This window comes from Lontra canadensis, unplaced genomic scaffold (assembly GCF_010015895.1).
Source record: "Lontra canadensis isolate GAN:19392208 unplaced genomic scaffold, GSC_riverotter_1.0 scaffold5, whole genome shotgun sequence".
Classification (NCBI taxonomy): domain Eukaryota; kingdom Metazoa; phylum Chordata; class Mammalia; order Carnivora; family Mustelidae; genus Lontra; species Lontra canadensis.
Window position 1 is genome coordinate 11,495,544 of NW_022630999.1, and position 72,089 is coordinate 11,567,632.

General features: G+C 39.4%; 1 protein-coding gene and 1 pseudogene across 1 annotated transcript; both read left to right on the plus strand.

Annotated features, from left to right (window-relative positions):
• The first annotated feature begins 37,835 nt into the window (after positions 1 to 37,835).
• On the plus strand, positions 37,836 to 47,607 carry ISL1 (ISL LIM homeobox 1). The gene is made up of 6 exons (XM_032851246.1): positions 37,836 to 37,899; positions 38,782 to 38,971; positions 41,736 to 41,995; positions 43,801 to 44,087; positions 45,228 to 45,395; positions 47,431 to 47,607. The coding sequence occupies exons 1-6, from the start codon at positions 37,872 to 37,874 to the stop codon at positions 47,545 to 47,547; spliced, it is 1,050 nt and encodes a 349-aa protein (XP_032707137.1). The 5' UTR covers positions 37,836 to 37,871; the 3' UTR covers positions 47,548 to 47,607.
• A 23,729-nt stretch (positions 47,608 to 71,336) lies between these two features.
• On the plus strand, positions 71,337 to 71,898 carry LOC116864040 (annotated as a pseudogene).
• The last annotated feature ends 191 nt before the right edge of the window (positions 71,899 to 72,089 follow it).

The window sequence follows — 72,089 nt, forward strand, 5'->3', positions numbered from 1 at the left end:
CAAATAATTAAAAATAGAACTACCATATGATCCAGCTATCCCACTTCTAAATGTTTATCCAAAAAAGAGGAAGGAAGGAAGGAAGGAAGGAAGGAAGGAAGGAAATGCTAACTTAAAGGGCACCCCCATGTTAATTTAAAATAGCCAAAATACAGAAATAATCTAAATATCCACTGATGATGAATGAATAAATTGTGATAAATATATATATATATATATATGTATACATATATATATACATATGCATACAATGGGGTATATTTGGCCATTAAAAAAAAGAATGAAATTTTGCTATTTGCTGCAACATGGATGGACCCCAGGGGCATTATGCTAAGTGATATAAGTTAGAGACAGACAAATATTGTAGTATCTCTCTTATAGATGTAATCTGAAAAATGAAACAAAACAAAACAACAAACAAATGAAGAAACAAGCTTATAGATACAGAACAGATTAGTAGTTGCCACAGACAGAAGGGGGCATGGGGAGTGGAGAAATAATTTTTTTTACATGCAATCTAACTATATTTTTTGATCCAGCATGTGTGTGTGTGTGTATTTGTAAATTTATATCTATATCAACCTATTAAAAAAAGAAATGCTATTTTAAAAAAGAATTAAGAGTCAGAACATTTCATTGTCAACCCTTAATTCAAAACTTCACAATTCACTTTTTTAGAATCACTTTCTACATAAATATATGGATAACCACCTCTTTAAATATCTATAGTTTAACGGCTTTTGAAATTTGACTTTGGCATTTTTTGTTTGCAAGAAAAGGTTGGTCATGAGCTAATTTTAATGTTTATGCCTAGAATTTCATGTGACTAATTTAAAAGTCATACTCCTTAAGTATTATTAACATTTTTTCTATGGATCTTTTGACATTATAAAGTGAAATATAATCTTTATAATGTTCTAAAATTTCTTTACCCTGGGGATTTTATGTTATACCACAGACAGCTTCACATCTTGAGAGTATGGAATTTCAAGCCCAATTCTTAGAAGAAAATTAGCAAATATTGTGAAAATGACTATAGTATTAGCCAACATGAATAGCATGTAAACTCTCTTAAGTATCATATAAGGCAAAGACTAATAAATTCAAGTCATTGGAAAAAAAAACAAAAAGCAATAATCTCTGAATCTTAATAAGAATCCTTATTTTAAAAAAGGTGCATGTAATAGTTAGAAATAAACTTAAGAGGAGAAATATTTCATTACAAAAAGTAAAACAGACAGTTTTGGGGCACCTGAGTGGCTCACTTGGTTAAGCATTTAACTCTTGATTTCAGCTCAGGACATGATGTCAGGGTCCTAAGACTGAGCCCTAGGTCAGGCTCTGCACGGGGCGTGGAGCCTGCTTAAGGTTCTTTCTCTTCCTCTCTCTCTGTCCCTCCTCTCTCCCCTTTCTTAAGGAAAAAAAAAAAAAAAGTAGACATTCTTCTGTTTGGCATTCATATAAAATTCAATATAATTTCAAATTGCTAAAAATATGTTATCATATTTATTTGTGTTTTTATGTATAGAGTTAAGAGAAAACACAGAACAGATATGAAAAGATTCTCTCATCTAAATATACAGAGATATTTGTAATTTTCTAGGCACCACAAAATGCATGGCATTCTGGCTGCATCACTGAAATTACAAAGTAATATCTTTTAGATGACATGTTAAGTCCAAGTTTTCCGGAGAGTAAAGATTACATGGTAAGTGTGGTAAAGAAAAGAGGTTATAAATCCAGGATCCCAAAAGATGTCTTCAAAAACTCTTCTCATTCTCTCCCTAAAGCAAAGACCTCAATATAACATTAACTTGCAAAAAGATTTTCTGTTCAAAAAAGCTGCCTAGAGATTATTGGACATTTAGTGTGGTAACTGACATCGATTATTTGCAATTTATGGAATGCCACACTTTCATGGTTACACTAAAAGCCAATCTTGTTTCTTTTCTGAATGAACATGGGTTTGTTCTATTCTACAGAATCTGGAAATTTGCAATATGATAGTAAAATACTAAAGAACACTGATTGAAAGAGAATGCTACACAACTGGTTTGAAGTAGCAGACATTTCATAAGAATCTTCACAAACAGATCATTATCATTTTTTACTTTATAAATTCTATTAAAATAAAAATAAATAAATAAGAGAACATGTAGCAAAAATAAAATAAATAAATAAAAATCAAATAAATATATATTCAATCCAAAAAATCTCAGCTACACAATATTTTTGAAATACATATATGTAAATTATATACCTCATATTCATTATGAAATTTTAGCAAAATATTTATATTATAAAGTTAGAGTAGTTTGGGGTGCCTGGCTGGCTCAGTCAGTGGACAGTGGGACTCTTGATCTCAGAGTTACAGGTTCAAGTCACATTAGGGGTAGAGAGTACTTAAAAATAAAATCTTGGGGTGCCTGGGTGGCTCTATGGGTTAAAGCCACTACCTTCAGCTCAGGTCATGGTCTCAGGGTCCTGGGATCAAGCTCTGCATCAGGCTCTCTGCTCAGCAGGGAGCCTGCTTCCCCCTGTCTCTGCCTGCCTCTTTGCCTACTTGTGATCTCTCTCTGTCAAATAAATAAATAAATAAAATCTTTTTAAGAATTATTAAAAAAATAATATCTTTAAGAAAAGTGAGAGAAATCTTAAAATAATATGTGCTATATATTTTGTAAACCTTAAAAATGTGTTATTTTAGGCATTTTTGGTATTTTTAAAAATAAAACATAAATGTTACATTAGGATCTTAAACACTGTAAATGTAACTATTTGAGATAAATAAATAATACTAAGTAAACGTGCTGATTTAGTTTACTGGTTGATACATACTTGTTGGATAACTTATTGACCAAAAAAATCCTTTGGCAATTGGCCAAGATATATTCTTATGAAACTAAGAATTAGAATTTTATTTTTACTTCAGAAAAAATTTAAGAGTTGCTTTCTAAAATGATTTACACTACTAGCTACCATTTTCTTTCTTTCTTTTTTTTTTTTAGAGATTTATTTATTTGAGGGAGAGCATGAACTGGAGGGGCAGAGGGGGAGACAGAATCTCAAGCAGACTCCACACTGAACACAGAGCCCAACACAGGGCTCAATCTCACAACCCTGAGATCATGACCTGAGCGGAAACAGAGGCAGACACTTAACCGACTGTGCCACACAGGCACCACCAGCTACTACTAAAAATTGATTTTCCCCTTTTATTTGCTTTGCTACAAGTTACTATTGAGGATGATACAATTTAATTTCCTAGTAATTATGCAAATTCATAAAAAATAGTGTTTTTTTAATCTCTGTTTTAATTAACTAATTTATTGTGGTGATAATGAATGTGTGTTTTATAACAATGTTAGGAGTCTCATATGTTTTAAGGAAAAGAAAAATTTTTTAAAACAGTAGTATGTTTATAAGCTATGTACATTAAATATATTATTTATTTCACTTTCTTAAATCCTTCATTCAGTCTTAGCAGAGACCACAATTAATTTAGATAAATTAATAATAAATTTTCATTTCTTTATTTATGTAATATATTTATTAATATAAATTAATTAATTCTCGGGGCGCCTAGGTGGCTCAGTGGGTTAAAGCCTCTGCCTTCGGCTCAGGTCATGATCCCAGGGTCCTGGGATAGAGCCCCGCATCGGGCTCTCTGCTCAGCATGGAGCCTGCTTCCTCCTCTCTCTCTGCTTGCCTCTCTGCCTACTGTGATCTCTGTCAGATAAGTAAATAAAATCTTTAAATTAATTAATTCTCATTTATTTCCTATTGGACATTTAGCTGCAATACAATTTAAAAAAAAAAAACAGCAAAATTCAACATAGTTTTGAAAGCTTCCACTTGCTTGAAGTGTAGATGCTAAAGCCAAAACTGAAAGTGACTGGATTTTTCCATCATTCAGAAATGATCACCATTCAGTCACAGTAATCATGAAAAATGCCCACCTTAAAGACTTATTAAACCTATCAGTTCATATTCAAGAACTGTTCATGTCTATGGCTTTATGGGAACCTGGCCTAGTCTTTAGATAGGACAAACTACCAACTACTTCATGTATTTTTTTTTTAAGTTAAAAAATACTCTGGGTAGGGGGATGCCTAGATGGCTTAGTCGTTAAGTGTCTGCCTCTGGCTCAGGTCATGATCCCAGGACCCTAGGATCGAGCCCTGCATTGGGCTCCCTAATTGGCAGGATGCCTGCGTCTCCCTCTTCCATTCCCCCTGCTTGTGTTCCCTCTCTCACTGTGTCTCTATCTGTCAAATAAATAAATCAAATCTTAAAAAAAAAAAAAAAAAACTCTCGGGTCAGAATAAAGTAAGTGATTAATTGTAAGTTAAAAGTCTTTCCTAATTCTGACAACTGTAGGTGGAGAAGGAGGGAAAGTAAGTAAGGGGGTAAGAAAGAAAATAAGAAGGGGGTAAAACTAACACAATTTACTGATCATAAAAATTAATTTGAAAACACTTTAAATTCAGGATGCAGTGATACCTCTCAAAGATGGGAGTGGGGTGTATATTCAAGCTAGAGACAAGGCAGATCTCGAACTAGCAATGTTTGCTGATAAAACTCGTTCATGAATTTTCATATCCATGTGATTGGTCTTCAAAACGGAATCAGTGCCTAGAGAACAAAAGGTAAAAAATCAGGGTGATGGAGAAATGCACATTTACCTATGTAGCTAACTAGGGTCCTTGGAGAATAGAAAGAAAATCTCTTGAAGATGAGTCTTAATTTACGTGTTTGTAAGTGAAGTTGTGAGGAAAGAGTAAATAGTACTTTTCTAGTTTCTAGAAAGAAGTAAACAGTAAATGAGTGCCTTATTTGTTTTACAATATCTTCAATGCAAATTAAAGTGTAATAGAGGGTAAGAAAAAAACAACAAAGTTTTCTTAAAGTTTCCAGACCAAACGTCAACATTAAAACAACAATATTAAGTTTATATAAATGGAGGTGCTTTAACCCAGACAGGCTGGCAAATACAACACTTAAGTGAAAAAGGCACCAAAATGCTTCCTCCTCTATTAAAACCCCAAAGAATTTTAATTTAAACTTAATTAGAGTTTTAAGTAAAATGTTATACATTAATTATCCAGTCTCTAAGGACATGCAAAATAATGTTCTTACACAGGAAGTTGGTTCAGCATTGACTAGCTGCCAACTGTCAGTCTAAGGAATTTTTAAAGTGACCTGCATGCAGAGGTTTAAAAAGGTAGAGGAATTAAAATTATATATACATATATATGTGTATATATAAAAAATTAGTATCACTTTTGTTAAAATTCTCGTGACACTATACTTTTATAATAAAAGAAAAGCACGTTGCCAATGGGGAATAAAGTATTCGTTTAAATCTTTTTAAAATGAGAAAATATAATTTTACATAAATTATCACTTTTTTCTGTTTTAAAAGAAATAACTTCAATCAAGAAAATATTCAAGCTTAGCATTTCTTTCGTGTCCTTACGATCCTCAAATCTTTTCCAGTTAGTCTTAAATGTCTATTTGCTTATTCAAGTAAACAAATGATGAGTCTACAAATTAAATACATAACCCATGAATAATGGTATCTCAATAAATTTATAGGCTAAATGTAGAAAATTCTCACATGCAAAATATGTCATTTATATTTATTATCTTCAAATTTTACATGTACCTCATACAAGTAATTGAACTCAAAACACAGGAAATCATCATTCCTAAGTGTTTAATGTTGATTATGAGCCTAGACATTGGCCAGTCTTCAACAAATAACAAATTTTAATCAAGTTCCATTTACAAAGGTTCCAGACCACCATTAGCTGTTTAAATAGAAACTGAAGTACGTTTCCATTGGGAGAATTTTACGTTGCCTAAAATTCTTGCTCTTAGGAAAGTAATCTATTGTAATCTACCTCCATTTTGTAATAGTATTTAGCATATTGCCATGTGGATATAGTTTTGAAACATGAATTTTTACAGGTAAATGGAAAACTACCTTCTTTATTATATATTTAAGAATAGCAGAGTGTATTTTGTTTTTAAATATTTTATTACCATTCCCCATGCTTGTTCTGCTTCTCTTCCCATAATCAGCCATTCTAAAATGTCTGATGCATCTGATGCATAACGTTTTGTTTACACATATCCTTATAAGATATGTATTGTGGTTTTGTGTTTGTGTGTTTTAAATTTATAAAAATATTTTGCTCTAGAATTCCCTTTACTTGTTACCTCATTTGAACATAATATATTCAGAATCTATAAATATTTCTGGGTCGCATTAGATTGAGGTAATCCAGCTTCCAAGAGAGCCCCCAATGATTCATACTTCTTGGTAATATGTCCTTGTGTGATTGCCTCTTATATTCAGAGTTGGCCCTGTGTGTGACTAATGGGATATAGTAGATAAGAGGAGGTATGAATTCTGAGGCTAGGTCATAAAAGATAATGCAGCTTCTGTCCAACTCTTTCGCCCTCAGGACTTAGAGCCCAAACATCATGAGAGAAGGAAATCCCAGCCAAAGGGAGAGAGCACATATATACATTCCAGTAAATAGTACCAACCAAGGTCTTAGCCATGAGCCAACATCAAATGTCAAAAATGTGAGTCCGGCTTCAGAAAATTCCAGCCTCTGGTCTTTGAGTAGCACTAGCTGAGACCAAGTGCGATGAGATGTGTTATACTTATTAAATTTCATATTTATGAGTGTCAGTCAGTTTGAGAGCTCTGAGAGGTAAATTCCAAGGAAAATCAGATAGGCAAGAGATTTGTGTGAAAAATGCCTGCGAAGGATTAAAGAAGAGGGGGCAAAGAAGAAGGGAAGTGTTTTCTGAGGCAAATATGACACCTCTCTGAAATGAGAGAAGGAAGAGAGGAGACATAGGTAAAAAGAGCTTCAGACTATACTTCGTTTCTGAAAAAATCTTGTCAAGGCCAATGGGGGGGTCTCCTAAGCAAAGGTTGCTCATAGAAGAGTACCTGATGTCAGGCAAAAATAACCAGGCTCTAGTATCCTTGCCATGCTTAGTCATTGGCTATGAGGAACCGTGGGAGAGGACGACATTGGCATGAACACCACAGGACATTCAATGGCATGGCAGCTGGAGGCCATCGGTCAGGTATGTTCCACACTAAAGGTTCTCTTCATGGCCGCCAGTCTAGTCCATTCAATGCACAGGTTCACTTCTCCATGCAGCCCCCTCCTAATTTCCCTTAGACTTCACCTCCTGAGAGAACCTTCCTTCTTAAAACATTCTCTTTTATTGGCTTTCATGGTACTACACACCACCGATTTTCTGTGGCCCTCCCCAGTCTTCTTGGCTGATTTGTCTTTCCCCTGTAACAAATAAGGGATCTCCCCAGGGACTGGCCATAGGTCTTCCTCATGGAAGATGGAGATCAACAGGATGAACTATCAGTTCATCAGTGCAGTAGCTTTCAGGATCACAATTGGTATTCATTATGTCCATTCTCCACTATCTACTATATTTATTCATGTTAGCCTCTGCTGTTCTTGATGGTTGTATGTATAGAAACAGAGAGAGATTATATGGAATTGTCTCTCATGACTATGGAGGCTGAGAAGGAGATTATGGAGGCTCAGGAAGGCTGCAGTCAGCAAGCTGGAGACCCAGGAAAGCCAATGTGTAGTTGTATAATTCCAGTCTGAGTCTGAAGGCATGAGAACCAGTAAAGCTAGTGGTGCCAGTCCAAAAGCTATCAGGCTCAAAACCCAAGAAGAACCATTGTTTTGGTGTCACTCCAAAGACTGGAAAAGACCAATGCCCCAGTTCAATCAGTACCCTACTGAAGGTGGGTCAGTCTTTTATTATATTCAAATCTTTAATTGATTGGATGAGTACTGCCCACACTTAACTCAGTCTACCTATTCAAATGTTAATCTCATTTAGAAACACCCACCAAGCATACCCAGAATAATGTTTGGTCAATTATCTGAGCACCATGTACCCCAGTCAAACTGACAGGAAAGTCATCACAGTGACCAATCCAGTGGTGCAATGCAAACCTTGTTTTTTGGAGTGGATGAGCTCTTGGTTATATATCATTGTCAGGCCATGGTTGCTGTACATGTCCATTCACAGTTTTAACTGGAAAATGATAATACTTTGAAGTACCAATGTGGATGACCTGGGCTCCACATGTATTGATTGTTCCATGTTAGGATCACCTCCCAAGAGTCATCATTTTCTGTACTTGACATTAAGTTTTGTTTGTTTGTTTGTTTGTTTTTAAATCTGGTACCAAGTATATGTGGGTCTTCTTTTCTTGTTTAATGTTGAGCATCAAGTTAAATTAATTATTTGGTAGGAAGTTCTTTGCTATTTGAACTTAATAACTTTTCAGCATTTCAACTATTTACCTCAAAAAATCTTTTTGCAAAACTCTAAGGTTTTGCTTTTTTTTTTTTTTTTAAGCTTATTTATTTATTTTAGAAAGAGAATGAGCATGAGCAGGGGGAGGGTCAGAGGAAGAGGGAGAGAGAGAATCTCAGGATCTCAGGCAGACTCCCCACTGAGCATGGAGCCCAGTGTGGGGCCCAATGCAGGGCTTGATCTCACTAACCTGAGATCATGACCTGAGCTGAAATCAAGAGCCAAGTGAGCCACTCAGGTGACCTAGAAGCTCTAAGGTTTTTGCTTTGCATCAGCTATTTCCTAAAACTTTGGAAAAGAGTGACAAATTGTGAGACAGTGTCTTTCACATTTGTTCTTTGTATGTTGTGAGCATTTTGCCAAAACTCAATTGATAAGTTTTAAGGACATCTTGATGTTAAAACTATTCCATAAATCTGTTAATGGAGTAGTATCACACCAACTACTACACATACTATTGGAGAGGCAAGAAAAGACCACTTAGGATCTTCTCAATCAATAACTACAGGTACTAAAAACACAACAGGGAAAGAAAAATAACAAAGGTTACACAGATAAGATGTTTCTAATCAATAATAATAGAGGAATGTCTGGGAACATTATCTGTTATCAAAAGAGGCTTCTTTGCTAGATTTTCCTTCTTCATGTATTCTATTATGAATAATCACAAAGAAAACACTTCCTATAATCATTAAATGCTTGTTTCACAAAGAAGTCTTCAATGATCCTTTAGAGGCCATGTGGTTTGGGGAATGATAAATTAATAAATTTTTTGCTTAACAGTATATCATAATTTCCACCTAGAAGCAATGCTAGCCTATCTGAAAATGCTTCTAGCTACCTGAAATAAACCTACATGATGACATTCAACTCTAAAGATACCCAGTTCCATCAGTATTGAAAATGTGCTTTTGGGGTGCCTGGGTGGCTCAGTGGATTAAAGCCTCTGCCTTTGGCTCAGGTCATGATTCTAGGGTCCTGGGATCAAGCCGAGCTCAGGCTCTCTGCTCAGCAGGGAGCCTGCTTCCCTTCCTCTCTCTCTGCGTGCCTCTAGGCCTACTTGTGATCTCTGCCAAATAAATAAATAAAATCTTTTAAAAAAGGAAAGAAAATGTGATTTTGCAGAATTAACCACATTATCAATAGTTTCCTGCAATTTATTGATGTAATCAATATTGGAATATCAGCCTCAGCTGCTTCACCTATGACCTTCAAATTATATAGTCATGCATAGTTTTAAAATCTGTTGAAACATCCTGAACCTACTTGAACTAAGGTCTTTTGGTGAATCTCTCTCTCCTCCCTCTCCTTTCTTCTAGTCTTTGAAGATGTTTAATGCTTTCTGCTGTTTCAACATGGTTCACTACGGCATTCCACAAAGACTCAGGTTTTTAATATACAATGCATGGTTATTTCCCTAGTTTTTTAGTACCAAGAGCACTTTTCATATTTTTTCCTCTTTTTTTTTTTTTTTAACTTCCTCACATGTGGAGAATCATTGCATGTCTGGTAAACAAAAACGAGGGCATTGCCTGCCTTATGTCATTGATGAGTTCTTCCCTCTCAATTCAATTAAGGACTTAAAACTTATCTTCCAATGAACAGCTTTTCTGGACTTTAGGCTTGCCTAATTTCTTAAAAGATCTTTTCACTTAATAATGTAAAGAAGACAATAGATAATGCACAATACTTTTAAACAAAGATCCTATTAGAAGAGCTAAGATATGACTAAAACAATCCACGCACTCTCATTCAAACTCTTAATGCAATATAATTGTTTTTACTGGTACATTAGACTATGTTTTCAATAATGAATGGGGGGAAATTTCCAATGTAAATTTTCCATTTACAGTGAATATGTGATTAAGAGTTGAGATAAATGATAGTGAGAGATACATGTGTGCTTGCAACATTATATGACTCATTGATGACTCACATGTGAAGAGGACATGTATTTATTTGGACCTCTAAGCAAGTGTGAGTGGGATACAGCTGTCAAGATGATTTGAATTTCTTGAGAGTGTGTGTAGAACAATACTTTCAAACCCAGAAAGAAAATACTATTTGCATTTAAAAATATGAGACTAGTGAGAAAAACAAAGAAAAACAAAAATATGAGACTAGTGAGAAAAACACACGACTAATGGTGTGTTCTGTCATAAAAGCAAACAGAAGAGAGATTACATGATGAACTATATCAAGAATTTGAGAAAATATTGTTTTATTTTCTATGGAAACTTGAGACAGCCTTTAGTGAACCTAGATTTATGATTGATTTACTATTACTCCATGTAACCTTTATATTTTTGATAAATCTTGTAAAATAGTAACAAATTAGAGTATATTTTGTTAGTAAAGAATATTTTCATATAACACATCAGATAATAGCTTCAGAAGACCACCAAGGAGGGAGCAAAAAAAAATAGTTGCCTTGGATTCTTGTTAATAAATATCTTTAAGTCACAAATCTATGCTACCTAGTAAGAATGCATCACCACCTTGTGGAAATTCCTTCAAACTACAGACACATGATCCCAAGATCCAGATGGATTCAACAGACTAGTAGATCAACCGATTTCATTTCCACTTAATTTGGCTATTATTTCTATGTAGCTCACAACTCAATCTTAGTCTCTCAATCCAGCTTCCCTCTTCAATGCTAGACCTATCTTTCATTTTCCCACCTGATGCCCTGCAGCCACTTCAAATATCATAACTTCCCAACCAAATTCCTCATAATAGTTCTATTTAAATTAATGGACACTCATCTAGTGTTCAGTCATCCAAGCTAAACATTTTAGGTTTTAGCAAAGTCAATTATAAAAATCTTACATTAAAATCCACTCCAACTTAAAATCGGCCACCAAATTCTGCGTTATAATTCCTTAATATCTTTCCCACTTATCCTCTTCTTTTTATTTCTATTATAAAAATCCTAGCTTATGCCTTCAAAATTGCATACCTAGCCCATTTTAACAGTCTTATATCCATATCTATGCTTCTAGTGTCTCTTCTTCCCCCATTGTCACTGCTAATACTGCATCTCTTCCCTTGTTAATCATCTTACTTGATTTAAACTGTCTTGGGCATTATGGCCTCTAATAGTCTTATCAGTGTATATGTTCCTTGCCTTCTTTCTTAATACTGTGCTGAATATCTGATGTTCCAACCATACACTCTACTTACTATGTACCAAATATGCTCTACCTCTTTCTTACCTCTGTTCCTAAGCTTGAACTTCCTCTCTTTGGCATGCCCTTACAGCATATATGGATTTTAAAATTCTTGTGAATTTTAACATCTGTTTGAACATTTCTGCAATGAAGTATAGTAAACTTAAAGACATTTTTTCATGAAAAATAGTTCTCAATCTAAAAGGTTTTCCAATCTGGATGTTTAAGGGATATGCAAGTTGTAAAGGATATTCAGTTGACAAGCTAAGTAGCTAAATCCATACTGGAGTAATGAGTGGCTTTTTAAAAAGTTGACATATGAAGGAAGAGCATGTCTCTTCATATATCTTAATTTCGATTCACTTAGTTTTCTATGTAGCTTTTGTTCTGTTTAAATACTTAACTGTTTAATAGAGTTTAATGAGCATTTTGATCTTTATTTGATATCTCAAATCTCCTTACTAACTTTGCATTTTAAGCAAATGAGTTTTATGCTTTTTCCAAAAGAATCATGCATTTAACTTCAACATTTCAATTGATGATTTCTGTGTACTGGGCAAAACAATGTAGGGTTGAGTTGATGAGAGAGAAATTGTCATAGGGTGGCAGGTCTGGGTGATGACTAGGGCTGGGCACATGTTTAGAATCGGATCAGATCACAGTGGCAACAGGGGTTTTCCAGGAGGTTTGGAAGGATTGTAAGGAGGAAAAAGAGATCACCTTTAAGCAGTATGTTCTAGAAACAAATCAGATAAGCCATATTCAAAAGAAGATTAAACAGAGGAGGCAGTCTTTGGTCAATTTTGAAGCAGCACCAGTGGGAGCTCCCTGCATATATCAGTCTTCACTTGCAAGAGACTGATGATCTATTCTTTGACCACTGGCAGCTAGGAACTTTTCAGATGGACCTGATTCCCAAAGATAGTCTATCCAACATCATAGATCTCCAGCCTGTTTAGTCACATCTCATTCATCAATGGAGGAGGCTTCATTATCATAAACCTAAAAATCATTGGGATACTAACCCAGATTGATTTGAGCTTGAGTTAGAAGATTAATTTTGGTGGAAAGATTCTCCTAAAGTCTCAAGTCCTTTGTAGTCAAAGGTTTTGTTTGTTTGTTTGCTTTTCTCTATTTTATAATCACCCTGGAGAAATGGGCTGAAAAGAGTCACCTTGCCTCTGAAAAGAAACCTCTGTTTCCAGGACAGCCCAGAGCCAGTGACTAGTTGATTCAGTGTTATAAAGGCCAAGCTCTCTTTTTTCAACTTAGAGCAGCTCTGAAGAGCCATTTAATTTTAAGTCCTTCATGGTATCAGCTGAGGCCTCATTAGGACTGTAGCCCAGTGAACTTATTTAGCCCAGTCTTGCTTCAGTTTCTTCTCCAAGTGTTGATCCTGAGAATATCCACCATGGTAAAGACACTAAACAACAAGATGGAACAATTCAACTAGTTGCCCTCAGTCCAAATCCATCCTTAACCACCACAGTGCTGATACAATGGACATATAAATATAGTAGCCATAGTGGCAGAGATGGTAGCTAAGCATGAGCTAAAGACCATGGGTTCTCACTCATCAAAGCTGACATAACTATTGCTGTAGCAGAATTCAAACCTGCTAATAACAGAGGCCAACACTCAGCACCTAATATGGCACTGTCCCTTGAAGAAACAAATCAGTTGTTTGGTGGCAAGACTATTACATTTGATCCCTTCTACCATGGTAAGGGGCACTGATATATTTTGTTGGTCACTGACATGTATTCTAAATGTGAGTGTGACTTTATTGTCCGTAGAGGTTTAACTAAAACCATCATTCAAGGGCTTACAGGATGTTTGATACACTAACATTTCATCACCTATAACTTTGCATCAGACATATGGTTCAACTTCACAACATAGGAGGTATGATAGTGAGCACATGACCATGAAGTCCACTGGTCTTGTCACATATTACACACACAGTGGCTTGTAGCCTCTTAAACCATGTAATGACCTATCCAAAGCAGGGCTAAGGTGCCAGCTTGGAGATGTTACCATGGAAAAATGATGGTATTCTCCTCCAGGATACTGTATACCCAGTAAATAAATGACTATTAAAGAATCCAACAACCCCCATAGATAGAATACATAGGTCTGAGAATCCAATGATAAAGTACTAGTACTTAACCATGTGCTTACCATGATTCTCGGTGACCCACTTGGAGAACTTGTACTTCCCAAATATGTAACTCTGTCACCAAGGAATACAGAAAGAGTCCCATTGAACTGTAAACTATAGCTGTTGCCTAAATGCTGAAGCCTTTGTTACATTTGCATCAACTTGCCCAGCTTTTGACTCTTCCCAACTCTGCTTCCATCCCTTTTCAAAGAATGAACTTCTTGCATACTAATCTTCCATTTTGAAGTTCACTTCTGAGGGCACTCCATCGATGACAGCTACTAATAGTAAGTGGACCCGATATTTTTGTGGATGATATAAACATCTGTTAATGACTACAACAGATAACCTTCATGGTCTGTAAAGGAAATTCTGATTGCATTATAAGTATTTAGTTATGTCATCAATGTGTTCAACTGATTAAAAAGTATAAGCCCTCTGGACTGATTCTCATTTTTACCCAATAGGAATGCAGATATATTCACTTCAACCTTAACTATTGGGAAAATATCTTAATACTGAAGAGAACTGAAGTTGTAATGCCTTAATATCTATATTCCATAATCACAGATAAAGATTATATCACATATATAATTTAATTTTTAATAAATGTATCCCAGGTTTTAATTTCAGGAAGCTTATTTCTCAAGTAGAGCAAGCTTGCCATTATCTGTCTGATCAGGAAAAGGAAAATGTTGATTAATCATATTCCCCTTAATAGAGATTCCAAATGTACTATGTTTGAATGAGCAATTTTCAAATAATTCAAACATACCAACATACATTTAATATCTAGTTGACTATGAGAATAACCCAATACCTTTCTTTGATGAGTCAAAAGTCATTTTAGGGTCCTATTACATTACAGGTTTATCAATATAGACATTGTAAATTAGACTCACAGGAACAACTACTAAGAAATCTATTGTTGGACCACAGAATGATTACTACACTGTCACAACACATTTTGAACTACATATTCTAGGTACAAAGACCATTGGAGACCATCATGCTATCCTTTAACTGTATCCCACAATTGGAAAAAAAAAAAAATGTGCTTGTTTAGCTTTCAAGTTATAAACTAGTGGGTCAGTATGTATGACTTAAGAATAACTGAGGAAAAAAGTGGGCAGTACGAGGAAACAAATGAAAAAACATGATAGGTCAGTGTTGAGTATGATGTGTACCTATCCCTTCTGCTCCATGAAAATCGTTGTCAATGAGAACCTCCTTCATTAACATCTTTGCTCACAAAAGAAGACAAGGTTGTTCTGATATATTTCCTCTGAACAACTACAACTCACTTTATGAATACATCTGACATGCACTCAGTATCATTGCAGCACTCACCCTACCTTGTTGTCAAGGAAACAGACATCACCATCACTTAGGAAGTAGTGAAAAGAAATCTGTAAAAGAACAGAAGTGTATTGTATATTGCAGGGTAAGAGTTCCTTTCTCTGAAAGAGAATTTGATAAGTTTCCCATTTTAATGAATTGAAGCCAAACTCACTGCAAAGCATAAAATCTTAGCTTGACAGATAAGATGCTATAAACAATGCTCACTGATGGCAGAATAACAACACGGGTGAATTGGCTTTATATTTACAGATAGTATACAGAGTATACTCATTATACCCAACATAAGGTATGCCATGTCCACATCTGAAAATTATTAAACTGGCTTAATTTAGAGAATTAGCTACTTAAAAAAAAATAACAAATTAAACCAATATATAAGCAGTTGACTTAATGCAGTTAATTCATTTCAAGTTGTAAATTCATTTGCTTGGGAGATGTATTTTTGTTAAAGTCAACGTACTGAAATGATTAAGAACTTATCTTCTAATTTAAATAGCCTTGTAATCAAACTGCAGCTTATTTAAAAAGGAAGAGAAAAGGATGGCACTTTCAGAGGGTTTTAAATGAGAATAATGAAGGGATTATTTAGAGAGCTATGGGAAAGTAGAAGGAAACAATAAGAGATGGTGAAGAACCCCAGGACCAGAAAAAATGAAAGCCATTACTCCCCCCAAGAACTCAAAGAATGGTATTCTCAGAATTTGATGAGAGTGGGAAGAACCCCAGTAGAAGCTACAGCTACCAAAGGAAGTAGACCCTCTATGCAACAAGACAGGAAGGGAGAGGAAGTGACTGTACAGTAATGAAAAGTAATACCATATCTCTCTTCTTTCACCACCAAGCTTGCTGAGCTCTCCCTTTATTTGAAGCCCATCAGAAGCCGAGGAAAAAGAGAGCCTGGATGATGCAGCGTGAATAGTTCAGCTTCCCAGAGCAAAGCAGAGTAGAAAATTGATCTAGGGAAGTGAATGGAAAATGATATCCAACATATCCCCTTATTTGTTACATTATCCAAGACATATTACTTAATCTTTGTATTTGTTTCATCATCTCTAAAATACAGTTAATAATAGTATATTTCTTATAGGGACATAGTGGAAGTAGTATATGAAAATGGCCAGAATACCATAGCAATTCAATAAACCTTACTGATTATTATTTCTCCAAGTCAGTTGTTTTTTTTTTTTAATGAAAAATGTCAAAGTGTTCATGCCATCGGAGGTGCAGAAAGTAACTTGAGAAGTTGAACATTTAGAAGATATTCAAAACATAAAACCCTAAAATATATACAACCATGTTAACATTAAACAGAATACTAGTTTGACATTTTTTACATTCTTCAAAAAAAATACTTTTCAAATTATAAAAGTAATTCATTATCAGTTGTGAAATGTGTAAACACAGTCTCTAGTTTTAATCTCCCTATAGCAGAGATACCAATTTCTTTCACATTAATACGTTGGTTGGGGCCTGTAGTCTGCAGACAGAAAAAGGGCTCCCCAAAGATGTCCATGTCCTAATCCTCAGAATCTGTGAATACGTTACCTCAGTGGCAAAAGGGATTTTCCTGATAGGATTAAGTTAAGGATTTTGAAATGAAGAGATTATCCTGGATTACATGCATGAGCTTAATGTAACCACAAGGGGCCTTAGAAGAGGAAGGCAAGAGGGTCAGAGTGAGAGAAGGAGCTGAGATGACAGAGCAGAGGTGGAGTGATTGGAGTAAGGAGATGGGAGTCTAGGAATGCATGTAGACTCTAGAAACTGGAAAAGGCAAGGAGACTAACTTTCCTTAGAGCCTCGAGAAGGAACACAGCCTTGCAGACACCTTAAAATTTGGGAATTTTGACCTCCAGAACTGTAAGATAATAAATTTGTGCTATTTTAAGCTACTAAATTTGTGATGATTACAGCAGAAATAAATATCTAATACAAGGTCTGTGCTAATTGTTTCTCTGTGACTTCCCAGATCCATTTTCTGTCCTTTCCCATCTTGATCTGTGCCACAGAAGGCTTTTAGCTGAGATCATGAATGGGGAGGTACGGGCAGGCAATGGGAAGCCTAGAAGAGAAAGGCTAGAGTATTTATCCCTATCAGACCCACCATCACTGCCCTTTTGAACATAGGCATCCTCGCTTCCCCAGTTTCCAGAATCCAAGGCATATATAGGGATGAAAACAACTTCCCACTGTTGTTAGCCCCAAATGCTTTACTGCCCTGTTGGTTCCCTTAATGCTACTCCTACCCACACTTCCCTAAATAGTCCCTTCATTAATACTCTCGTTAAGCCCTTTGAATGTGCCATTTCATTGCTGTCAATACACTGTCCAATTCAACACAGAAGATCTTTTCCATAACTATTCATCTAAGAGTCAATGAACTGTGGGGTGCCTGAGTAGCTTTGTCCATTGAGCATCTGACTCTTGATTTCAGCTCAGGTCTGGATCTCTGGGTCGTGAGGTCCAGCCCCACATCTCTCCCTCTCCCCTTGCCCTTCCCCCTGCTTGCACGCATGCTCTCTATATCTCTCTCTCAAATAAATAAATAAATAAATAAATAAGTCTTTTTCTTTTTCTAAAAGGACTCAATTAATTGAGTCTTAAATTGTCCTTGAGGTGCTCTGAAGGAATCCCAACCATAAGAATATTTGACAGTACAACAGTCTATCAGTAATTAAAATTTGAATTTGTTCATCTTTCAAATTGAATTGTAACATCTGTCCCCACTATAGAGAAACCAAATCCTCACCTATTAAGACACACACACACACACACACACACACACACACACACACATTTATAGTGGTTATTCATATTTACATATAAGAAATAACATTTACAAAAAATGTCACAAAAACAGCTTCAAAAAGAAAAAAATGTGTTTTAGCCAATTTTAAAATTAATTGGCATAGGCAGAAAGAAGAATAGAGATACTTTTCATGAGGTAATACAATTCACTGCAATACTGAAGGTCAATTAGATGTAACAGATCATTACAGGAATAAATAAATGGTGAGTAGAATTTAATTTTAAAAAATGTGTGCGCCCATCAGGAGCACATTTGTTTTTATTTATAGTCTGTTAAACTTATTACCATGGCTGTTTTTAGAAACCATATCAATGCAATGCCAAATATCTGGACTGATCAAAAATATTTAGATAATCTTCAGGAGATATGCTATAATATAGAAAATAAATATCCAATGATAGATATCCAAAATAGATTTATCACTTTACATCTGGCTCTTTCATACTGTGTGGGTATAGATGGATCAACTTAATTATGCCCAAGTAAGAGCTGGGCCAAAGTTGCCAACAGATGGAACTTTCTTCTTTATGTACTTAAATCACAAACATTCACATTTTATTGAATTTGATAAATTAGGTAAAGTAATAAAATGGCATAATTTTTACCAGTCCCCTCAAATTGGTTAATTGACTGTACTTCATGCAAATCTTGAAGGTCTTTCTCCATCTTATAAGTAATCAAACCCTACAGATTAATTTTTGCTACAAGCAGATGATGAAAGATTCTGGGAAATAAAGCTAAAGTTCCCCAAAAGTGGGCTTGAGATTTTTCACATCAGTTAAAATGGGTTTTGGTCCCCCTTTTGCTATAGATTCTACCTCTTCTCACTGTGTCTGTGGATGAATGTCACAAAGGACAGAGGACTGGGGATGGCTCAATGGGTACTACTGTCCCTGGACATGCCACCAAGAGTCTTACATATAGAGACATGATAATATCAGTTCTACATTCTCACTGAAACAAAGATCCAAGAATAGGGTTTCACTCTCTAGATAACGTATATTTTAAAAATGCTTCAAATCAAAGCACAGTAAAAATAAAACTAGTTAAATATACACATTAAGATGATAATTTTAGCACTTCTTTTATCTCTAAAATAGGTTCCGATCTCTAAGACACATTAAGAACAGACAAGATTTATGCTCATGTTGTCTGTGTTAAACACCTGTTTGAACTACACTGAGTTGCCTTCATTAGACTTACTGGTATTTGTTAGTAAAACATGCGTGCTTGAAGTACATGTGTATGTGTAAATACCTGCATTTCCAAGGTCAATTTAACATTTTTACACAGTATTGTAATAAATAATTTATATTTGTTTAAGAGAACTAAGAAGAAATTCTAGTTGATATATATGATAATTAGTCTGTCTTTGTTATAAGGTATTCGTTTCTGTTTAACTTGATGTATATTGTTATTATATGCATCAAGTCCAAGTTATAATGTGATATTTCATCACACATTACATCATGCATAGTATTTATAAGATCTATACACAATATTAATGAATAAGTGCTTACATTGGAATTTATTAACATATTACATATGAATACATAATGTATACATATATATGTACACATACATAATGTACATGTATATATATACACAACTACATGTATACATATATATACATATATACATACATATATATGGCTTGCCTGGCATATCTAAGAAAAAATAAAGCTATATATTTCTACATGGCTACAAAAATATAATAATCATCAACAAATTATTAACTAGCAATTAAATCCTTAGTGTACTTCCCATTCTTAAGTCTTCTGTTGTTTAAACAGAAACAGATCTACTATATCCTTCCTAATGCTACTACTATCGCTACCACCAATGATAATAATTATAGTAATAATAGTAATGATAATAATAACGCTATCATTACTGCTATCACTACAGTGTCTATAGAATCAATCTGCTTGGTATTTTTTAATTATTTTCACATCACTTATCTTAGTTTTTACACATCAACCTTGTGATGTTGGAATATACTCTTTAATATTAGAGATATAGAGGTATGCAGGTATGCAGGTGCTAGAATAGGAAGGTTAGACTTATTTGTCTCATACATCTCTTGCAACTAAGACTTGTACCTTACCTTTCTATGAGTAGACTTTCCATGGATGATATCTGAAGCAGATATCTTCAACATGCATTTTCTGAGTTGGTACTTGAAAACCAACCAAACCTCAGCTGGTGTGGGGCTGCTTCAACCCACCAGAGGCATCAACTGAGGGCAATGAGTGTACATCAGTGGCCAAATAGGAACAGGGAAAAAAACTAGAATGGACAAACTAAGGTTGGGAGAATGTGTGATAATCCAGATCACCTTATTGGGCACTTGAGCTCATTCAGAACCAGCATAGGCATCCAAATGACTCTCACAGAGTTCAGGGATTGGCAGGATATTTCCTCAAACATCTTGGCAACAGTACCATGAAATGCAGAAGGTGCTAAAAATCACTTGGTTCATCATGGTACCGTCTCAAGAGGCAGCGATGCCATTCCCTTTCTCTTTGATTCAGCAGGTGACCTGGATATGAAGCAACGTTTCAGTTTACAGATCGCAGGAGGCACGTGTATAGAATATCTGGCAAGATCAAGGACCAAGAAACTGAATAATGAATTTGGCGCCCTTTTGGCTACTAAGCTGATCGATGGTAATTGCTTACTCACCTCAAGCAAAGACTTGATGTAAATGCATGTTCTATGGCATCTTTCCAGGAGTTATGGAAAGAAGGCTCAGTATTGTGCTTACATTACACCTTTTTCAGGAACATCAAATGGAAAGATTTGTGGAAGAGTTCATCCTTTGAATAGTGAAATTCAATTCGAACACTCAAAGATAACTTTCACTTTCTGAGTTTTGCCCCAAGAAATTACAGATTATCCTTACTAATTTAGACAAGCAATCCACATTTCCTTTCAGGTAACTTGTGTAATTACTTTGTAGAGAAGGTTTATAAGCCTTGAAAGACTAGAATTGTGAGAAATGCACAATATTCCAGCTAGAACTTTAGAATAAATTTGGAAAGGGCCACTTTCTCTAATAGAAAGATGAGAGAACAGAATGGTTGTTCGATCAGTGGGTAGAATCTCACTTTCTCCAACTTTGGGGAGAAGATCATTATAGACTAGATCTATTTTGGGCCAAGGACATTTTGATGAGTAAATAAGAAGGGCATCTCTGTAAATCCTAGAGGAGATTTGAACTGTTCTTCATTTTGTCTCAGTTGGAAGTATTTATTTGCCCACCCAAAAAGCTTCCCAAAATATAGCTTATTGAGATTATTTAAAAACATAAATATTTAGAAGGACACAACATACTCAACATATTTTTAGAAAATGTTGTTGATATTAGCAGCAGCAGCTAGTTGTTTATTTCATACAATTTTGAAACAAAGACGAATCAAGATAAACCCTACAAGTTCTCAGTAATATACTGATTCAAGATGTGATAGTGAATAATGCTTTCTCTCAACAGAGGAGATATAGTTAGATGTTACATATTATGTATTATAAACATGTCTGTAGATAACTTTAGAGTAATGCTTTCTCTTAAAAAGTATATAAATATATGATATATAGTTCATATATATGAATAACACATGTATTTCATATATGTATGTATGTGTGGCATGTGTGCACATCCCAGCAACATAGGCCACCTCAAACAACATGGAAATATCTTGAAATGAAATCTAGAATTATTAACTACATTATATTCCTACATCCATGATTATGTATGTAATGGACTGACTAAAGATCCTCTATCCCTGATTCAATGCAATATATTACCTCAGTTGTGTCTCTCTTTTTCTCTCACTAGAGAGATTCTCTGGGAGAAAGAATAAAGCAGCCGTTGACATCCTAGAACTTGGTCTGACACTTACAACTGGGCCTCAGTATTGCTAGTTCTTAGGAGCTGGCCTGGCCCTCCCAGCTAAGACTCAGTTTTTTCCTATTTGACTGACCAAAACAATCTCACAGAATATCAACACGAGGCAAGATTTCTCTATTACTGTAAAGAAAAAGATCACTTCAAAATTTCATTTAAGCACAGCTCACTGCACAAACCACAGAAATATCAAACATCTCCTGGCTAATTTAAGTGATTGCTGCTTCCTTACAGCTTTATTGTCCTTCTAGTCTTCCCTCCTTCTAGAAAAGACTAATTAGGATACCCAATCATCTGTTTTTCCCTACTTCCTGATAGCACCTTATCCAGAGCAAGCAAACCTCCATTTCCTTGACCTCCCCTACCAAAATCACCAAACCAAGGTATGAATCCTCTAAATCCCTTCTACCACCATTTTACTAACACACTACACAGTTCCCCATGGTGTGTAGTCTCTCTTGCTGCAATGAACGATAAACGCAGACTGTTCAACTACAGGTGAATTCAGAGTGGTCTATTGGATGGAAGGCATTAACCTATGTGAACATTTTATGACAATATCATGCATTGTGTGAGTCTATTTTTAATAAATATAGATATATATGTAGAGATATATAACATATTTATTATATATATATGAGGGCTTGTATTTTTGACTCTCTTGTTTAAATTTACATGTTTAATTAACATGTTTTTGTATTAATTTTGAAATTACTTTTTAAAAACTTATTCTTTTATATATTTTCCTTTACATCTCCAGATACTGTTAACAGTTAGGAATTGTATTTGGTTACAAGCAATAGAGATGTCCCTGTCTATTTGGCCAAAGCAATGAGGGGTTAGTTCTCTGAATGGAAAGGAAGCCCACGGGTTGATAGTTGTGGTAAGCAGAATTCTAAGATGGCCTCCAAGCTTCTCACCTCCAGCTACACATGCCTTTTGAGTGTGGAAAAGACCAGGTATATGATGGGATGTCACTCCCATCATTAGCATATCGTATGTGGCAAAAGTGAAAGGACTTTACAGATACAGTAATTAAGGTCCCAAATTGGTTGTTTTTTTAGTTAATCAAAAGGGAGATTATCCTGGATCACCTGACTTCATCAAGCAAAGGCCGTTAAAGAGGGAATGGGCTCTTCCTGAAGAGACAGTTTCTTCCACTGGCTTTGAAGAAGCTAACAGCCACCTCATACACTGTGGAGATGGCCACAGAGAGAGGTCCTCAACTACACGCTGAGAGTAGTCCCAGGGCAACAGCCAGCATGAAAATGGGGACCTCAGTCTGTAACAAGTGCAAGGAAATTAATTATGTGAATATCGTGAGTGATCTCAGAAGCTGACTCTTTCTGCATTCAAGGCTCTTGATGAAAATGCCGGCTGGCTGCTACCGTGACTGAAACCTTGTGAGACCTAGAGTAAAAGACTCATGCCCAGGCTCATGATCCGAGGAAACTGTGAGATAATAGATAGGTGTTGTTTCAAGCTGATAGACTTGTGGTAATTTGTTATGCAGCAATAGATAAGACAACAGCTTAGAAATGATATGATGGCTCTTAGAAAATAATCAGAGATCTGGGCAACCCTTCCCTCTACCAGTTCTGCATAGCTTCTTCCTCAAAGTTATCCCAAAACATAAGATGGCTGTTGGACCTCTGACCACAGGTTCTAACCAAGGAGAGAAAAAAATAGCAAGGGGGGTACATGCTAGTTGTCTGTTGCCCTTTTTAGTTTTCCCGGAAGACTGACACATAAACCTCCACTTCTACCTTATTGGCCATGCCTATCTACAAGAGAAGCTAGAAAATAAAGTATTGTAGCTGGAAATATCTAATAAGAAAGCAAACAAAAACAATTCTTTTAGCAAGAAAGAAGATGGGTGGAAGGGGCAAGGACATTTGCTGAGTAAACAGCACTCTCTTCCACAAAGAGAAAAACAAAGGAAAAACACATTTCCCGACATCAGTCTTTCAATGTCCTTTTTTCTGCTTTGAGAGTTTGCAGGTAGGAGAGAATTTTCTGAGCAGAATGCCTATGGAAACACAGAAGCATATTAAAAAGCAAGTTTCTGATCAGAGTACAAAGAAAGATTTCTAATCAACACTAATGTTCTCGATTTCATTCCATCTCTTCTGCCTAACCCTTCCCCATTTTTAACAGTCATTTGTTCACCCACTGGATTCACGTCCTATGCTGCAGAAAGACCTAGAAAAATGAGCGGTTGCCTGATCCTTTTCTCGATCAGGGTTTTGTTTTGTTTTTTTTTTAAAGATTTTATTTATTTGACAGACAAAGATCACAAGAGAGGCAGGGAGGCAGAGAGAGAGGAGGAAGCAGGCTCCCCACTGAGCAGAGAACCCGATGTGGGGCTCAATCCCAGGACCCTGGGATCGTGACCTGAGCCGAAGGCAGAGACTTTAACCCCCAGAGCCACCCAGGCGCCCCTCGATCATTAACTCCAAATCCAAAACATGAAGAGAAACAAACCTTCTATTTAAGCACTATCACATTTAAATCACTTCCCTTTACCCTTCTCCCTGCCTCACAGCCAACACACAGGCTAGTGTGTTGAGGAATGATTACAGACAGAACCAACATGACTACTTGAAGATCAGATAGAAAGGCCACTTCACAGCAACTTAAGTTGACAAGGAGAAAGAAAGAGCTAGGGGCAGGCTGGAGATCGATCCACAGTGAACAGAAAGAAAAAGGTGGCTGGGAAGCCTCAGGCTGCAGCCCGGTATTGGAGGCAACACCCAAAGCATATGAAGAGCTCACACATAAATCAGGCAGACTCTAGGACCCACTGGGTGACAAAACAGAGTGTTTAGGAACCAGCCACTGACATCTGAGGAAGTTCAGCCAAAGGCAGCAGGACTCCAGCAGTCTGGCTGGGAGACCATTTGATAGTTCATTAAAGATCTGCAGAAAGCCAACGGTTGATAGTAATGGTGTAGAAGTATACTCGTTCCTGAAAAACTTAAAGAGTTTGGGGGCGCCTGGATGGCTTAATGGGTTAAGCCTCTGCCTTCAGCTCAGGTCATGGTCTCAGGGTCCTGGGATCAAGCCCTGAATCGGGTTCTCTTCTCAGCGGGGAGCCTGCTTTCTCCTCTCTCTCTGCCTGCTTCTCTGCTTACTTGTGATCTCTCTCTCTCTCTCTCTCTCTCTGTTAAATAAATAAATAAAATATTTTTTAAATAAAAAAACAACAAACAAACAAAAAAACCTTAAGAGTTTTGAAGATGGTAGACAGACCTATGCCTAAACAAGTGAAAATGACATCATAAAAAATTACCCCCAGAGCACTAGAAATTAGAGAATAATTTGACTTTGGGGAAAGCAGGATATTTGAGATGCCTTCTTTGAAAATGTATTCTGGGATCCCTAACACTGATACTACCGGAGGACAGAAAAGTGCTTAAAATTATAGGATTAGGTCACAGAAATCTCAGATTAGTGTTCTCGAGCAACAAGTGACAAAACACTGGTCAGGCCAATGGTTGAGGTAAGTTTCTTCTCTCTTTCAAATGCTTCATTTTATCACATACAAGGTTGTACATTTGCCCTTTGCCCTATCACCTCCCTATAAAAAGTACATAACAATGATACTAATCATAGTAACAATTATAATAAAGAAAAAGATGAGATGCCTGGTGGCTCAGGTTAAGCAGTTAAGCATCTTCAGCTCAGTTCATGATTTCAGGGTCCTGAGATCAAGCCCCTTAACCCCTACCACTCTGTCAGACTTAGCTCTCACCTCTGAGTCTGCTTGTCCCTCTCCCTCTGTTCCTCTACCTCCTCTCTCTCCATCTCTTTCATAAATAAATAAAATCTTAAAAAAAAAAAAGTAATTAAGAAACTGGGAATCCTATGAAAATTTAGCCGATGATCAGTATGTTGGTCTTTCTCCCATTTTAACTTACATTTCCAGTATATTTAGTTTAAAATTAAATGGGAGTTTCCTCAAAATGTTGAAAATAGAACTACCCTATGACCCAGCAATTGCACTGCTGGGTATTTACCCTAAAGATACAAACGTAGTGATCTGAAGGGGCACATGCACCCGAATGTTTATAGCAGCAATGTCTACAATAGCCAAACTATGGAAAGAACCTAGATGTCCATCAACAGACGAATGGATAAAGAAGATGTGGTATATATACACAATGGAATACTATGCAGCCATCAAAAGAAATGAAATCTTGCCATTTGCGACGACGTGGATGGAACTAGAGGGTATCATGCTTAGCGAAATAAGTCAATCGTAGAAAGACAACTATCATATGATCTCCCTGATATGAGGAAGTGGAAATGCAACATGGGGGTTAAGGGGGTAGGAGAAGAGTAAATGAAGCAAGATGGGATCGGGAGGGAGATAAACCATAAGTGACTCTTAATCTCACAAAACAAACTGAGGGTTGCTGGGGGGAGGGGGTTGGGGGGGTGGGGTTATTATGGACATTGGGGAGGGATGTGCTATGGTGAGTGTGGTGAAGTGTGTAAACCTGGCGATTCACAGACCTGTACCCCTGGGGGGAAAAATATATTATATGTTTATAAAAAATAAAATTAAAAAAAAAAAGACAAAAAAAATTAAATGGTTAGTCAGGAAAAGGTGAATTTATGGCATATTCAGGGGACTTGGGACTTATCTGATTATTGTGTCTAGAGAACTTCTGATTATCAGTTCTCAGAAATGTTTTATATGCTAACCTGGAAAAAAAAAAGTAAGATAATGTTTCTTCCTTTCTTGGAGTCTACTTTTATTAGCTTTATTGAAGTATAATTGACATATGATAAATTATACCTATTTAAAGTGTATGATTTGGGGTACCTGGGTGGCTCAGTCATTATGTGTCTGCCCTTGGCTGAGGTCATGATCCTGGGGTCCTGGGATCAAGCCCCATATTGGACTCCCTGCTCAGCGGGGAGCCTGGTTCCTCTTCTTCACCCTCCTCCTTCTTGTATTCCTTCTCTCACTGTCTCTCTATCTGTCAAACAAATAAATAAAATCTTTAAGTAAGTAAGCAAATAAATAAAGTGTATGATTTGATAAACTTTTACATATATACACACACACACACACACACATATATATATATATATATATATATATATCTTTATCTGTGAAACTATCACCTCAGTCAAGATAATGAAACTCCAAAAGATACATCACTTCTAAAAGTTTCCCAATGCCCCTTTGCAATTCCTCCCTTCTGCCTCTCCCTGTCACCAACCCCCATCCCCAAACTCTGGTGGATCCGCCACTCTACATTAATTTGTGTATTTCCTAGAATTTTATATAAATGCAATCACACAGTGTGTGAATTGTTGGTCTTTCTTTTTCCACTTAACATATTTGAGTTTCCTCCGAAGGATACCACATATCAATAGTTCGTTTCTTTTCAGTGTTAAGTGGTATGTCATTGTAAGTCACTTGTTTTTAGGTCTATCGTTTTTGTTTCCTTTTTAACATCCTTCTTTTTTTCTTTCTTATTGTCAGCACATGCTTATTATAAAAAAAAAAAAACTTTCACAATTGTACAAAATTGTACAAAAGGATAAAGAAACAGGGAAAAATCACCAACAGGAAGCGTCGGTATTTAAGTTAAAAAGAAACAACCAAAATGAAACACAAGTACCTGAAGACTAAAGAGCCTTTATCAGTGTCAAGAAGTAAGTCTTTACCAGTTGGTTGGTGCACCTTGATGGAACCGAGGGATGCTACCGCGCTTGGGGTGTCCTTGCTGAAAGCCCTGTAAACTGCACTCTGTGCGGCTGTCTACGTGGTCTTCCAAAGGCTGTCATGTAACATGTTTTGCTTATACAAAAGGTATATCGATGAGGAGAGATTGTGAAATAAGGCAAGATGCTACATCTAAGAAACGTAAGGGGTATACATTAAAAAAGAAAAGTCCTGGAGATCCACAGGCTAAGGACAACCACTAATCTTCATGAATGGGTACTACCTCCAAAGTTTATGGTCTGAGCCAAGAGAAGGAAGGCAATTTGATTACCACGTATTATCAGGAATTTTTCTACTGTTGAACCCAACTAATTTCCCTTTTTTTAACATTAAAAATCCTTACGTGTTCCCCCATTGACCAGGATATACACTCAGCAGCTGCTTCTTTTAGCCTAGCAAAGATCAACCTGACCTTGGCCCATCGGTTGATACTTTGAAGAGTGTACTTTATGAAACATGTGAGTAGAGAAGTATTCATGCTTGGCAGAATTTGCTGTCTCCTTTGCTCAGTATTTTACCATGATTAATCCCCATCCATCTCTCTCTGCTGCTGCCGCTACCAATGCAGTCAGTCTCATATTTCTTCTCTATAGCAGACGCCTTTCAAATGTTGTTGGATTCTGGCTGGGTGTGACCTTTTATGGGGCACTGCTGCCTCCTATCAGGCTTTTATGGGCCTGTTGGTTTGTGCACATGTGCAGACATTCTGACCCTGTGACCTCCAGAATAGATTCTATGAGAACAACTGTATCTGACCTTTTCAACGTTTGGGACACCCAAACTCTCTCAAGTGCATGGGTGCGAAGAATGCTCCCTGGTGGTTTTGGCTTACATTCTTCTCACATCAGAAGAAACAGTCTGGGAAAATGTTAAGCCAGGTCAAAAATGCTAACAGAACAGCGATGTCACTGGCAGCCCTTCAAGCTGCCCGGTATGAATTTGAGCATAAGGCAGTGTTTTCACATCTTTCTGTTTTTATTGTGGTTTCAGTGAGCAGTTCCAAATATACGAATTACATTTTCTGGTATAATCCAGTCTATAGAGAAAGCAATGGCTAGCAAAAACTCTAGAGAACTTTGAAGCCACTTTTTAAAATTCCTTCTCAGATCTAATCTTTTCTCTTTTCTGAGTCCTGAATCCTATTGCTAAATGAGCCTACTTTATATATACTTTTTTAAAATGTAGGAATCCATTTTATAGTATTTCCAGCACTTTTGATTTAAATGTTCTGTGCTGTCACAGCTTACCAACAGTGAGCTTACTTTCATAAGCACTCTAATATATGTTTAAGGATACAAAACAACTTTTAAAAATTGTCAGTCTACTTCTCAAAAAAAAAAAAAACAAAAGAAAGAAACCTCTTAAATTGGAGTTTTTAAAGTTTTAAATGCCACATTATATATTTTAAAAAAATCTATATAAAACGTGCTTTTTCCCAGTCTTCATCTACTTTGTCAACTTCCCTCTGCTAATAAGGATCTGGGTTTTGCTCTTAAATGCACAGTGTGTCAGGATGAACTGGGTCACTGAGGCCTGTTCCTTTCCTTTGTTTCTCTTGACATTGACCTCACTCTTCTTTTTCCTCAATGAGCTTTCTCTTTCTCTCCTCGAAACTGAATACTTTTCTCCTCTTAGTCTAACAGCCATTTTCATCCTCTTTTTTGATGGCTGATAAAGTCAGGTACACCCAATTCTTCCTCTACCATCGTGTTCAAAAAGAGGGATTTCTCATCCAATCACCTTTCAGATTTCATTTTGAGATCTGTACTCATGTTTCTTCCTCACTGCTGGCATAATTCAAAAGAATATATTTGCCCTGGCCCAGCACACCAGTCACATCAGCACTTCTGCAATGGCTCAAGTACAGGATTACGGAGGGGCACATCATGTGACACTTGGGACAGCTAAACCAACATCTCAGGATTGGAAGGAATACACCATCAAGACCCAAAAGATATGATTTTTATTTTTCATATACCATACAAGAATCCAAAGCCAGTGTAACTATATACAGTGCTTCTCATCACTATCACCAATGGTTTGTGAGGCTCATAAAAAGAAGCGTCTACAACAAATTCTAAGACAAGGCCAAGAAGATGAAATAGCTCATTGTACCACATTCTGAAGTGAGATATAAAATAATTTGGGTCTAGATATTTAAGTGAAAGTCAGTAGGATGCTAGTTACGGGTAATAATATAATTTCTGATTTAGCATTACAGTTCAAGATGCAGTGATCTTTCTAGGCTATTACATGTATCTAGGGAGTAGGGAAAGGATTCTCAAAATATGGCAGAACATCAATTTAGCTACATTCAAGTGAGACCCTACATCATATAATAATAGTTCAATGTTTTTGTAACTAGATTGAACACTCTGATAGGAGAGTGGATAGCTACATATTTGTTACACATATGAATCTTATTATTATTATATTTTGATAATAAACTCTAGTCATTACAGAAGAAGTTTACACTTGCTCTTTCACTTTATATTAATTTCTTGTAAAGTATGATATTATCTCATTATACAGTCATATTAATTTAATATATTTAATGTATAATAATTAACTTTAATATATACATTTAAATAAAGATGAGCACAATATTGTCAAAGCACCAAAGTTAATTATAGTAATTTCTTAGGCATTATGGATGACTTTTTCAGATTTTATTTCTTGCTGATAGGATGTGATCAAAGATTTCAGAACAGTTAAGTGATAAAATACAAATTTTAAGTGCACAGCTAAAAAAAATGAAATTGTGCAAAACAGGATGGTATTAATCTGTAGCAACCTAGTTTTGTACCATATTTGATGGGATTTCTGTTCTCGAAGTTTTGGCTTTTGTTCTCTATAGGAATACCTCTGAATATCGATTTTAAGCCTGCTAATTATTTTCTTGGACAGAGGGTGTTATGTGTATAAAAGATAGCATTTCAAACTTTTCTTTATGGCATTAACTTACAACGTAAAAATGATGTTACATTAGCATATAACATATAACTTATACATAAAATATGATGTGCTATACACTTTTGATAGCTTTCATATAGATGTGTGTGAGATATATACAATTCATAAACAAAGCCAGTTAAAACAGACTTCTATTACCATTATTATATTTTCACTTACATTTTTTTTGTTTTTCTTTTTTTGGATCTAATTTTGTACAGTGGAGGCACTGCAGATATAAGTCAACAATAGACAACTGAGAAAAGGCGTCAAGGTAATTGTTACGTCTTGGCTGGTGAACTCTTAAATCAACAAAGCAGCCCGTCTCTCCGCTAATCAGCCCAGGCGGGTCCCCCCGGCTGACAGTTGAGCTCAGAAGTGAATCTGCGCTGCGGGGTTTCTCTCTTGTTTTCCAATTCAACATTTGCAACACAAAGTGAATAGAATAAACGTGGGGGGGATGGCAACTAATACTTTGGACTGTCTATATTTTGAGGACGATATTAAGAAATAAACTATTCTTTTAAAATATTGCGTACTAATGACTATAATGCCATTTCCCGATGCCGCCAACAAGGCGAATGCAGAGGGAATGCTGTCCTCACAATTTTCTGGAACCTAGGCACTCAGAGAAAGTTGAGTCTCTGGAGATGGCATAAAGAGGTGATTTGAGAGAGTTTGAAGCAATTAAAATGGTACCTTGATTCTTTCATTTCCACACGTGTATTCATTTTGGGGGAAACCCGGCATACTGAAGCACGAGCGGAGAAGGGAGCAACCTAAGACTGAAAGCTTAACCTTCCCAGGGGGTTTCATCTCTGAGGCCACAGCCGGAGGTAGAGCTTTCTTTCTCCACTCTTCGCCTTTAGGAGATTGGAAGGTCCCCAGGCAGACAGCCTCCAGGTGGCACACAGGGAATCCTCCTCTTTTAGTGACCGGAGCCTCGGGCGGCAGGATTCATTCACTTTTGTTTTCACGTCCCCACCTGGGCCCACCAAAGCGCGTCGGAGGCCAGCCCGGGCTCTGGTCCCAAGTGGGTGGCAAGGAAATTCACACTAAGGAACTGAGTGGCCTCTCCAGGGGCTGCGCTCGCCAGCCTAGGAAGGAGACTGGTCGGCGTGTCGTTGATTTTCTCCTATAGCCTAGCAGGAGGAGTGAGGGCAAGGGGTTTAGATTCAGTTCGCTTTTTCCCCTTTTGTCAATGGGAAGATGGAATCGAAAAATGCCCTGGAGCGCAGAACACTGAGGGGTGGGGTGGGGGGGTGAGGGTCCAGCTAGAAGAAGGTTGGTAAATTGGAAATCCTGGAGGGAGGAGGTCCAGGGGATCCGGAGGGGGCGGGGGTTGCGTCTCTTTGTTTCACGCTTCTCTTATCCCGGGACCTCGGCTAGGCTAAATTTCTAGAGACTTATGTGCTTGAACACGGAAGGGTGTGGGTTCTTGGAAATACTAGAAACTTGATCGCAGGACTGAGCCCGCAAAGAACTGTACGACAGGAGCTTCTGGGCCCTGGCTGGGAGGCTACCTGGGATAGGGAAGTTGACCACCGCGCCGCGCAGCTGCGCGGGTGGGAAGGGTAGGCGTTCTTGACCCTTTCCGGAGCAAGTTATTAACTCGGTTGAGTTGATCAAATGACATTCTTTCTGGAAGGAGTCGTCTCCAGAGCCCCTTTTCTTGGTATTTAGCAGGTAGAGTAGCAGGGCAGATCCGTCGCTCAACCTGAAGTCTCAAAGAATTGATGAGTTTTCTTAAGAGACAGGATCCGGAGGCGAAGATAATTCTAAACACGTACCAGCCCAGAGCTCCATCCTTTCATTCACGTCAGCGGAGTCGAAGCAGACGGCAACCTTCAGATTTTTCGCTAAAATCTTATCTCTCGAATTGATCAACCACTTAGTAAGATTTGAAGATTTTTCTCCAGCCCCGAATCCACCTTCTCTTCCACTCAGAATCTCCTTGCAGATGCCACCAATGATTGCCCCTCCCCTTAAAAACAGCCCCTACCAACACATCTCTCAGCTACACTAAACAGCCCTGACACACAGTTCAGCCACCAGTTTAATTCACAGAAAGTAGCTCTAACTCTTGATATCACCTTCGCAACCCACCCGAGGACTCCAGCCCAGGACACCTTACTATGAGGCTGCTTTTTGAGCGCTGAATTCTGAGAGTAAGGGAAGGTTATTTGAGGCATCCTGATAGATTTCCGGGCTTCCAATTCCCTCCCCCGCTTGGCTGGTAATTTTCTGCTGCTCCTCCTTCTCCTCCTCCTCCTCCTCTTGACCTCCTCCAAGGTACCCTCGCCTCCCCTCCTCCACTCCTTCCCAGTAAACCTCCAGCGGGCGGTGGAAATCAATCCTTTGGCGCTAAACTCAAAGCTGCCCTTCGGACAAAATTGTAGTGGGGGAAAAGGGTGTCATTTCTTTCAGGAAGAATGTCATTTGATCAACTAGATCGAGTTAACTTGCTCCCGGTTTCCTGAAAGCTCGGGTGAGCCCGTGGGTGTTTTGCTAGATTCAGTGCAGATATGTTAGCTTTCAGCGGAATCGTCCAGGACTTGGGAGATAAAGCTTTTTCTCCTCTCCAGACTCCCAACTACCCTCCACGAGAATTCGATACATTTAATGAAAGCTTTGCCAGATGTAGGTTTCAGCGCGTCCTTGGGCCAGAACCTCCCAGACGGCACATTGCACTCAACTGGCTCCAACTTGGGCTCCACACACAACTCTGGTCCAGTTAAAAATTACCTGTGCCTAGTCACTTACAGTTCCAAAGAGGTAACAAAAACAAACACCCTCCCCCCACAAAAAAGGGAAGAAAAAGATTTCACCTGACACTACCAGCTGCTTCTGTGTGATGAGAATACTTCCAGAGGCAAAATTTTAAATGAAGGGTGCAAATTTCTGTCCTCAATTGGTTGAACTCCTCCCTGCAATGAACAGCGAACCTCACATGCTCAAGACTGAACTGAGGTTTGTGGCTTCCTCGCTGCCAGCAGCGTGGAATTCTATCTGGGCTGGTAACCGAGCAGCAGACCGCACATGAACGCTACCTCCCCGGCTGCCTCTGCCAGTAAAGAATATCGGGAACACTGGTGACAGAAACAGTTACCTGAACCCAGAAACGTAGGCTAACAAGTTCAGCCTGCAGAAGAAGATTCTTGCTAATTCACCCAGATTGTTTTAACTGGTTAATAAAGCAACTGACACTCAACAAAACCACATTCACAGCAGGAGTCCTAGTCAATAAAATGAGAATCACAACTGAAGGTTTGTTGTTGTTGTTGTTAACAACTGCCTTTATTATTATCATTGCTTGGTATTTTTTTAATGGACAATTAAAGGAAAGAGAGACGATCGTGTCAAACCCAATGGTACAGAAAGATCTCTTCCCTTTTCCTCTGAAATTAGTCTCTTGATTCATCCTCAGTAAGCTACCACCTAAAACAATTGCAAGAAGGGCAAATTGGCTCTAAACACCCATACTTGCATTCTGGGTGGAATATAAATGGCTAATCATTACCCCCTTTAAACGCACATAATTTTATCTGACCCTTGGATGTGATTTAACATACGGATGGTTATAGAGCCTTATTCTACATGATTAAGACTACACAGAAAAAGCAAAACTGAGAAGGGGATTGGAGTACATATACACTATATTACATGCCGATTTTCTGAAGTGAATATGTTCATTTTGACCTCCAAATTACATGTTTTTTTAAATATCAGAAAAAATAAATCTTTCATATATATCTATTTTTTTTTTCTTTTCTCCCTCCCCCCCACCGGCCGGAAACTGGAAGACCAGTTGTTATTCTACTTCTTCAAACCCAGTTCTAAAGAGAGCTTTACCTCCCTGGGAATAAGTCCCAAACAAATCCATAGTTCAGAGAAAAGCTGATCAAACCCCCTTTCCTTCCCAATATTGGTTAGTGGGGAAGGAAAAGGTTTTTTCCTTTGCTGTACATAATTTTCCAAAGAATTGACCTAAAATTCACTTATATCTGCCTGAGCTTGTTGGGGGAATAAATACATTCTAAATGTGTAATGCCACTTTTCAATTGCAATTAAAACCTATTTAGATTTCTGAAAAGTAGCCTGAGAACATATTCGTTCAAGGCTCTGTATCTGGCATTAAGTTTGATCTGGAATGTTTAAATTTTAAATCAGAGAAAGGAAGTAACAGCACACAAACACATAGGCTTCAGAGCCCACCAGGAATTTTAGGTGTAATGGCTGCATTTTGGAAGGTGTGTACAAGTGTACATGCGTAGATGCCACAGCTTCAAGAGTAAGAATTTACTTAATCTCAGCATACCTTTTATATTCAGACACTGTTAAGTATATTAGGGTGGCCTGGAGGTAATAGGGACTATACTTAATAGCTACCAATATTCTTCTTCTCTCATCAATAGAGGAGCTCACAACAGGGGATTCACAGAACTGCTGCGCTGAAAGATGTATTTTTGACCTAACAGAACATGCAAAGGTCAAAATAAGTCCATTTTTGTCAGGAGAGGGGAGAGGGTCCAATTTCCCCTTCGAACACAAGAGGTCGCTCCTGTGATCAAGTACTGGGGGAAAATATTGCTAATCATGGTTTGTTGTATTCTATAAAAACATTACACAATTTCTTTTTTTTACTGATACATTTGATGCATTAAATGCACATGTAGCAGGCAGCTAAGGAAAGAGGAGAATAATCTGTGGTCACATTTGAACTTTCAGAAGTGAAAAAAATGTTTGCTCCCCTAACTTTGGTTCTGATGCAAAATGTATTAGCAGCAGACACAGAACCCCAAAGCACAACCGTCACGAACAACACACTGGGTTTCTTCAACTTTCTCGCTTTAACAGGGAGTATCTTCCGCATGAGTAAAGGTTTTCCTCCAAACCACATGCCAGCTTTTCTTTTGGAATTGCTACCATCAGCAGCAATAATTCTTTGGAATAGGTTATTAGTTTAGGAAGTTTAAATACCACACTGGGTGACTGGTTTGAAGCAGAATGGATAGTGAGGGCGCTTGGTGGATCTCAAATATGTCATCAGGCTTCTGGCAGCTTCTGTTTAATTCCATGTTATAAAGGTGGCATAATGGAATTTGATTGGTTAAGATCCTCTATTTACTTTCTGGCATTATAGTAGTATCTTTTTTCTTTCTTTCTTTTTTTCTTTTCTTCTTTTTTTTTTTTTTTTTTTGTAACTAGAGTCAACTTGGTTATCTGTAAGGGAAACATGCCCTTATACCAGAAAGACTTGCTTTGCTTTTTGATTACCAGCATCAGCTTTGCAACAGCAGCATGACAAAAGGCTCCCCGCATCTAATACTGGAGACTAGAAACTTTAAACGAAACAGATTTTTAAGCAAAAAATTGGATAAATTTATCAACCTATATCTATTCCAGTTTTCAGTTTCACACACAGAGAGATATAATAAAAATAGAAGGCATGAGATCCAGCTAAGACTCTTCCTTGAGAGAAAACAAAACAAAACAGATAACGTGTTCTCAGTAAAGCCCTGCTAGATCAGGAGGAAACAAACATCTTTTTATCTTTTTTTTTTTTTTTTTTTTTTTTGCGCTCTGGAAAAGCATATCCACGCAAACCCAGCCACTGCGGCTAGCTGAGAGCTCACCGCTCTTATCAAGGGTTAGATCTAGCGAAAAGTACAAAGAAAGGAGTTTCCTAACACAACTGGGTTTTCTCGCGGCAGCAAGACACCGAAATTAAGCCTTCTGCTGCTTAGGTTTGTGGACCTTTTAAGAGAAAACTGGCAGTCACTTTAGATAAAGATTAGCTATTTAGAAGCTTTGGGAGGGAGACGTGTGGGTGTTCTTCGTGGCCTTTCCTATATCTGTTTTCGGGAGACTGTAAAAGGTGACGGGAACATGTCAGAAATTATTGAAAAAGGTTAACCACGAGTTGGAGCCAACGTTCTCCTCTCTCCAGGTTGTTTCCCGAGAGAAAATGATCAGGTAAACCACCCCGGTGAAGTGAAACAGGTATGTCACTGCCTTTCAGTATTAGATCCCTGCCTACGTACTCCCTTAGACTAACACATTTTTTTTTTTAATCTCTAGAGACATGGGGAGCTGTCCTTTTAATTGCCGAAACACCGCCAGCAATTGCACACGTTTGCTTAAAAACAAAGGACAGGAGACCAGCATACAGAGGAACGGGACAGGACATACATAATCGCTTTACAAACTTTCCACTACCGCAAGATATTTCAGTCTTTGGCTTTGGGTTAGTGCGCTTCTAAATTCTAGGGCTGAACTGCAAAAGCAGACCTCAAGGACTGTTAGGAGAGAGTGGTCCGCGGAGCCCACCTGGTTTTACCTGCGTGTTCCCAACCTGATTCTCCGCTAAGGCAAGAAGCGCTCTTTTCCTCCCACCCCACCGTTTCTGGAGAGGTGGTGGTAACGGGATAGTGGGGGTAGCAGTAGAGAACTATTCCTGTGGGTTTATTCGTCCCATTCCCGGTTCTTCTTCCCCTAGGCAGCTCCCGGCGCGCCAGGCGCGGCCAGTTCGGGAACTCCCCCTCCCCAGCAGCCAAGCCCGGCCAGGCCCGGAGCTGAGCGCTAAAGCGCGAGACCAAACCGAGCCAACAGGCCTGTTCTAAGTCGCCCCTTTCCAAGAACCCTAGAAGGACCTCGTCATCAGGAAGACCTACCCACCAGCCACTCGCCACCGGCGGCAGAAAAGTGCCCCGCGCGCAGCACGGCCAGCCGGATTGCGGGGACCCCAGGAGCGCAGGGCGGAGGAGCAGCGCGACGGGAGGCAAGGGCGCAGACGGCACGGCCGGCAAGGAGCAAGGGAGGGGGCAAGAGGACGAGAAGGGCAAGAAGAGGAAGGCCAAAAGCCAGAGCAGCCGGGCAGCCCGAGCTCCGGGAGAGAGCGGCGTCAGCCCGGAGCAAGTTGCCTCGGGAGCCCTAATCCTCTCCCGCGGGCTCGCCGAGCGGTCAGTGGCGCACGGCGGCGGCGAGGCTGAAATATGATAATCAGAACAGCTGCGCCGCGCACCCCGCAGCCAATGGGCGCGGCGCTCGCCTGACGTCCCCGCGCGCTGCGTCAGACCAATGGCGATGGAGCTGAGTTGGAGCTGAGAAGTTTGAGTAAGAGATAAGGAAGAGAGGTGCCCGAGCCGCGCCGAGTCCGCCGCCGCCGCAGCGCCTCTGCTCCGCCAGCTCCGCCGGCTTAAACTGGACTCTCAGATCCGCGAGGGCGCGGCGCAGCCGGGCAGCGGCTCTCTCAGCCTTGGCAACCCCAGGGGCCACTATTTCCCACTTAGCCACAGCTCCAGCATCCTCTCTGTGGGCTGTTCACCAACTGTACAACCACCATTTCACTGTGGACATTACTCCCTTTTACAGATATGGGAGACATGGGAGATCCACCAAAAAGTAAGAGGCGCTTTTACCTTGTGGGGCTCGGTGTGCTGTTCTTGTGCGGGGGTCTCTCTCAGGCACGGGTGCCAAGGGCTCTTTAGAGTTGGAGTCATTGCCTGGAGAGGGAGAAGAGGTGGCTTTTTCTTGTGGCCGCCACGCCTGCATGCTTGCTGTGGGTTCTCATCTTCGGGAAACTGGTCGTACCTGGTGTTTTGAGTTCGCCTGTGTGCCCTCCAAAACCATAGCCTTCTGGGGCTAAGAGGTGATTTCCTCCTCGGGAATCTTGAGCTCTCCAAGAAGGTTATTCTGTTGCAAAGGTCTGCCTGTACACACAATACCCGGAGATGTGAATTAGCATTAGACTTGCAAAAGAGAACGAGTGACAACTGTATTGATGTCTGCTCTTACTAACAATATCCAGTCCTGTGTGCTATTTAACAGCCTGCTTCATGGAAAATATCAGCGTTTACTTAACGCTTCTAGTCAAAACCTTTTCTTTGACTTATCCATAATCTTTCCCAATGATTACGGCAAAGAGGGAGGAGGGAGGAAAAAGAAATACAAAATGAACGGGTTTGATTGCGTGCTAGGCTTACAAATGTGGACTATTCAAAAATGCGTTTTACATATATTCCACCTCCTTTTTAAAATGAGTCAGGGTTTTGATGGCACACTTCAATTACCATCCCAAAGTGCAATACTCTTAAAAAGAAGGAGAAGAAGAAGAAGAAGAAGAAGAAGAAGAAGAAGAAGAAGGAGAAGAAGAAGAAAGAAGGAAAGAAAGGAAGGGGGGGGGGAAACTCCCAGAGTACGCCCTATAAGAGAACGACACTAAAAGTGTGTTTATCTCTGTAGGAAGTAAACGGTTAGTCAATCATGTATTTATTTTCATTTCAGAAAAACGTCTGATTTCCCTATGTGTTGGTTGCGGCAATCAAATTCACGATCAGTATATTCTGAGGGTTTCTCCGGATTTGGAATGGCATGCGGCATGTTTGAAATGTGCGGAGTGTAATCAGTATTTGGACGAGAGCTGTACGTGCTTTGTTAGAGATGGGAAAACCTACTGTAAAAGAGATTATATCAGGTACGCCATTTACATTGTTTCCTTAATTTTGTGAGATTTCCGTGTCTCTCTCTACTCTTTTCTTATTATTAGATGTGGCTTTGTCTTTTTGCGAAGTATGCCTTAGTGGGGGTCTAGTGTGCAAAAGTTACCCTTTAAGTATGTTACATAAATTATTCTGTTTATCTCACTTTTTAGGGGGCATCCCCCCACAAACTCAGTAGTGGTTTTCATAAATTGTGTGGTGTTGAAGCTTGTTTAATTGCTCTTGAAATTTGTGATGCTGAAATTATTTTCTTCTTTCATCCTTCCTCTTCCAAAACAAGCAGAAATTCAAAGATGGATAACTTGGGCTTTCTAAACTTTCTTTTTTAAAGGTTGGTTTTATTGTATCGTGCAGTGTTTTTCCCTATTCATTTATTTTTATAGTTAAGTGTTTTATTAGTAATTTACAAATTTTGTGGAGATGTCAGCGCAATAGGCAAAATAAAAGTTTGACCTAAGGATGTTTAGAAGTGCACTTTGAAAGTGCAAATAGAAATATTGCCCCATTTATTTTTAGGGTAAGAGTCCTTTCTTGGAAAATTTCAAAACCAACCCAATATTCCCTGCAAAAAGACTGGAAATTTAATCTTTTTAAATATTAACCCTTTGGTGACATCTGACTATCTTTTCTTTCTTATCTTATCTGAGCTGATGAATTAGACAGAGCAGATCAAATTGCCCATCATCTGTCTACGAACAATTGGTATATTTAGATAATTGAACAGCTTCCTTTCTCACATTAAAATCTGGTAACTGATAAAATGAGCGAATTGCCCATATTGACAAGACTAAAACCACATAGGGGACTTTCTGAGTTTTTTTTTTCCTTTCAGCTTATTTTGTGTCTAAACTTCATGCTTCACAAATCTCAAGTTTTCTCTGACCTGTGTATATATATATGTCAGAAATTTCATTTTCTGCCTTAGGAAGCCAGTAGAATTCCTAAAGAAAATTTTATTGTTTTAATAACAAACAGAAGAGATAACACTTTCACTATTATATTGAATGGTATCAAAATATTATATATTTTAAAAATTTCTTTAGTGGCTATTAACAAGTAATTAGCTTTTGTAAGTTATACATTTTCTGGAGCTGAGAAGTGTAGTCAAGAGTTAAGAATGTGGTCACAATTTTTACCTGTTCAGTCCGGCACTTTTTCTTACTGTAAAATCATGAAATAGAGAGTATAATCTTGATAGGTAAAACTGAACAGTGTGTGTAAGGGTTTATTAATACTTTGTGGGATGGGGGTGGGAAGGAAAGGAGAGTGGGAGGAAAGAGGGGAAGTGGGGAACTGGAGGAAGGGGGAGGGATTTTCCAAATCGTTTGGTCACAGGCAAGGTAAAGTCCTCCTATGAAATGGAAGATCTCACAAAAAGTAGGCGGAGGGAGGAAAAACTTTTGAATCTACCTTCTAACCTCTGACAAATGAGCCGTTTTCATTGTTTACTTGATGAGTGTGTGAACTCCGTATTCTGGAGAGGGAGAGCTCACTTTGCACCTCTAGGACTATCTTTCCTCCTGCGGAGATAGCGTTTTCCTCAATTGCATACGGACCTTCATGTAGCCAATTTCATGTACACATTTGTAGAAGGAGCCAATCGCTTTCGCCTTTTACCCTTCTCCCTCTCTCTCTCTCTCTTTCTCTCTCAGTTTTGTGCCTATGTGTGTGTGTATGTGTGTGTGTTTGTGCGTCCCCTTTTGAACTCCTATAGTTGTAAAAGCAGAACAGAGACATTATTTAGGTCTGAACACCCTGCTTTCCTTGGGGGAGTGAGGTGCCCTCCTCCCATTTTGTGTGGATCTTTTCCTCTGGTCCATTCTCTGTAGGAAAGCTCCCACTTCTGTTATTACTGATACATGGAGGGGGGGTCAGGGCAGTGCCACCTAGGTAGAACCTACAAGGATTGTCCCTTGGTAAGGAAAGGTCAGGAGTGAGGAGGACCTTAGAAGTGGGTCTTTTCATTCTTCTGGCTGGTCATGGTTCTCAAGCACACTGAAATAGAGTTAGATGCTTGAACAGCTTGAAAAAAATTGAGGGAGCAGGAGCAGATTTTAAAGATGATAAAGGAAGAATGGAGAGGAAACTTTCTGTTAACACTGTTGCACGAGAAAAAATCTGTAGTTGGGGAAAACCTGCAACATGCTTATTGTGCAGAAGGGGATCTGGAAACCCTCGGAGGTTTCATTTTGTTACTTTGCTTGCGCATCTGTGTATTTTTACAAATGAATGGAGGGATAATCTTCTCCCCTCACCTTTCTTTCTCTTGGAAGGACTTTTTGTAGCAGTTTTAGAGACATTTCTAGCAGCAGAAATTGGGGGATAAGAAGGCAAAAGTGTGGGGCCAATTACTACCAGAGTCCCTCCTCACTCCTTTCTGCCAAGATCTGCAAGGGTAACCCCGGGACTGAGCTAGAACAGAGGTCCAGGTTTCCAGCACGTCAAACATTTTTACTTTGGGGGTGTTCTGAAGTAAGAGCTACAGTTGGTGACACAGAGGTTCATAGGAAAGAAAAACAAAAATGGGAGAGGGTAAAAGAAAGGGAGGAGAAGAGAGAGAAACTTAATGATTTCTTTCCTCCCATTCCCAGCCAGTCAGCGTTAGCTGACTTCAGTGTCCCAGGCCAGTGTGGCCCTGGGTCCTCGGCAATCTTGGGCCGGGGCAGCGCTGGCTTGAAGTGACCCCCTCTGACCCCCTTTCTGTGTTTTCCCCCCCGGTTCCTGCCCGGCGGCGCGCAGGTTGTACGGAATCAAATGCGCCAAGTGCAGCATCGGCTTCAGCAAGAACGACTTCGTGATGCGCGCCCGCTCCAAGGTGTACCACATCGAGTGTTTCCGCTGCGTGGCCTGCAGCCGCCAGCTCATCCCTGGGGACGAGTTCGCGCTTCGGGAGGACGGGCTCTTCTGCCGCGCGGACCACGACGTGGTGGAGAGGGCCAGCCTGGGGGCCGGAGACCCACTCAGCCCTCTGCACCCGGCGCGGCCGCTGCAAATGGCAGGTACTCCTTGCCCGGAGGGAGGCCAGCCCGGGGAGGCTGGTGCTGGGCTAGGCCAGGGCACACCCAAGTGCGCGGGTCACCGCGGCCACCTCGGTAGCCACAGGGCAGTCGCTGGGGCCGCTGCCAGCAGTTAAAAGAAGTGTTCTGTGAGCAGTTTGCGCCGTACTTTGCTCTTTCGTCCACGATTCAGTGTCTCCCCAGATCCCCCTCCCCAGCACATCTGCTCATTTGCATGTATAAATATGGGTACACATGAATGTACATCACTAGTGCATACACATATATACACATCCAAACAGTACTTCCAGCTCACCTTGGCCTCCAAACCGGGGCTTACTGAAAATGGGCTTCAGCTCCCGGCCAGGTATTCTTCCTGCCGCTGCCTAATTAAAGGGGTGGAGCTCTGGGCCCCCAGAGCTTCCTCCTTTAACCCGGTGAAGGAAGCTTAGGTGGTCCTAAGTCATTTAGCCTTTGAAATCCTCTTTCCTTGCAACTGCCCCGCACTCTAAAACATTTTTAAAGTTTATTTTTATCCTTTTGTGAAAGAATGGATGTGAAAAGATACAGTCTTAATAACTGCCCGCCATTGCACAGAGCTGTAATTTAAAACTGTCAACAAGCTAATCTGCAGTAATTGCCTTTTAAAGGGAGCCTGCCTCTTTAAACCATTCGTTCTATGTGATTTGGTGAGAATTTCATCTTCAGGCCTGTCGCTGTAACACTAAATGGACCCAGTAGGTTTTGACCTGGCCCTAGGGGTCCTGGAAGGTGCAGGATTTGTACCATACATTTCAGAGAGCCCTTTCCCCAAGAAGGAGAGTAGAAACAGGACAAGGCTGGCCAGGAAGAGGAGCTGCATGAGAAGGCAATGTTTCCAAACCTTACTTCCCCTCAGGACTAGATCTACTCCTCAAGAATAGATCTACCTGGTGCATTTTTGAAGTATTAATTTTTACTAAACACTGGTGGTGAGGAAACAGATCTGTCCACTCTACTTTTTCAGAGGCTGTAAGACTTCTGTTCTGGAGGATATATGGCTAGCTTGCACAGGGGCAAAGCCAAAGTGGCAATTTCTGTTCTATGCAACCTGTGCTCTGCTTGTGGGGGAACACAGAAGAGGTGGAAATATTGGAAAGAAGTCAGGAGACAGAACACTTCCCAGCTATCATTTACCTAGAGCCCAGGCAGCTCAACAGTTTCAGTTTTCTTTTGCATGGGGTCAGCCCATCTCAGGAACAGCCAGGTAGATTTAGTAGTAAGAAAAATCAAGGACTGAAGTTATGACCAAAATACTGAATTTCTTTAGCCCCTTGACACAATTGCCCTCTCTGGACTGAAGTTCAAGGCTTTCTGGCATAATTCTCTTTGACCTTTGCATTAGAGACCTCCTGGCTGGTATAGTGTCTCTGGCTGACATTGGGGTGTTCTCCATTTCCCCTTGTACTATCTGTGCCTGTTGTCCAAGAGTCTGGAGGTGGTGGGTACTCCTGTAACCTAGGCCCAGTCTGGGTATGAGGACAGGCAAGGATGGAGGAGAAACAATGCTGAATGATGCTGCCCCTGAGACCTGAGACCTGAGCCCCTTTGCTAAGGCTGTGCTGACAAGAGCAGGGTTGGAGGCAGCGTTCTGGGCCTGAATTACTCAGCATTGGCCTCTCAGATTAGAGAGCCAGGTATTATTCTCCCGTTTGCTTCCCTGGTCCCTACCTCTGCCGTGAGGCTGCAAAGCACTGGCCATTGACCAGAAGCAGCACGGGAGGGCGAGAGATGCCTGGCCCGCGCTCACCGCGCCCCTTGCCTTGCAGCTGAACCCATCTCCGCCCGGCAGCCAGCCCTGCGGCCCCACGTCCACAAACAGCCCGAGAAGACCACCCGCGTTCGGACTGTGCTGAACGAGAAGCAGCTCCACACCTTGCGGACCTGCTATGCCGCCAACCCCCGGCCAGACGCACTCATGAAGGAGCAACTGGTGGAGATGACGGGCCTCAGCCCCCGCGTGATCCGGGTCTGGTTTCAAAACAAGCGGTGCAAGGACAAGAAGCGGAGCATCATGATGAAGCAGCTCCAGCAGCAGCAGCCCAATGACAAAACTGTGAGTGGCCCTTGGGGGTGCGGGACCTGGGCGGGGAGCAGGGCTATGCTTACGGTGCAAGGGGCTGCCCAGGTTGGCCTGCACGTGGGTTCCGTCCTGCCCCGGGGCAAAAGCGGGGAGCCCCTTACTGCCTCCATCCATGCCCAAGGGAGAAGCAACTGGCAAGGGCCCCTGCTGAGCCCTGAACCTCCACCCCCAGCCCACGTGGGTGGGCTTATGCCCTTCAACCTTGCCCCCACCCCACCCCGGGACCAGAATAAGTTCTGGTCCTGTTTTGCCAACATTCAGGTTGTCAGTTCCTCAAGCACCAGAGTGAGAGACTCCTCCTTGGCTCCCCATCTAATTCAGGGGTCGGTGGGTGGGTCACCCTGGCCATTGACCTCCTGGGTGTGCCCCTTGACTCTGGGCAAGGCCTGCCTTAGCACCTTCAGACAAGTGAGGTCCACCAGGGTGACCTATGACGACAGGGCACCCTCTGCTCTAGGTCAAGCCCAGGGCTCCATAGATCCATGGCAACACCCACTCCACAGGATTTCTGGTTGCATTAAACTAAAGAGGTTCTTTTTTTTTTTCTTTTTACCGCTGTAGCCCTATTTTTAAATGCCATAAAACCCCCGCTGTCATTCAACTTGGCAGGCCAGCCAAGCCTGGGCCGGGGCACTTTTCAAGTTGGTGAGTGTGTAATAGCACACAATAGCGGCCAGACCCAAATGCTTGGGGGTGGGGGTTGGCTCTGTGAAGAGAAGTGCCTGGAGAAAGTGTAACTGAAACTGCCCAGAAAACCCACCGTGTTTAGAGGCTGCAGCTTTCTACCGCTGTGATGCCATAGTCTGTGAAGGCAGATGGGAGGAGCTGGGATGAGCTAGCTGTGAACATAAACGGAAAGGAGAAAGTCAGAATAGAATTTAGTTTAATAAGGTCCAAGCAGACCGACGAGTCCCACCCACAGAAGCAGAAAAACCATATGATAAAACAAAACTGAACTCCGGCTAGTATCCATACATGCAGCAGATTAACTGAGTCAATAATGGCCACTATATAGATAAGATAATGCCAGGGTGTATTTGCTTAGCCTGTGCAGACAATGGAGGGAGGGAGTTCGGTCATTAACGTGTTGGGATTGCGGGGGCCTATTCACAGAATATCCAGGGGATGACAGGAACTCCCATGGTGGCTGCCAGTCCAGAGAGACACGATGGTGGCTTACAGGCAAACCCAGTGGAAGTGCAAAGTTACCAGCCGCCTTGGAAAGTACTGAGTGACTTCGCCTTGCAGAGTGACATAGATCAGCCTGCTTTTCAGCAACTGGTAAGTGTCAGCTCTCAGAGTGAGGAGGCTGAATCCCTAGCAAAAAGAAGATTCTGGCTTAACTGTCACACCATGAAAGATTCAAGGGGGAGAGGGTGCCTCCCTGACTCCAGGGTTGAAGAGAGATGAAGGAGGTTTGGTGTAGATGAGGCAAGTGCTGAAGGGAAACAAACTTCTTGTGAGTTTTTTCTGTGAGTTCATAATTTGACCATACAGGTTGAATTTTCTATCAGTTGGTCTTCTTTGAGAGATAACCTCCAAGGTATCTTAGTACCTAAACATGCATGGAAAGGTGGATGGGGTTGCAGAATCATACATCTTAGACTTTCAGAGCTTGAAAGGACTTTAGAGATCACCTTGTCATTTTGATCAGCAATGAGTAAATTTACTCCCTCTCAGCTCCTAGAGAATGGTGTATTTAAAGACCAAAATCAAGCTGTTCGTGTTAATAACCAATGTTGTAAGACATAATCAGTGTTCTTTTCAATGGGGAGCAGGCACCTGTCTGAGTACAATTCTCACATGTATCAATAGAGAGTTCAGTTATTTAAAGACATGATGGATACCTTTCATTATTATTATCCTTTTCTGGGACCAACTTCATCTACAACGTAGGCCTACTTTAACATTTGAAGTTATATACAGATGTTATATACAGTCACATACTGTGGGCCATGTCTGGCCAAAGGAACATGAGTTCTACCAATCCGAGAGCACATGAAAACCTGTTTTAGCATTAATATGTTTTACAGACCCAGAGAAGAAAAAATTAACTCACCTTATGCCTACAAAAGGCTTAAAGGTCAAGATAAATAAGATTATTAAATACAGGTACTTTGTGATATGGCATATATACACATATTTTTTTTTCTTAAGTGGTCAACAGTCCTGTGGAATCTTGTTCTATAAAACAAGATCTATTCTAAAAACGTGTTCCTTTCTTCTAAAATAAAACTTCAGTTGAGGTTAACTTTTTACCCTCACATTTACTCGGAGAACATTTTCTTTCTCTGTGGCAACAGTTAGGTAACAGGCCAGAGGCAGTGGTTACAAGGACTTGGCCTGGGGTTTACATTTGTAAGTAGACCAGTCTAGAGGCTGGGCAAACTTGAGAAGCCCCTTGACCTCACCATGGGAAAATTTAATAGGATAAAAAGGAAGGTAGACTCTGGAATTAGGAAAAAGAACTTCTTTTAAAGTGAGGTTAATCTAATGAGTTATTTGAGCAAAACCTGGATCGTAGAAGGCAAGTAAGAGGAGGGCTCAGGGCAGCCAAGTGTTTGTACCTTCTAAAACTTTAGTGTTAGATGAGAGCAGTGGGAGGGAAGCCAAGGCAGGAGGGGGGGGTGTGGGGGCAGAGTGGAGAAGGAGGTTTCCAACAGCAACACAATACTTTCGGTTTAAAAGAAGGAGCCAGATATTTATAATGCGATGACGTTATAATATATGGGTCTCCTCTCGGAAGGAAGAGCCTGATTTAAAGAGAGAGAGAAAGAGAAAGACAGAGGAAGGCCAAAAGACAGCAGGACCAACAAACAACAAGGAAGAAAGCCCACGCTGTGAACCCTCTGAGGAGTTAATCATTGTTCTGTGGAGCCTTCTCTGAATCTCCTGTCACACGATCTGAGCGTGTGTTATGGATTTTCCAACTAGAGAAGAGAGGCTTTGATGCGTAGAGACTGAGAACTCGCCTGCTCCCAGGGCAGCATGTAGCCAGCAGGATAATTTTATTTCAAGCATGCATGGTAGAGTTGCGATGCCATTTTACAGTGGGAAACACATTTGTTCTTAAATAATTTAATGCAACACAATGTTGGGAATTCAGTTTCAGATAAAACAGAGATCTCTTGAAAGATGGGAAAGCGAGAGGATTTCTTCTCAAGTTCTTTTCTTCAGTCATATGTAGATATCTTTATCTGTATATCCATCTACACATGCAAACCCTTCCACGTATGGATACACATATGGCGTGTTTATAATCCTTTAAAGAATACAATCGCAGCCTCCTTTATTCATTTCTCAACCTTCTACACAGGTGAATTTTTCAGAAGGAGGACCGGGCTCTAATTCCACTGGCAGTGAAGTGGCGTCGATGTCCTCTCAGCTCCCAGATACACCTAACAGCATGGTAGCCAGTCCAATTGAGGCATGAGGAACATTCATTCAGATGTATTTTTTTCCCCCCCGTTGGAGAAAGTGGGAAAGTATAATGTTGAACTCCGAAACAAAAGTATTTAATGACCCAGTCAATGAAAACTGAATCGAGAAATGAATGCTCCATGAAATGCACGAAGTCTGTTTTAATGACAAGGTGATATGGTAGCAACACTGTGAAGACAATCATGGGATTTTACTAGAATTAAACAACAAACAAAACCCAAACCCATCATACGCTATCCAATGACCTTAGGAGTACTGAAAAAAAAAAAAAAAAGACGTTTTTAAAACGTAGAGGATTTATATTCAAGGATCTCAAAAAAAGCATTTTCATTTCACTGCACATCTAGAGAAAAGCAGAAATAGAGATTTTCTAGTCCATCCTATTCTGAATGGTGCTGTTTCTATATTGGTCATTGCCTTGCCAAACAGGAGCTCCAGCAAATGAGCAGGAAGAGAAACTGGCCTCCTTGGCTGAAAGAGTCCTTTCAGGAAGGTGGAGCTGCATTGGTTTGTGATGTTTTTAGTTGACTTTAATGAGGGGTTAATTGAAATCCTGGGTCTCTTAGCATGTCCTGTAGCTGGTTTCTTTTTTACTTTTGCCCCTCCCCCTCTTCCTCGTCCTTTTTCCTCCTCTTCTTCTTCTTCTTCTTCTTCTTTTTTTTTTTTTTTTTGAGATCCATCCTCTATCAAGAAGTCTGAAGCGACTTTAAAGGTTTTTGAATTCAAATTTAAAAACCAACGTATAAAGCATTGCAACAAGGTTACCTCTATTTTGCCACAAGCGTCTCGGGATTGTGTTTGACTTGTGTCTGTCCACGAACTTTTCCCCCAAAGATGTGTATAGTTATTGGTTAAAATGACTGTTTTCTCTCTCTGGAAATAAAGAGGAAAAAAAAAGGAAACTTTTTTTTTGTTTGCTCTTGCATTGCAAAAATTATAAAGTAATTTATTATTTATTGTCAAAAGACTTGCCACTTTTCATGTCATTTGACATTATTTTTTGTTTGCTGAAGTAAAAAAAAAAAGATAAAGGTTATACCGTGGTCTTTGAATTATATGTCTAATTCTATGTGTTTTGTCTTTTTTCTTAAAATATTATGTGAAATCAAAGCGCCATATGTAGAATTATATCTTCAGGACTATTTCACTAATAAACGTTTGGCATAGATAAATAAATGCAATGACCCAGGGTCCCTCTTTTATATGTTTACAAGTAAGCCATTAAAATGTCTGAAATTAAGGAATGCATGTGAATGGGTAAACTGACATACAGTAGGTGTGATATTTAATTGCAAATAGTTAAGGTCGAATTTGCCAGCTTGTATTTTAATAGTTGAATCAAAAGTGGATGGAACCCTTTGGTTCTCAGCGGTGATGTTACTGTTTTGTTTTGTTTTTTTGTTTTGTTTTTAAAATAAGATGCTATTCCCTGTTCTGCTCCCTACCTCTCCTTCCTTCTGCTCTTTTCTTGCCCTGTCCACCCCACCCAAATAGGAAGAGGGTCCTGCTTAAAATGGGGTTTTATTTCGAGTCATTATTTTATTTTCTGGGAGTAAGTGCTTTATGCCAAAGTCTCCTGCTTAGGATTGTTGAAATGACCTGTATTTCAAGTATAAGCTCTTGCTAAAAGAGAGCCTTTCTGCCTAGTCAGTGAGGTATGACCATTATTTACCAGTGGCTGCTGTCAGCCGATTGAGAAATGCTGCTTTATTTGCGCAGGAAGAGCAGGCCTAGAGCGGAGAGCGTTTTCTCAGCAATTCCCAGACTGGTCAGCGTGTGTCTTTTCTTGTCTTTCTTTCCCACCCCCAACTTGTTTCCAGCCCCCTCCCCTTCCCTTTTTCTCCCCCAACTCTAATTCCCCAAACCTTGGAAGTATCTCGAGCTAGGGCTGAGAAGCGCGGTGGAGGCTCCTTGGGGAAAGAGCCTTTTATGGGATGGGGCCGGGTGGAGTGCTCCGCAGGCCCCCCCTCCGCGGACTAACGGGGACTTGCTTTCTAACACTCCCCCCTCCCACTCCCGCCCCTGCATTTAGCAGTAGTTCCTGTGTGAGAGCTAGAACCCGAGGATAGATAAAGGGCCCTGCCCGAAATCAGGCTTCTTGGCGCTTCTTCGTTTGCGGGTGCAGACTTAGGATTTGAGGCTTCACACTGTCGCCTCCACTTTCTCCACCCCGGGATGACACTTTGACTCTTTAGAAACTGGGTTCATTTGTACGCTCCAGTGTCATGCCGGTTTACGTCTCTGACAATTCTTAATGAATACGAGAGCTAACGTACCCTAACCGTGTGTCCTGTGGCTCCTGCCCCTTCGGACCCTTGACGGGGGGCAGAGCGGAGGCCCGGCTGGAGACCCGGGGAGCCCCGCGGCTCCGGGGCTCTTCAGTTGCTTTCACCCTCTCCAAACCTGCCGCAAGTCGGGAAACGAGCCTCAATTAGCCTTTTGTTTGGCATCGTTCTACATAACGGGTTAATTACAGGCTCTAACGTGGGGGCAGAGAGAAAACAAACTTTGCATTGAAAATGTTACAGTGCATTAGACATGCCCGTTGATTACTTTGATTGTTGTGTCTAATTCTTCACAGAGGGGTAATAATTTGGCCGGCGGTAATAATGGCTTGTGGTCTTCTGTTGAGAAAAACAGGAGTTATGTCTTATCTCACACAGATCTTCTACTGGAAAGATCTCTCTAGCTCGCTCGCTCTCTCTCTCGCTGTATCTGTCTCTATCTCTCCCCTCTCCCGTCTCCTATCTCTCTCTAATGTCTCCCATCGGACTTGGCTCTTTTACCTTTCTGTTCACTATTTCTATTTGCCTGCCTTTTCAGTTTTCCTTTTTCTCCCCATCATACCTGGGGTGGCTAACTGATTAAGCGCAAACATGGCAGGTCCAAGGCGAATATTGGTGTTTGCAAAGTTACTGATCGCCCAAGTCCTGGTTTGGAAAACATTAAATGCCCTTCCCCAGCCATAGCCTCTGGTGGACTCTACAGAGGTTAGATGGGAAAATTTATTTAGGGTTTGAATGCAATGGAGGGACTTAAGTGAGGCACACATCTTTGTGATGCTTTCTCATCCTGACGTTTATTCCTAAGGTTAGGGGGGTGGGGAGTGGGGAAGGAGGTGATGTTTTACATATATAGATGTCAGATTTTCTGAGGTCCACAGCTTGAATTTAAGTACAGTAATTTGGGAGGGGAGTGGTGAACGATTTGGTTTCACTTGCTAGATTCAAGATATTTGTTGCCTGATGGCTGAGAATGGATTGATGGGTCCATAGCATTCCAGTTCTTGTATTATTCATATGAAAGGTGTGTTCCCCTCTAGACTCCTCAGCATGTGCTCTAAAATATGTATCTGAAATGTCTCCTTGTTTGCAAACCATCTCTTGCACATACTCTCCTTTCCCCTGCACACCTCTGGAGACCTAGCTTTGAGTGTGCTCTTCTAATGAAATTCCTCCTGTTTGCTATTATCTTTGATCCTCCCTCTCCTTATTACTCTGAATTCTTCCTTCTGGACATTATGACTCATTTCCTCCAGCTTCTGCAAGCTAAAACTTAATGCAACTAAAAACATCCAGGATGCTCTCCTTAAATCAGGGAATCCATATCTATACTCAGGATCCTCCTACCCCCATTGTTTCAGAACAATAACATCTTCTATTTCAGTCTACTCTCTCTCTTTCCTTTTCATTACATGGGCCTGGTTTTCCTTACCATTAAAAAACGTCCTTTCTAAGTTAGAATCATATTTGAAGAGACTTTTTTCTTCGTTGAAATAACTTTTCTGGTTATTTGACATACTTCATGGGTGTGTGTACCCACTTACCAATTCACAACTTGGTTTTTTTATTTTTTAATTCAAGATTAAATGGATGACTTTGTAATGCTCTGCTGCTATTCACCCTAATAAGCCTGTTAAACTCATTGCATTGACCTCTTTTTTGGTCTATCTCAGCCCTTTGACTACTAGCTAAAAGACAATGTGCTTTTAAGGTACCTAGAAGTACTTAGCATTTCCCTACCACCTTGAATCCTTAAGCCATAAGATCGTTCTCATTGAAATAACTTGCAAATCCATGTGGATTTATTTAGCCTTTTCCATTTTCTTTAAAAAAAAAAAAAAAAGGAAGAAGAAGAAGGAAAATGTTAAAAACTCTGTTCAAACCGCCAGAAGAGCTAAATTTGGATAGAACGCTATCAGTTTGGGTTTTTAATCCCATCCCTAGTACTAGTAAACTAAGCAGAAAGTACTTAAATTTTCTTATTTGTCAAGTTTAGTCAATTTTTGTAGGGGAGATTTATAATCCAAATTATGCTTGTGTTGTATTCATTAAGGGCTATTTACTTCCTTTCTGCTAATCAACAATTAAAGATTAGTCACAACGAGACAAGTCAGATTTTCTTTGGAAGTGCCTAGAGAAAAGGGCAAAGGATTTTTGTGTGTGTGTACCTTTATTTACAAAGTGTTACTTTTTTTTAAAGTGTTACTTTAAAAAAAATGGCCCCAAATCTTGAATTCTCGTTAACTATTTAAAATAAAAACAATTCACTTGTACAGTGTGGGTCAATGTTTTTAAACTAAAATGCAAGTAGTTAATTCAGGGCGCTGGCAGTGATTCTGTTTACTGATCTTTTCTGATTGTTGTTTTCTTGATAACTGAGCAAGCCACTGAATGGCTGTTTGAGCCCAGGCGCCACAAACATAAACTTCACAGCTTACAATGTCCCAAGTCGTGATGGAGGATCTCTCCACACCTCCTGGAGACTTCTGAAGTGTAGACAGAGAAGTTGGTTCACAGGGAGAGAAGGAGGGGGAGGGGCGGGAGGGACCGCTGCTGAGTGTTTGCTGTGAGCATTGTTACCATCACATCCTTTAATTTTTATGGCGCTTAAGCTGTTAGCTCTGAGAAGCCAGTTTCTGTGTCTTGGAGAAGCCAGTCTTTCCCCAGAGCCGCACTTAAACTACTTGACTCTTTTTATTAAAAAAAAAAAAAAAAAAAATCAAATCTTTCTGCCTAATCATCCTTTGGAAAAGCGCTCGGCAATGATAAGCAAATCGTTCTAAAAAGAAAACCTCTCCCCCCACACCCCTCTAAAAGAGAAAGCCTAGATTTGGAGAAAAAGTTGTGGGATAAGATTGCTTTTCGCCAGGTGGGGGAAAGACACTTTAAGACAGTCCTGTGGGAGATTGTACTTAGCCCTCTCCTTGTCTGGGGTCCTCTTTCCATTCCATTGATTGAAGGTTCCTGTTTATTTCAGGGTGCTGTTATTTGTGGATTTGGTTGAGATGGCTACTTATTTTTGCCGATCTTCCTTGTGGTTATTCCCTCCGGTGCGTTTCCCGTGGGTGGGTGGGCGCAACGAAACGGGGACCGACACTGGTCTAACCAGCCCCGCGACTCCTGCAGGCAAGTCAGCCCTTGATCCCTTCAAGAAGGGACAATCGTGGTCCGTGAGAGGAAAAAAGGGTGTTGCTGGGCCCTTCTCTTTCAGGAGTTGATCAGGTTGGCAGATCTGGAGGGCTAATCCAAACAAGGCGCTTGACTTGTGAGGTCGCGAGTCTAGACAGAGCTGGTGGCTCGGCGGCTCCTTATCTTTCCCTGGAATCAGCCGAAGAGGCGCTCCCCCGGCCCAGTGCGCTCCGCTCACTCTTGCCGGAGCCAACGCTCAGCACAGACGGCACAACAAACACAGCACCTGAAGCTTTACAGCTTGCTTTATTGTTTAATGGGAATGCTGCAAAACAGTCATTTGTTTTCTTGGACCCGCGCCCCGGCCTCTTCGCGTTCTGGCCACCGACTCTGGGTGGGGGTGTGCACCAGTGCCGGGCAGTCCGGTCCCGCACCGCGAGGGAGGGCGCTTTCGGCAACTCTGTCCTGCCTCCTTTCCTTCTACCCAGGCCCCCAGAGAGGGCCTCTGGTTGGGGGTTGGGGGGACGCTGCTTCCCTTTTCTTTACTCTGAACCCCGGAGGCGGAGTGGGTGGAGGGACTGTGGAGAAAGCCTAGGGCGAGGTGTCTTGGACTAATCCGGTATCTCTTCTTGCTGCCTGGAAATGACAGTTCTGCGCTATAGCCATTTATGGTTTGCGGGGTCAGTGAGCTCTGACTCAAGGGCGATCAATAAAAACATTTAGTTCAGTAATAAGCTGCTCCCCGCACCTCTCAATGTACCGAGAAAGATGCGTCACCATCTTGGACAGGGTGTCCCTGAGCGGCGGCGGAGCACCCTCCCTTTTCCCAAGAGCACAAAGAAGTGACGTGACTCCAGTGTTTTCGTGACTGCTTCATTGGGCAAACCATGGGTCTTCCTTGATCCTCCAGCTGGCTTTTACCACCGAGAAGCTGGCACTGCCATCCACTTGGAGGAAAGGGAACCATTGGGACGGGGTTTGCTCGCAGTGCCCTTTTTTAGAAAGACAAATAGCCAAGCTTGGGGATTTATAATCAAGAATTTGTGGCTCGCATTTCAGATTAATTGAGGTTAAATTTATTATAATTTTGGTCCATCCCTATGGGATTTTTCTCTTGTTTCAGAAAAGAGGGAGTTTCTAGTTACATCATGTTATTCACTATTCTTGTAGTTTGCAAGCAACATTCTGTGTCTGTGTGTGTCACTGGCATGGAATAAATAATATTGCCTCTGTTTGAAAACTAACCATAGATGTGAGTGAGAGTGATTTGGTTATGTGCTTAATGTGGTGGTAATACAAACACCATCATCTCCCAAGTTTGGAGGCACCACAAATCCATATCATGCTTTTCCCTGTCAGGTCTCAGCATCACAACTGTGTGTTCGATGAAAAAAGACAAAGCAAGACAAAACCCAAGTTTCATGAAATTGAGGAATTTCAGTAAGGAGATGGAAAAAATAGTCTTTCTCCAGAAAATAATTCTTAACTGTACTTAGGCACTGACTTGTCTCGTTCTCATGGGTAAGGGTTGCTGTTTATTTTGACCTGTCACAAATACAATGTGTTGGTTGAAACTTGTTATACTTAGCAGGTATATGGAGATAATACTAGACAGGCCACTGAATATGATAAAGTAAAATATGGTGGGAATTAACTTTTAAGGGCTATGAAGGATTTTACTTTTTCCTAGTAGCTTTTTAATTAATATTTCTTCAAAATGTTGTATCTATTTGCTCATAGTCCTAAAATATCTAACAGTAAACTAGCTGTTCAGTGCACAGTAAAGGTATGATTGGCGAAATGTTACTTATGCAGGTTCTATACTGCAGTCATTTTGATAAGCTACCTATATTCTTAATTGGTTTTAAATAAGTTTTCTTTTCCTTCATTAAAAAATGCTCACAACTAGGTAAAAACACTTTTTTGTCTTAAAAATTCAATTATTACTTATTAGAACAAATATTAATTTGTTTTTCAGTATGTACAGGAGGTTTACTTTAAAAATAGCTTTAGCAAAGCGAAAAAGTGTATTTGATTTTGGGAAAGTACTAGCAGGAAACAGAAAAAACTGAGACAGATTCATGGAAAAAAAGCATATATACTTTGAAACAGTGTATTTTAAGCAATAAAGGGAAGAATACTTATGGACCAAATAGTGAAAAATCTCACTTCAAATTCACAAAATATACCTGCTAGTTATTTAACATTTTGTATCAGTAGTCAGAAATTTTTGTCTTGGGTTATCAATTCTCAAAAAGAAATACTTGAAATTAAAATAACCTGTCAACCCAAATACATTTAAGATTTAATTCACAAAACAAGACAGGTGACTTTATTTGTAAAATGCAATAATTACTTTCACTAACAATGAATGCTGATGTCTAAAATGATCAAATATGGAATATATAGATTATCAGTTTCTGGAGAATGAAAATGCTTAGTAAATTCTGAAATCATTCACTTTCTAAATTAATACATGGACTTTAGAGATTACCACTTAGAATTCTGTATTTGTATCATAGTACATTTCATATTTTTAAAACTATAATGTATCCTTGAAGTCTTTACAACTTCAGAGACAGTAGTCACTCTTGCATTTTATGCATGGCCAAATTTCTGCCTATTATACAAGAAGTTAAACACTTGGATGAAAGATGGCGTATCACCAATAAAACCTTACCTTTTAGTTCTATTATACCATCAATGGATTCATAGGTCTCATTAATGTTAATGGAAAATGTCTTTATGTGTCATGTGCAAAACAGGGCTTGGAGATATTTCACCCAGCAATGTCTTTATAGTAAGTATGCTAATGCTAAAATGACCTAAAAAGTAGTTTCCTTCCTATCTAAGCCCAGAGAAGGTTAGTCTTGCAGGTGCAAATGAGCATATGAAGTGGCTGAATTAGAATTGACTTTAAAAATAGATGTATTTTTTTTTTAAAAGGCCTGAACACCCCACCCCCCACCCCAAACCACCACCTTTAGAATTTTTGGAGTGACCCCTACTTAACTAATAGTTCAGAAATACTCCTTCAGGCAAATCCAGTAGCTTCCCTACCACTGAGACCTGGGACCAAAGCTGGTTATATACTGCTTACTCAACATATAGGAAGTTGTTTCCATTGAATTACTCACTGAAATTTGAGTGATGCTTTGTTTATTTGTTTTCATTTTGTAGTGATGGACTGTATGAAATCATTCTTGTGGATAAAGGTATGCATTTATAATGTGTATTATGGCAGCCTTTGGCCGCAGTGTAGAGTTTTCTCTAGGGCAAAGCTAAGTGTCTAGCAACAGAATAGAATCTGTAACATTACAGAATTGAGTGATGGTCCAAGAATATAAATGATGAATATTATTCATCACAAATGTTGTTTTAGTTATTCAAGTTGAAATCTTCCAGAATCACTATACAGACTAAGAATATTTTAAATCTTCTTTATAAGGAATATCAAGAAAGGAGGCAGTTTCTCCTAGATAAGAAGATGCATATTGGTTGTTTCTGCCGTGGCATGACACTTTTCTATCTGGAAAGCCCTTTACAGTCATTAGCTATGCATGAGAGTCCACAGAGCCCATTTTCCTAATAACCTCTGTACCTGTTTCTCAGCACAGTTCTCAATTCCTTCTTCTTTCCTTCATATGTTTAAGAGCAGAACATCAAAGAAGCAATACTCTGTCCCTGATGACTTCAATGGGGACTACGTTAGATCAGAGAATGGAAACTATTTTATCGACATCTTCAGTGATGCCCACTCTCCTTACTTCCAGGAATTGAGGGGGGACGCTGCATGGTGACATGGGTGGATACAATAAATTAAAAAACTGTAATTTATCTCCTGAAAGCTGTGACTCTCAAAATTTTGACTTCAGGACCCCTTCACAGTCTTCAAAATTATGGAGGATCTCAAAAAGCTTTTGTTTATCTGAGTTATATCTGTTAATATTTGCTGTATGATAAGTTAAAAATGAGGACTTTGCAATATTTATTATTCATCTAAAATAACGTGTTACCATAAATAATTTTTCTTTTCATAAATAACTTTTTAATGAAAAATAAGTATAGGTCACAAAACAAAAAATTTAGTGAGAAGAGTGGGCAATTTTTCCAATTTTCTAATTTTGCAAATCTTTGAAGTATCTGGCTTTATAGAGGAGAGCTTAATTCTCATATCTGCTTCATTATTCAGTCTTTGGCAAAAACACACATCATGCAGCCTCTGGAAAACTCCATGTCCACTTGTGAGAGAATGAAAGTAAAAAATAATAAAAATAAATAAATAAATAAATAAAATAAATAATTTTTCAGTATTATTATGAAAAGAGTTTTGATCTCCTAGACCTGCTGAAAATGTTTCAGGGACACCCCTTCAGAGGTCTTCAGAACATGCAGTGAGTACTTCTGCCTAAAAAACAGCCTTAAAAAACTTCTGCCTTAAAAAGAAGGCTTATAGAGAAACTGTTGTTTGAGGGAATTTTATTGCTTATATTAATACTGTAGTGATATGGATTTGTTTTTAAGCCAAGTCTGGGTCACAGTTTTATTTTGTGACTTTTAAGCTTCGTCATCAACTACTAATCTGAAAGTCATTTATACTCTGGACCTTGAAGAACAACAACAAAAAATTATATATATATATATATATATAGTTATATATATATATATATATATATATATACACACACACACATATATATATATATATATATATAGTGATGTTATATAACTGAAAATTTAAGTCTTATTTCTAAAAAAATCTTTATTAAAGACAGACCTATGAATGTGGACTGTGTATGTAATATGTGCTGGACTCCTTTATCTTTTTATCCTTTATCCTTGTGAAGCTGTGGAGGAGGAGGAGGAGGAGGACCGAAAACATAACAAATAATTCAGACTTGGCATAGGTAGGAATTGCTAACCACAGCATTCTGAGACAAGGAATTAAAAATAGTTATAATTTGGAGGAGTCATTTAGTTTTTGGAATGAGATAGGCTTGTGATATGAAAGACTGAGGTTTAGGAAAAGAGCAAATCAGGATCGTAGCAGTTTCAGGCAAGGGATGGACTTTTCTATAGGCAGCATGAGGAGAGAAGGAAAACATTGATTTGAGAGATATTCTGAGAAGTTGACTGATGTGGAGGAGACTGGCAGCTGCCCGTCAACATTTGTTTTCCATTTCTTCATAAACACATAGATCGGCCACATTGCCCTGGTTCCCTTACAGGTTGGAGGGTGGGTGCCCGTGACTTCATCCTTGCTGATGGAATCTAGGCAGAAATAATGTAGGTTATTCTAGCCTTGGGGATGTTCTTCCTTTATGTTCTCTTTTTCCTTCCCACTAGCTGGAACCTATGAAACTCCAGCTTTAATTGGGCAGATGATGAAAGCGCCCTATGGGTATGGTGGAACAACATGGTGGAAATAACTAATGTTCTAAATAACTTTGGGGAATGCAGCTGCCCACTCCCCTAAAGCATTCAGCCTAAACTCTAATTGAGAAACAAATGTTTACCTTCTTTAAGCCACTGAATTATTACTGGCCCCATTTATCACATTGGCTTAGCCTTACCCTCACACAACAGAATATAGAGTAGAGCTTTGAGATAGTAAGAAATCAAGGATAACTCTAAGGTTTTGAATCTGAATGACAGATTCTGAATAAATCATCTGTGTGTTTACTTCCTTACTCACTTATTCATTAACTCACTCAAATATTTATCTAGTGCTTATTATTTGCCATGCACTGCTCTATGTGCTGCCTATATGGCAATGAGCAAAGCGAAAAGTTCTTGCCTTCATGAAGCCTATATTTTTGTGGTGCATTCCAATGCCATACAAACAAATATACACCATGATGAGAGTAGTGACAGACGCTGCAAAGAAACCTCAAGCAGGTAAAGGGTGCAGAGAATTTGAGGAAGAGTGACCAAGTAAGACTTCTCTGAAGAAGTGACTTTTGAAGAAGTGGTGAGCACTTGAGAAAGTGAAAATGAGATCTGTATATATTGCATTGATTCTATATTAAAACTGCATATTTGAATTTTGATGTGCAAAACTCAAAACTGTACAAAAAATGGATCAATGGCAGAGCATATCTGTAAGTTTTTCACCTATACAACTTCAGGAAAACAAAGGAATCTGTGTAGAATAAAAACAAAAAGCAAAAGGATACAAGGACTACAGTAATTATCAAAGATCTGTTGGAAGAAGAGTGACTGGGAAGGTATAAGAAAAAAAAGAGATATAAATGTGGGAAATAGGTGAAGAGATCAGGGTGGTGATGAAGAAAAATAAAAGACAATAGAAGTGTCTCAGGAACTGAAGCCAGAAGTCTTCAAAGGGGCAGGTATGAAAAGCTGTGCCCCATACATCAGAAAGATCAAGGAAGATAAGGACAGAGAAAATGCCTTTGAACTTGGCTGAATTGAGATCATTGGATACCATAAAGAGGCAAAGATGGAAGCCAGATTTAGGAGGGGAATTAAGGGGGGAAATACTTTAAATATAGTTCATCTAACTCCTCACCATTGTTATTGGACATTTATTGAGTGTGGTTATTCTATAGGGCTCTACTCTGATAGCCGGAGTATTCGCTGAGTCTAGTTACCACATTTGTGAAGAATGATTGAAGAAGAACCAGAGTCTGGCACCTCTGTTAACCCTTTTAGGAAGGCTCTGGAGGACAGAATTTCAAAATGTTTTTAACCCGTTTGGTTGCCTGGCTTTGCTGAATTCAGCAAGACTCAAGAATCCACAACTTAAGCAGACAAACCCATTAGATGTTAAAATCCCAGAGGCTACAACTAAGCTGTCAGAAGAAAGTGAGTGTGGAGAGATAACTATCCAGCAATTATAAGAAACTAGGCAAAAATCTAAGAGGAAAAAGGTCTATTGGCATGTTGTAAAACTGAGAGGTTAACAATTTGCTCAGTTTTGTTGACACTAGGCTAAAATATGTGTTTCATCAGAAGGTGGTGTTCTTTGGTCTCTCTATTACCATACTACTAAAAACTCAGCTGAAAAGACTCTGAAAAAAAGCAACCCATGTGAAAATGACAGGAAGTAAAGAAAGCAGTTGGGCCTTAGAAATTCAGGTGGCAAGAAGCAAAATCCTCCTGCATTTTGTATTGTAATCCATCATCCAGCTAACGCTTTGCCAGTCTGAAAACACTGGGGAATCAGATGGCATCCAGCTTACATCTCCAAGGCATCCATGGCAAGAGAAAAATCAGTGATAAAATTTGCCATAATCAGCTCCTCCTGAAATGGATTCTTCCCCAAAATTCATAGTTTCTCTGAGTCTTACTTTGCTCTGTGCGAGATAATAGGGCATATACAACTGTAGGTTTGCCTGCACCGCAGTCCCATTGAGAGTAAATAAAAACCAAACTTAGTAACACATGCAAGCACATAAGGTTCGTTATTACCTGTAGTTCAAAATAATTTTAGAAAACCAATTATCCCCTACCCAATATTTTGGAGTCTACACAAGAGGGTAAACCATAAAATCTTTGGTAAAGGTAACCATGAATCAAGGAAGAAGAAAAAAGGCTTACTTGATTTGAGGGCCAACACAAAAGAAACAGGAAGGGAACAAACCCTCATCTGATGGGTAAATGCACAAGGTGGAGTATAGAAAAGTACGACTAGACTTTAGTGAGGATAGTTGAAATATTTTCTTTTAAAAATGTTTAGTCGTCGTGATTTCTTTAATGCTGTATTTCCCTCAGAATGATAGGGATTCATTCCATCTCCGCCCCCGGGCTCTAATTTTGGGATTATGTTAAAGTACATAAGGCAATAAAATGAAGACACCCCGGAACTGTAGACGTTTTTGTTACTCTATTCCTTGTGGAATCCAGAATGGTTACATAATATATTTTCCAACTTAATCTATAATTTTTTTTCTGAAAAAATTAGCATTTGTGTTTACCCTGTATATTTTCTAAAATGTACATCATGTACAAAGTATATTAATAGTGGAAACATAGTTACCTCTTATAGCTAGAATAATTTGCAATTACCTGACACTGGTTGTCTTTTTTTTTCCAAAGACAAAGTCTTGATTGTGTTTATGTGGGGGGGGGGGAAGATGCCACAATAAACCAAGCTACATTTGTTTTCAGAAAATTGTTTTTCTTTTAGAGAGAAAAAACATTTTCTTCACAATGAATGATGATATATCTATTTTTACACTTGAGATTTAATGAGAATCCTTTCTTTTGCCACCACCTACTAAATCAGAATGGCAGCCTGAAATCACTCATTTTTGCTTAGCAAGAATACATAAGCAACATATTTTAGAAAGCTGTAAAATGAAGGTCTTGGTTTTTTGTAAGACATAATGCAATTAACAGTTGAAAAAAAAAATGCCAGGATAACTAAGGAAGTTAGAATTCTACAAAAGTTCCCAAACCTCTTGGCATTGAGCTAATTAGTGTTATAGTAATAAGCCATGCATAAGCCAGGGGGTGGCTGGATGACAAAGGCAGTAAATGAGATCTTTTGTGACACTTTCTTTTAGTTTAGGAATGTCCTTATGTCCCCAGAGGCTGTATCCTGAATGAATCAAGGATTTTCTTGTGACCTGTAGCCACCGATCTATAGCACTTATTCCTATATCAAACAGGAAGGGATATTTTTAGGAAATATGGGAAAGACAGGAAGGCTTGCATATCATCAACCAGGTTGAAGTTTGCTATGTGTGAAATAATATATTTGAACAGCCAGTCAGGACTGGGAACCAAGTGTGAGGCTGATGAGAAAATTGCATTTCCTTCTTATCGCAAAAATGAGACTTATGGGCATTTGGCTTTCTAAACTCTTCTACTGTAACTACCATTTAATAGTTGTTTTCTGTGTACCACGTACCAGACTAGATGCTGGCCTTATATTGTTTCTCTCTCTCATCTACAAACATGTAAGATAAGTGTATTCCATTTTGCAGAAAAGGAAAGTAATCTCTAGTCAAGAAAAGTTACCCAACACCTCAGAATTTGTGGCTAGAGACACAGTTATATTTAAATTAATTGCAACTGTAACACTTAATTCTGATGTGTTTATTCACAAAGCCATTTTTATTACTGATATGCAATCGAGGAAAACCTAAAAAGTTTTAAGTGTTGATTTTCGACATCATGAGTCCTTTTCTTCCTTGAAAAGCAAACCCTTTAGGTCTTCAGAAAACAAGACTTGTAGGTTACAAAATGTGTGGTTATCATTGCTCTCCAAGTCCAGCTCTGTGCGTCACTTTCGGTTTCTGGAGTGTCCTGTGTTTGTTTTGTCTTGTTTTTGTCTTCTTTTGATTCATCTCCCCCTTGGTCCTCTACAGGGATTATTTCCTATGATGCACCATCCATCTGCCTAATCCCAACTCAGTCGTTGGTGTCTCAGTTCAGATGCCAGTTCCGCAAGAAGCCGAGGTCAGGGGCCCCAGGTGTGCACTTTTGCTACTTGCATGCTTGCATCCACCACTTGCCTGTGGGTGTCCAGAGTCAATTTTTCTTTTCAGCTTTGTATCCCCAGAACCAGCACAATGCAGAATAAGTACTCAATATTTACTTACTGTGTATGCATTAAAGTATAAGTGACTATCAGACCTGCCAAAGTCAGATGAGAACTGCACTGCTTTATTAAGGGCTAAAGGCAAGGAAGAAACAGAAAATAGGGCTATTTCAGATTGAGGACTGAAATAATGAGAGAAAGTCAGACAGAGATAAAGAGACAGGGTTGGGGGGGTAGAGAGAGAGAGAGAGTGCTGTAATTTATTGGAGTCAGTCAGACTGGGATATTAATACTTGCTCTTTGACCTGGGGCATGTTCCTTAGTTTCTCTGAACCACTTTTTCATGTGTTTAAGAAAGGGTTGTTGGACTAGTCTGATGTGTGCCTACTATGTAAAAAACCCTGATGTAGCATTACTATTATTATTATTATTATTATTATTATTATTAAGAAGGGTATAGGAAAAGTATTATTCTCTTGGATGAATTTACTTGGTCCTGTGCATCTTTTTCTTTGTTCCCTGTTGAAATGGATGCTGAGTCTTTATGCTTTTTCTTGATTTTAGGCAGAGTAGAGGATGCTTTATGTTTTTACATCTGTTTTCTTTTTCATTGTTCCTAGTTCCTTCATGAGAATGTTTGTATACGCTCTTTTAACTGAGGAGAATATGCAACACTAAAAGGATTTAAACAAATAATGAAGAGTCAATAAAAAAAATCATACTCGCCTAGAACAACCCATTTCTCTTTTGCATATAACTTGCCACAAGCACAGATTCTTACCTAGTTATGATTATTGTGTGAATATACATTCAATATATAATATGTACAAATATATATTGTATTCTGCTCTTTTGCTTAATATCTTATGGTAAATATTATCCACATGGAATTCTAGAATCAAAAACATTTGGGAAAACGTCTTTGTTACATCAGTTGGCCCCTTACGTCCTTCTCATTGGTTACCATTGTTTAATGGTACCACAGTTTAAATGTGACAGTCCATCTAACATTATTGTGTATGTTCTATTCTTTCACTGCATTTCTCATGGTATAGACTCCTAACCTTTTAATTATGACAAAATATTCAAAAGGTTAATGAAACAACCCCAAAGGAGCTTCTGGTACATTATAGTAGCCCAGGCTTATTGTCCCTGGCTTAAAACTGATTATGTGAAAGAACAGTGTGCACCTCTAGAAAGGCTGGCAATTCTGCCATCAGATAAATGACTGCAGCCTCCAGTGGGCTGGCTCCCTTTATTTTAGCTACCGGTTGTAGAGCTGCGAGACAGAAGCCTGCATGGAGAATGAAGGCCCAGACTTTTTTTTTTTTTTTTAAACTGAAATGTCAAGCTATGTGACTATGCCCGGCGGAAGACGACCCCCTGCGAGATGTGATAAGCCCCAGGCCCTCTCCACACACTGCTCTGAAAATGCTGTGGGAGGGCTTCCCAGGCTGATGGAACTAATGACAGTAATAGCTCTGGGTAATTTGTCTTTTTCCTTACGGTGCACATTCTCTCCATGTGGTGCACTTTACACCTACCACCAGGCTCACATCTGGAATGCTACGACCCTCTCAGTCCTGATTCAGATAGGTCGAATTCTCCTGTAAAGTAAATCTGACCTCTCATTTTCTTAATAATTCAGGATTATGCTAATGCTATTTGGCAACCAGTGTAGAATGGTACAGGAGCACTGAAGAAAGCTTAATCCCTTGTCCTGGAAGCATGGCCAAGCTTTCCTTGCATATTTGGCTATAATTTGTCTTCTCTATCATTCTAATCGAGAAAAATAAAAATTTGGAAAAATGCGTCGTTTACATCGTTTATGCTTTGTTTCTGGTTGTAGCGCATCCCCTGCTTAAGAAGAAATTTTCTGTTTCTTTTCCTTGGTAAACAGATTTTCTACTCAGGATTTATAAGGATACTAATGATAGGTTTGGGTTTTTAATTCTAACTGTAAAAAATACTTAGATAGTTAAAAAGACTGACAAAATAATTTCAGGGATAGATAAAACAGACTTCACAACAGCTTAACCTCATAAATGCAGAGTGCTTTCAGGAAGATTTTAACAATAAAAATCCTTTTTTAGTGCTGGTTCCACAACAAGATTATACTTTTAATATTGTATTTATGTCTTATGTTTTTTTGTATTTACGTTTACAATAGCCATATTATTAAAAGTGTAAACCTCTGAACACATCTTTTAGAAAAACATGAATGATCTTAAGTATTAAGAAATGCTTGTATTACATTAAAAGGATAACCTCTTCAATCTTAGCTCTGTGTGAATAAAGGGAGAATAAATTAGTATGTGAAATATTCCCCCAGAGAGCAAGAGACTCTCAGCCATTGTAGAGGGACGAGAACCACACTATTTGCCAGGAAAAACATGTATGCTCATTAGTATGGGTATCTGGATCATTCTGTCAAAATATTTAATAAAGTTATTTCTAAATTATAAAAAGACACTTTTATTACTTTCTTCTTCAGTCCAGGCGTAAGAAGGCACAGCCTTGCTTTGAGGACCAAAGATTGTACACAATTAGGAATTGTTTATATTGGTTAGTAATTTATGTTTCTTACAAATGATGTAGAGATTATTAACATTTTTCCATAGATAATATCTGTGGCTATCATTGGTCAATAAAAATATAAAACATCAGTGGTGTTTAATCTCTTTTGGTGCCTTTCACTACTGTCTCAATCACTCAAGATTCACACCAGTTTGAAGGCAGAAGAATTTGCATCTCTAAGTATTGGGTCAACTCAGAATTTAATCATGGAGTCAGACCACTCCATAAAATCCCAGTTTCGCCAGGGTGGCTCAGTGGGTTGTGTCTGCCTTCGGCTCAGGTCATGATCCCAAGATCCTGGGATCAAGTCCCGCTTTGGGCTTCTTGCTTAGTGGGGAGTGTGCTTCTCCCTCTCCCTCTGCTGGTCCCCCTGCTTGTGCCCTCTCTCTCTCTGTCAAATAAATAAAAAAATAAGTAAATAAAATCTTAAAGAAAAATAAAATAAAGTCCTTATTTACCTTCTGGATGGATGGTACAAATGGATTCCGGGGGGGGGAGGAAATATATATGTTATTTATTATATGCAATATATATATATATACACACACACATATATATATATATTTCCCCCTAACCTGGGTATCCTAAGAAGTCAATGCTTTCCTATTGGTTTAGGATAAAACCAATTTAATTAGGGAGAGAGAAATAGGGAAAAATGTCCTGTGTGTTCCAGTGTCCTCCCTAGAACATTTCTTTCTGTCAGGTTTGAGCCTTTAGGAAGGATTGCTCTAGGAAAAAAATAATGATCATTATCCCTGTGTAAAGTAAAACAAGCTGCAGAAAGGCTGCCGTAGAGGCTGATTGTGACAGGTGTACAGCATTGACCCTTCCTGAGTTTCATCCCTTTGGGCAGAATTGTGCAGAGTGGAGCTTCTGCTTATGTGACAGATAATGGGAGGGGAGGTAGTTGAGAGCAACTTAACTGGTAGGTTTGGGATTTGACAAAGATCTGCAACATTTTCAAATATATATATATGTGTGTATATATACACACATATATATGTATATGTATATGTATATGTATATGTATATGTATATGTATGTATGTAATGCTTTAAGATATTTGACAAGAAAACTCTCCAAAGAACAACAAATTAGATAGTGATTTCAGCAGAATCTGTGTAGGGTGAAAAGTCAGTCATTTTGTTTCACTGAAATAGTTGATGACCTAGTAACAAGAAATTTACAAGAACAACCTGTTCAGGATGAGACTGAAGTTGACCCCACCAGTTGCTTTTACCAATACCTTCCATTTATTGAGCCAGGATCCTCATATGCATCACTTTACACAGTCCTCACAACAGCTCCAAATGGTTCATGTTAACTACAGAGAAGGAAGCTGAAGGTTAGAGAGGTCCTACACAGGAAAGATGGTGAATGGGAACCTAGATCTGAAAAGCCCTCCATCTTGTTTCTCATCCTCTAATCCACCCACCTTTCTCTTTCCCACTCCTTTCCCTGGCCATGTGTGGTTTTCCTCTCAAAATATAGGAAAGTTCTAAGAAAACAATGGTGTACAGCAAAGGGGTGCCTGGGTGCTGAGTGGGTTAAAGCCTCTGCCTTCAGCTCAAGTCATGATCCCAGGGTCCGGGGATCAAGACCTGCATCAGGCTCTTTGCTCAGCTGGGAGCCTGCTTCCCTTGCTCTCTCTCCGCCTGCCTCTCTGCCTACTTGTGATCTCTGTCTGTCAAATGAATAAATTAAAAAAAAATCTTAAAAAAAAAAAAAAGGTGTACAGCGAGAAAGAACCAAGCATATGAGGGCTTAAATACCATCTCTGCCAGTTGAGTGACCTGAGCACTCTACAGGTCTCACTGTTTTCCTTGACAAGCTGTGGATAATCTTAACTCACAGAAGACTGAGGGAGAGAATCAGGTCAACTGCTGAGCATAGCAGGCACTCAATGAGTGCCATGCATTAATTTATAATGATAAGCCTCCCAATCAAAGTTTGAAAGTTTTTTTTTTTTTTAATAATTTCTTTCAGGAACTTGAAGTATAGGTCTTTATAAAAACATACTCCTTTTCTTTAGAAGACTCATAAAATTGTAGCATATTTATACATAAAAGCATATTTATTTACATTTTTATAAAACGTGGCCTCTTAGGATAGTCAACACTTTTTGGACAGTTATTATATGTAAAATAGTACTTTGCAATATTTTTCTTTAGACCAATTTCTTTAGCTTGTAAAAATGGTAAGCATGGCATTTTGATTTAGGTAGTAGTTAAGATTTTATAGCTTATTTGGCTGATTCTTGAGAAATGCTGATAGCCTTTTATCTTGAGCTGCCTTTCCTAGTACCACCTTTCCTAGGGAAGCTTCTTTGCATACTGAGGGCAGAATGGGGGAAGTGAACTAGTTCTTTTTATTTTTATTTTATTTTATTTATTTATTTGACAGAGATCACAAGTAGGCAGAGAGGCAGGCAGAGAGAGAGGAGGAAACAGGCTCCCCATGGAGCAGAGAGCCCGATGTGGGGCTTGATCCCAGGACCCCGGGATCATGACCTGAGCCGAAGGCAGAGGCTTCAACCCACCGAGCCACCCAGGCGCCCCGGAAGTTAACTAGTTCTTAAGAGAGCTTACAGGGTAAGTATCCGGACACTCTCAACTGTTATGTTTTCATTACTTCTTTGATTTAGCATAGGCTTACCAAACTCTTCAATATGTCTAAATTCTGTGAAATTACAAAGATATGTAAAAAAGACTTTCTGACTTAAAGCAGCTTATTGCTGAGTAAAGGAGCTGAAACATTATATACAAAGAGAAAACCTGTGGAAGGGCGAAAAACCGAGTTCACAGGAGGAAGAATCCCTTCAGTTGAAGGGATTAGGCTTCATGCATGGGTGATTTTTAAACTTGGTTATTAAGTAGGTATGATCTGGATAAAGATAAGGGGAAGACATTTCAGGTAGAAGAAGGAAGGAATAAAATGAACAAAATCAGGAATGATAATGTGAGGGTTGTGTACAGGGAACAACGAGAAATCCCCCTGTGATAGCATTTTGGCATGGGTTTATAGCACAGTCACATACTCCCAAGGCCCCCTTAGTCTCCTGAAAGACCCTCTGGGATGAGACCCAGGAGTCAGCATGTTTTCTCAGCATGGATCCCAGTGCATTTGGTTAGAACCCCTGAGAAACAGAAAGCCTGAGGAACTGGAAGTAACAGAATGGTTGGAGGGTAGACAAATGGTTCTTAGCCCAGGCTGCATACACATTATAATGGAGCAGAGTGGTGGCTCTAATCCCTCCCACCCTCTCTTCCTCCTTTTCCCCCTTCCTTCTTTCCTTTCCTCTTCTTCCTCCTCCTCCTTCCTCTCAGCCTCTTTCTTTCCTATCTAAGCCTCAGGCCAATTAAATTAGAATCTCTGAACATGGGGCCTTTGTATCAATGTATCTATCTTTTATTTTTTATTATAGAATTTAAAAAATTGAAGTATAATGAACACACAGTGTTATATTAGTTTCTGGTGTACAATATAGTGATTCAACCTCACTAGAAGAGTACACTTAATGCTCGTCACAGTAAGTGTACTCTTAATCCCCTTTATCTACTTCACCCATTCCCCCCTCCCCCCCCATCTACTCCCCTCTGGTAACCATTGTTTTGTGTTCTGTATTAAAGAGTCGTTTTTCTGTTGGCCTCTCTCTTTTTTTCTTTGTTTTGGTTTTTTTGTTTTGTTTCTTAAATTCCACATATGAGTGAAATCATATGTGATATTTGTCTTTCTCTGTCTGACTTACTTCACTTAACATAATACTATCTAGATCCATCCACGTTGTTGCAAATGGCAAGCTCTCATTCTTTTTTATGGCTGAGTAATATTCCATCATATTATTATGGGAAAATTTAAAAATATATATATCTAAATATATATATGTATCTACATATATATGTGTGTGTGTATGTGTGTATATATATGTGTATATATATATGTATATATATATATATAGAACACTACAGTGAACACCCATGCACCCACCAAATTTCAAAAACTGTACCAGCTATATTTTCATTTGTACCTCTACCAGCTTTCTCACCTTCTATATGATTTTGAAACAAATCTTGTACGTTATAAAATTTCATCTATAACATTTCAGATTTCTAAAAGTTCTAATTTTGTGCTCTGGGGCTATATTACTTTCCAGTAGCTGGCTTAACAAGGCTCATTCCCCACACTGTTTATGTTTCGATATAGCCCTTGGATCCACTTCTCTGCACCTCCTACCTTGCAACAACTGGTGCTTTTCTATTTGTAGAATTTCAGCAATTCTTTTCTTATATCTCAGGTTGAATTCATAGATGTTCAGGATGATTTGATAGTTATCTAGCCAAATTCAAGAGATCAGATTAAATGAGTTCCCCTACCCTTCTGCCATCTTGCCTCCCTCAAAATTTCATTCATAGCGTTTCAGTATGTATCTCTAAGTAAGTATGTAAAAGTGCAATAATACTCTTTAAACACTTTAAAAAAAAAGAGTAATTTTTCTAGGGTATCTGTGTGGCTCAGTCTGTTGAGCATCCAACCCAGTTTCAGCTTAGATCATGATCTTGGGGTCTTGAGATGCAGCCCCTTGTCAGACTTTGCCCTCAGTGGTGAGTCTGCTGGACATTCTTTCCCTTTCTCTCTGCCCCTCCCCACCATGTGCGGTCTCTCTTTACAAAGAAATGAATACATCTTAAAAAAAAAAAGTAATCTTTAAAAAGATTATTTATTTATTTGTCAGAGAGAGAGAGAGTGAGCAGGAGAGAGATTGTGAACAAACAGGGGGAGCAGCAGGCAGAGAGAGAAGCAGGCTCTCCACTGAGCAAGGCACTGAATGCAAGATTTGAACCCAAGACCCAGGGATCATGACCTGAGCAAAAGTTAGATGCTTAACCCACTGAGCCACCCAGGCATCCCGACCAGTAATTTTTAAATATCATGAAATAGCCAGTTGTGTTCTGATTTTTTACTGTTTCATAATTCTGTGCATGTGTATAATTTTTTACAGATTGTTTGAATCATAGTTTTGACTAGATCTATACATAGTGAGTGGTTGATATGTCTCCTTCAATCTATGTGTTTCCTCTCCATTTTTCTCTCTCTCTCTTTTGGTTTAGTTTTCTTCAAGAAACTAGATTGTCCTACAGTTTCTCTCACTCTGCATTTTACTGATTACATTCCTGTGGTATCATGAAACAAATTTTCTAATCATTTATAGATATTTGGATCTAGAGGTTTAATAAGATTTAGTGTCCAGGGTTTTTTTGTTTTGTTGGTTTTTTATTTTGTTTTGTTTGCAAGACCATTTTCTAGGTGTGTTCTTTCAATAAGAGCATGTAATATCTATGTATCTCTCTTGTTGAGGTGTTAGCAACCACTGATAATGCCTGGAGCTATTTATTTAATATACACTGTAAAATGATGACATTCTATCTTACCTTCATTAACTTGCTGGAATACTGTAGAGGCATTTTCTCTCATCTACTAGTTGCTTAAAAAATGGTTCAGTTTAAATAGGAAAGGCAGGATACATGACTCTTTCCCTTACTTATCAGTTTTTAAAATAATGAATTTGTTCATTAGCAACATGTAATGGAATCTAATTATTAGATTAATTATTTGACTTGCTATTAAATATGAATTTATACCTGAATGGACTTTTCCAGTCCATTGCAATGTTACTGTTGTTGATGCTAAGATTGTTCTCTCTTTGCTTGGTGGGAACCTCCTCCATTTGGCTCCCAAGTTCTTTTGACATGACCCTAACAGTATTTAAAATAGTATCTGCTATCTGATATGACAGGATGTTTCAGTATCATCACATACATCACCTACATTTCCTGCCCCAAACCTACACTCAGTTGTTTCTCCAAAGAGCTCTTTAGTAGGAAACCATATTTTAAGTCTACAGTCTAGATGCTAGTGGTTCTCATTGCTATTATGCAACGTTTCTGAACCTCTTCAATAGAAAGAGCTAGGGGAGAGTTTCTTTTTTAAGGTAACCTCATATCACAAATTTATGCTGATATTTTTTAATTCAAAGCCAGAACCACAGAGTATCTCCTTTTCCCTAGCTTTCCCCCAAATTCCAATTCTCAATGACATCAGGAAGATTACAAAGAGAATGTTTTACACTAAATCATTTGCTTTGCCCTATAATGCACACATGGACGTTTCAAATTAACAATACCAGAGCCGAGGGGACCCCGCGTAGTGCTGCCAGTGTCCTGGTGGAGGACCTGAGGGCATCACTGAATTTGAAATGTTTAAATTGGATACAAAACGGTTTCAGCAATGCAGACAATTAAATGTGTTTTGGGCGATGGCGCCATTGGTAAAACACGTCTCCTGATATCCTACACAACAAACAGATTTCCATCTGAGTATTAACCGACTCTTTCTGACAGCGATGCGGTCACAGTAATGACCGGTGGACAGCCAGGTACTCTTCGATGGACTTCGTGATACTGCAGGGCAAGAGGATTCTGACAGGTTAGGACCACGAGTTATCCACAAACAGATGGATATCCAGTCTGTTTTTCAGGGGTCTCTCCTTCCTCATTTGAAAATGCGAAGGAAAAGTGGGCGCCAGAGATAACTCCCCATTGCCCAAAGAGTCCTTTCTTGCTTGTTGGGACCCAAACCGATCTCGGAGATGACCCCTCTACCACTGAGAAACTTGCCAAGAACAAACAGAAGCCTGTCACCGCAGGGGCTGCTGAAAAGCCGGCCGGTGGCCTGAAGGCAGTGGAGAACGTGGGCTGTTCTGCGCTCACCCAGGAAGGCCCAAAGAGCAATATCGGTTGCCCTGGAGCCTCCGGAACCGCGGAAGAGCCGCAGCCGCGTGCTGCTGTGAACCGCTATCCAGCGCCTTTCCCGCACAGCTGGCGTCGGCCTTGCGCTAAAAGCAATGTTAAATCAAACTCAAGAGTAAAGATTAAAATTCGTTTCTGCAGTCATGACAGATACCCTGCACCTACTCACGTGCACTCGTGGGAGACAACGCCCACAGGTATGATCCTCTTCCGCTTCTCAGTACTAGTTCCT

Bases quoted from the DNA above. Each gene is read 5' to 3' on its own strand.
- ISL1 (XM_032851246.1), top strand. From the start codon at position 37,872: ATGGGAGACATGGGAGATCCACCAAAAA. The intron at 38,972-41,735 runs GTACGCCATTTA...GGCGGCGCGCAG, and splicing joins TGTAAAAGAGATTATATCAG to GTTGTACGGAATCAAATGCG. The intron at 44,088-45,227 runs GTGAGTGGCCCT...GCCTATTCACAG, and splicing joins AGCAGCCCAATGACAAAACT to AATATCCAGGGGATGACAGG.